This window comes from Sprattus sprattus, assembly GCF_963457725.1.
Source record: "Sprattus sprattus genome assembly, chromosome: 1".
Lineage (NCBI taxonomy): Eukaryota > Metazoa > Chordata > Actinopteri > Clupeiformes > Clupeidae > Sprattus > Sprattus sprattus.
In genome coordinates this window covers 11,990,677-12,062,765 of record NC_137920.1, presented here as the reverse complement: position 1 = coordinate 12,062,765, position 72,089 = coordinate 11,990,677, and the positions used below count along the sequence as shown (strand labels likewise).

General features: G+C 40.8%; 1 protein-coding gene across 3 annotated transcripts; it reads right to left on the bottom strand.

Moving 5' to 3' along the window:
* Positions 1 to 34,664: 34,664 nt before the first annotated feature.
* Positions 34,665 to 60,755, bottom strand: LOC308364804 (uncharacterized protein). 3 transcript variants are annotated; one of them, XM_080838052.1, is made up of 23 exons: positions 60,637 to 60,755; positions 60,280 to 60,373; positions 57,040 to 57,191; positions 56,824 to 56,919; positions 56,636 to 56,708; positions 55,945 to 56,036; positions 55,177 to 55,314; positions 54,760 to 54,890; positions 54,500 to 54,513; positions 54,217 to 54,316; positions 53,579 to 53,673; positions 53,244 to 53,347; positions 52,839 to 52,911; positions 50,643 to 50,714; positions 46,636 to 50,412; positions 45,338 to 45,674; positions 44,472 to 45,006; positions 43,867 to 44,166; positions 43,335 to 43,460; positions 41,817 to 41,970; positions 37,440 to 37,545; positions 36,471 to 36,652; positions 34,665 to 35,220 (listed from the first exon to the last, which is right to left on the bottom strand). In XM_080838052.1, exons 2-23 carry the CDS (start codon positions 60,344 to 60,346, stop codon positions 35,156 to 35,158), a joined length of 6,789 nt encoding a protein of 2,262 aa, XP_080694178.1. In that variant the 5' UTR covers positions 60,347 to 60,373; positions 60,637 to 60,755; the 3' UTR covers positions 34,665 to 35,155. The 3 variants fall into 3 exon arrangements, with proteins under 3 accessions (XP_080694178.1, XP_080694176.1, XP_080694177.1); XM_080838050.1 differs by lacking the exon at positions 34,665 to 35,220 and having other exon boundaries at positions 36,352 to 36,652; XM_080838051.1 differs by lacking the exon at positions 34,665 to 35,220 and having other exon boundaries at positions 36,352 to 36,652; positions 57,040 to 57,188.
* Positions 60,756 to 72,089: the final 11,334 nt, after the last annotated feature.

The window sequence follows — 72,089 nt, the reverse complement described above, 5'->3', positions numbered from 1 at the left end:
CTCTTGAAGCACTGACTCCAGCTGCAGTCCACTCCTTGTGAATCTCCCTTGAATGGGCTTTGTCTCACAATCCTCTCAAGGCTGCGGTTATCCCTGTTGCTTGTGCACCTTTTTCTACCACATTTTTTCCTTCCATTCAACTTCCCATTAATGTGCTTGGATACAGCACTCTGTGAACAGCCAGCTTCTTTAGCAATGACCTTTTGTGTCTTACCCTCCTTGTGCAGGGTGTCAATGATCGTCTTCTGGACAACTGTCAAGTCAGCAGTCTTCCCCATGATTGTGTAGCCTACTGAACTAGACTGAGAGACCATTTAAAGACTCAGGAAGCCTTTGCCGGTGTTTTGAGTTAATTAGATGATTAGAGTGTGACACCATGAGTCTTCAATATTGAACTTTTTCACAATATTCTAATTTTCTGAGATACTGAATTTGGGGTTTTCATTAGCTGTCGGTTATAATCATCAAATTTAAAGGAAATAATCACTTGAAATATATCAGTCTGTGTGTAATGAACCTATATAAAAAAATGAGTTTCACTTTTTGAATAGAATTACTGAAATAAATCAACTTTTTGATGATATTCTAATTTATTGAGATGCACCTGTACTTTACATGATTAAGGCTAATTTATTCATGTCTGAAGCATGCGTTGGGGTAGAGATTGAAACCTTTTCAAGTGTGTGATGGTGTTGAGGAGGGGTGTGTTTGCTTGTATACAAACTACAATCTACAAGCATCTACTAGCGCATGTACAAGCAAAAGTAGTGTATGCATCAGCTCTCTAGATATGAGGCCATAAACAGATCATCATGTGAAGCAGTGGCGGCTCGTCCATAAGGGCGATTGGGGCGACGCACTGCCTGTGGGAAAAGGAAGAAGAAAAAAAAATAATAATAATAAAAAAAAAAAATCCTGATGTATAAATTAAATTGCACGACTACATGTAAATGTAAATTTCATATATTTTTTCTGTCGGATTCTACCACTAGACCGTCTTATCTGCCTCTGTATGTCATTGTCGAATCAGGTAACAGTCATTCAGTCAGCCTAGAGTCAAGATTCAAATGGCCCCGCCCCTTCAGGGCGATCTTGGACGAAATGAAAATCGCCCCAGACCTCTCCCATTGACTCCCATGTTAAATGTGTTTTTTTCACAAAACAGAGCTCTCAATGCATTCTCTATGGCTTCCGGGAGGGCTCGCCCCTCCAAGTCTAGTCATAAGTAAGCAACGCAAAAGCCTATGCTAAAAGCCAATGAGGACGTCACACAGCTTCGACAAAGGCATGTCAAGATGGCACCTGTTCAGCACAACAATTCCATCCGCTCTTTGACAGAAACGTCTTTTTAGTCAGTGTAATAACGAAGATAAATTGACCAAAAAAACAATTAGGACTTTCTAGACCAAAAGTATCCATTCAACAGTTTTCTACAAAGGGAGGGAAATTGGAACAAAAGAAAATCGCGGTCGTGAAGTGGCTAACGCGGTCTGTATTTCTATTTACCACTGTCACTTTTCATAGGTTTCACAGTGTGAACTATCTTTGAATAATTTTTTATGTGCTGACTTATTTTGCTTTTGTAAGCCAATACTTGCAAGATCAGTCAATAAATATCGTTGGTTTTGACGTATGTTGCCCCCTTCTTTATGTTGTTAGTGGACATATCATGTGTCCTGTTCAGCTATGTTACAACATACAACATTTGAGACGTGTGGATAATGAAAAAGTGGGATCATTTAATGTGGAGCCACATCATGTTTGCTTATGAAGGCTCCTGAATGTAACTTTCTTCCATAGCGTTCCACTTGTATCTTGCTACTCTAGCTATGTAGAAAGAGGGGAGATATCACTGTTGGTTGCTGCCAATAGTGGACAAAAAGGTATTGCTGCATGAGTAAATCGGATAACTTAATGTACCTACTGAATGGGTCGCCTTAATCATCCAAAAAAATTGCCCCCCCTGAGAATTTTTTCAGGAGCCGCCACTGATGAGAAGGCTGTGATGTTGGCAACAGATTAAAAAAGTGTTGACTCTCTGGGCGGGATGGGGGTGCAAAGAAAGAGGGGGGGGGGGGGGGGGGTAGGAAACAATGCATTGTCGTTATCAAAAGGGTACATAGACAAACATGGCTACCTTGAGAAAACAGACTATGCACTTAGTCAACGATGAGTTTCTTTTCCTGACAGAATGTAATAAGTAGTGCCGTCAGTTTAACGCGTTATTAACGACGTTAATGCAAGCCTATGTTAACGCTGTTAATTTTTTTTATCGCGCGACTAACGAGTTGTAAAAAAAAAAAAAAAAAAAAAAAAAAACCTTCATTGTTTTTGAAATAAGAGGCCTGACTTATATGTTCATAGCAGCTTGAAAAAAACAAATATTAAGCCATGGTTTAACTGCACTATAGGCTGAGTCCTTGTTTATCTGAAAATGTGCATTTTATCATTTTTTTTTGTACCGCCCTGTTTGGCAATGTTGTTTTTCATTAAAATAAAACATTGCATAAAGCAAGCCACTTTTCCATGTTGATAAGAGCATTAAAAAAAAAATGATTAAAGGGACATTTAGAATAGATAAAAAATTGCGATTTAGAAATGAACAATTACATTCATTTTGAGTTAACTACGACAAAAATGCGATTAATCACGATCGTATTTTAATCACGAACGATTTTAATCGTATGAAAGCACTAGTAATAAGTGCAAAAGCATCAGGTAAACCTACTTCTCAAGAACAGAAGGTATTTGCTCTGGGTTAATAACAATGAAAGGAGAACCAAAACCACTCCTAGGGAAAATAGGTGAATACAAACACCTAATATACCTAGTATCTACTCTGCTGCCACATATTGAGGTATAATACCACACAACTGTAATACAAATAATACAACAATAACATTAATGTTTTTTTTTCTTTTCAGTTAGTACATTACATATATGTTTTACTGAAAGGTATGTCAGTTAATCTCATTTAATTATTCCCTTGGCGATTGGTTGCCTCATTTATTGGTCCATTTTCATTATTATTATTATTAGAAATACTATTATACACACAAAAAAACCTTACTGTACATGTAGAAGACTGCTAGATCAGAATGTAATTGGTGTAGAGTGTTAGGTTAATCAGAGCATACACACGGGTGAAAAGGCCTACAAGGGTTTTCATTTTGGAACGGCTTTTAATCAAACCAGAGAGAGAACAGACAAGCTACGAGCAATAGAGACCTAGTGTAACAACACATAAGAAATAGAAAAAAGAAGTGCAGGAATGTAACTGCTGTTAGTCCAAGTTAGGTACTACTTGAAGTGCAAGTTTAGGAGGAAGGTGCTCTCTGAAGAGTTGGATCTTCAAAAGCTTCTTAAAGGTAGAGAGGGACGCCCCTGCTCTGGTAGTGCTCAAGAGTTATTTCTTCCAACGTGGAACTACAAATGAGAATAGTGTGGATTGACGTGCTTGCACAGACAGAGCTAAATGTGTAGCGTAGTGGCATGTGCCCTCTTTGGTTGGTTGAACACCAGATATGCCGGCACTTTCTGGATCATCTGTAGTGGTTTCACCACTGTGCCGTCAGGCCCGTTATGAGAGCGTTTTTAAAGAAGTATTGAAAGATACACAGAGGAGAAATGCCCCAATCGGTGCAGTGCAAGTGACAAAAGATGTCCTGCACCCTAAGATCTTATCCTACATGAAGTAACACAAATGCTCATGCTTTTTGCGATATTACAGTAACAACCAAAGGTTCATCAGAAGATTTACTATGGGGAAAATCTGTAGTAGTCCTTTACATCTGTAGTAGTCCTTTACATGTGTCTTTACATGTGTTACCTGTGAGTTTTTCCCCAAAACTCACAGGTGCAACCAGCCATCAGATCAGCCACAGGTGAGGGAAGCCTCACCAACGCTCTTGGAGGAAAAGATTCATTCTGAAATGCACATTGAAGACTCATCAGTAATGCACTCATTCCTCACCCACACAATCAGTCCATGAGTTCATACTGGAGAGAAGCCTTTTGTTTGTTCTCAGTGTGGAAAGGCCTTTAGCCATATGCATAATCTTAAGAAACACCAGAGGATCCACGGTTCTTATGTGCTGCTCTGATAATACACTATTAAGTAAAATGTATTTAAATTTGATTAAATTAGTTTTAAACAGCATGTGATGTACATGATTAAATCTAATTTCTTCCTGTGTGAAGCAAGTGTTGGGCTTGATATTGAAGCATACATTTTTCAAGAATGTGATGGTGTTGGGGAGGGGTGTGTGTTCTTGTATACAAACTACAATCTTCAAGCAACTACTAGTGCATGTACAAGAATAAGTAGTGTATGCATCAGCTTTCTAGATATGAGGCCATAAACAGATCATCATGTGTATGCTGTGATTTTGGCAACAGCTTAAATATGTGTTGAGTCTCCTGGCGAGGTAGGGGTGCAGAGCAAGAGGGGGAGGGGGTAGGATACAATACATTGTCATTGTCAAAAGGGTACACAGACAAACATGGCTACTTGAGAAAACAGACTATGCACTCAACGTAGTAATTGGTTAGTGAAGGATGAGTTTCTTTTCCTGACAGAATTTAATAAGTACAACAACATCAGGGAAAACTACTTCTCAAGAACAGAAGATACTTACTCTGGGTTTATAAGATAAATTGAAGAAAAATCACGCCATGGGGAAATAGGTGAATATATCAACCTAATCTCCTTGTGTCTACTCTCCTGCCACATATTGAGAGAGAATGGGTTAATTGCAAAGATTTTTTACTGAAAGGTATGTCAGTTCATTTTATAATATTTATCACTTTACAATGTTTTACTTTATTATTTATTTGTCCATTATTATTATTAGAAACACTATTATTCACAAAAAAAGATCTACTTTGCACGAAGAAGACTGATTGACCAGAATTTAATTGATGAAGAGTTTTAGGTTTTGCTAAATTGTCCAGACACATCAGGAAATACACACAGTAGACAAAACTGCGTGTGGTAAGAGGTTTGCTCAAAGTTCTCATCTTTGGAGTTATATTGAAACAGAAATCATATGGCACACACACAAACAGAGAGAGAGAGAAAGGATTTGGAAGTGATGCTCCCTAATAAAAGGTGACAACTTGTGAACCGGGTTTGGGCCCTAATGATAGGTCACACTAATTTCAGGGTTTGAGGAATAAATGTGACCATATCTCCCCCAGTGGTGTGGTGGAATGGAAATCAGAACCAATGCCTTATGATTCAAGTTTAGTTTATGTCCTTGTGGATCTCAGGGTTAGAATTACAGTTAAAGTAACATTATGCAATAATTTGACACTTCTTGAGGTATGATTTTATAGGCAACTAGATTTTGTACCATCCTCAAATTCATTTTGATAGCATATGGTCATGTGAAGGGCAAATAAACACCTGTGACTCTCCCACTAGCCATCTAGGTTATGCCCTATGTAGGTCTGTATACCGGGCTGGAATACCCGGCAAAAATGGATGAAAAGCTTTTACAGCATAACATTGCAAGCTATACTGCCAAAATACAATAGTCAGTGTGTTGGCAAGCTTTTGCATTTCAACAATGCTTTTTTTGTTGGATTACTGCCAAGAATGAAGCTATTATTATAAGTTTGAGTCGCATATGCTTTTTTGGTATTTTTAGAGTAAGATACATTATCATAAAAGGTCAAAACCCTTGTATTGTAGTTGAGCTGGATGCACCACTGCAATCCACAGTAAGGCAAAAACAGATGAAAAGTAAAGTATTCCGAATTAACTGGGGTAAATGTCTGGGATTCTGGTGCATAGGATAATGTCCTCTGTACTCACAAACATTTTTAGGTCCCATGAATTATATTTAATTTCAATATTTTTGTGGTGATTCACACTGGTATGTCGGCCTGATATTAACCTTCCTCTCTATCCTAATATCAGTATGATAGACACATGCGCACAAAACACACACGCTACATAAATACTCACCTAAGCATTTGTAGCAGGCTATCCTCAGTGCCGCACGACCATACACTCAAACACACATACACCCCATCATGCTTGATTCACTCCAGGCCACTAGGGACAGCAAGGTGTCATTGGATAGACTCTGCAAGGCAGGGAAGGATAATAGAAGGAATTGGGGAGCTTTTGTTTGAACTTCATGCCGTGACACCTGTGTTTGTTCCTTCACTTTTCAAGGTAATATAACCTTTTTTCTGGGTTTGAACTGCTGTTAATGAATGTCTATGATCTCAAAGCAAGCATACTGGTTAATGGGGTGTTATTTTGTTAAATCTTTGCTTTATTGTGTTAATGTTTGTTTGTGTGTTAAATGATGTTTGTGGATGGTGATTGAACATGGTTTTGGGCCACTGATGGTGCTAGTCTACTTGAACAATGATGCCATTGTAGGCAAACCTGAAATGATGTTGGGATTCTGCCTTGACTAATTATGCATTTGGCAGTGAAGATGAAGTGATTGACTTTTATTGTAGCCTGTCTTTTATTGATTTTTAATAAGGTGAACTCCATGCCTTGACACCTGTGTGTGTTCCGTCACTTTTCAAGTGTAAGGAACCTGTTAGTGCTGGCTCAGGTTCCTCTAGGCTTAAGGCCGGTAACACTAACAGTACAAACAAGCTTACACAGAATGGAAGCTTCCTTCAGTATACCATCCCACCCCCATATTCACTCCCCTTCCCCATCACATTTCAGTTCACACCCCGGCCCCATACCACACTCCTTTGTGGAGTTTCTGAATGCTGAGCTATGGCTATGCCCACCTGAGGACTATCAGATGTGTAAATGGTTCTCAAAGATATGTGATTAGTGCCCATTACCCTTTGTAATGCTAGTTGGCATTTCAAAATCTCCTGCACCCGATTGTCTAGGTTTGAATCCAGGAAGATAATAGGTCAGGCAGAAGAAGCATTATATTAACCCCATAGCGTGGAGGCAGATTACTAAACTCACATTTCAAAAGCTGGCGCTGGAAGTATACTGTATGTGTAATAAACCAAGGATTTTTTTTTTTTTTCAAAACATAACTGAAGTCAGAAATGTCTGGATCAACTGAACCAACACAACTGCCCACTTCAGTGAAGAAGGAGATACAAGAAGAAGAGTTTGATGATTTCCTACAAGAGTATCTGTCTACAATTCAGACATTAAAAGAAAAGTCTGGAATGGATTGTGAATGCAAGACTGAAATGAACACGTCACCCATCATGACCTTGAAAGAAGAAAAGCATTCACCAATGGAAATCAAAGCTGAAGAAGAATTTGATTTAAGAGAAAATGTTGACTTTAACTCTTCACATACAAGTAAGTTGATTGTTATGTGTTATGTACAATACTTGCATTTTAGAAAATGGCTGACTTATGCTTCACAATATGAGACCTATTTAGAGAACACAGCACTGTGAATACCTTACTTATGGGATACGACCTGTGGTCTGCTGCATTCAAAGGATGTTTTTTTTTCTGAAGCTCTGCGATTCCTTTGTGTATATGTGTTTACATTTAGGCCCTTGCTAGACACTTTTTGTCCTAAGTCACCGCCAAGTGATGAACATTTCTAACAAAAAATACAATATATCAAAACACATTACATATATGTGCCACTATTGTGGAAATTGCATACCAGAAAGAAGAGAAGAGATAATAAATTGTTTCATTTTTTATCTTAAAATATTACAGGAGACGTTCAAAGGATCCAATCTTACAAGAGTTGGAAATCTGAGGAAAAAAGAAACAAAGACAGAAGTCGCAATTGCTCACACCTAACCGAGCATATGATGACACTTGCTGGAACAAAGCCAAATGAATGTTTTCAGTGTGGGAAGGTCTTTAGATACGTGTCTGCTCTCAAGGTACACCAGAAGGTCCATACTGGGGAAAAGCCATATCTGTGCACTACTTGTGGGAAGAGTTTCAAGACAAATTCAAATCTCACCTCCCATCAGATCACACACTCTGGAGAAAAGCCTTATCACTGTTCAGAGTGTGGAAAGGCCTTTAGACACATGTCCGCTCTCAAGGAACACCAGAGGATCCATACTGGGGAAAAGCCGTATCAGTGTTCTCAGTGTGGAAAGGCCTTTAGCCAAATGAGTAGTTTCAAGTCACACCAGAGGATCCATACTGGTGAAAAGCCGTATCAGTGTTCTCAGTGTGGAAAGGCATTTAGCCAAATTGGTCATCTCAAGGCACACCAGAGGATCCATACTGGGGAGAAGCTGTATCAGTGTTCTCAGTGTGGAAAGGCATTTAGCCAAATTGGTCATCTCAAGGCACACCAGAGGATCCATACTGGGGAAAAGCCGTATCAGTGTTCTCAGTGTGGAAAGGCTTTTAGCCAAATAAGTAGTCTCAAGTCACACCAGAGGATGCATAATGGTGAAAAGCCGTATCAGTGTTGTCAGTGTGGAAAGGCCTTTGGTCACATATCTCATTTCAAGATACACCAGATGGACCATCTAGGGGAAAAGCCATATCAGTGCACTACTTGTTGGAAGAGTTTCAAGACAAATTCACATCTCACCTCCCATCAGATCACACACTCTGGAGAAAAGCAACATCACTGTTCAGAGTGTGGAACTGACTTTAGACGCATGTCTGCTCTCAAGAGACACCAGAGGATCCACAATTCTGATGTGCTGCCCTGATAATACAATTTTTTTTTAAATGTCTTTAGGTAAATGAGTTGCCACAATTGAGATATAATGCCACACAACTGTAAACAAATAAAAAAACATTAACATTTATTGCTGTTTTCTTTTTAATTTGGTACATTACATCATTTTTTTACCGAAAGGTTTATTTTATTATATTTTTCCCATGATGATTTTTAGTTCATTTTTTAGTTCATGTATTGGTCCAATATCATACTTTATTATTAATGCTATTAGAAACACTACTATAAACACTTAAAAAAAATTCTTTACATGAAGAAGACCGGTAGATCAGTATTGGATTGACAAACAGTTTTTGGTTAATCAGAGCAAACACACAGCTGAAAAGGACTACAAGGGTTTTCAGTGTGGAGCAGTTTGTAATCATTACATCTACATTTAGTTGTTTAGCATGCACTTTTGTCCAAACCAGGGATAGAACAGTCAAGGTAAGAATAATAGAGACCTAAAGTAACAATAAACACTATTTTAGATAAGAAATAGAGAAAAGAAGTGCAGGATTTTAACTGCTGTAAGTGCAAGTTAAGAGTTAAGTACTAGTCGAAATTCAAGTTCAGGAGGTAGTGCTAGGGAGTTTGTTCCACCAACGTGGAACTACACGTGAGAATAGTCTGAATTGACATACTTGCACAGACAGCAGTGCTAAACGACACTCATAAAACGAGCGGAGCATCCTGGGTGTAGCATTTGCCCTTACAAGGGCATTTAAGTAGGTGGGAGCAGAACCATCAATCTCTGAGTGACTTGAACTTAACGCAAGCAGCTACAGGCTGCCAATGGAGCTCAATGAGTAGCGGGGTGACGTGTGCACTCTTTGGTTGGTTGAACATCAGATGTGCTGCTGCATTCTGGATAGTCTGTAATGGTTTAACCACGCATGCCTTCAGGCCTTTAGAAGTATTAAAAGATACATACAGGAGAAATGTCTGTGCAGTGTTCCGCCCTAGAGGTGTGATGCATTGAAAACATAAACAATGTCTTATAATTCATATATTCATATTAAGTGTATGCCCTTTTGGATCTTAGAGTTAGAATAACAGTTAAAATAACATAATGCAACAATTTGACACTTTTTGAGGTATGGTTTTATAGGCAACTAGTTTAGGTACCATCCTCAAATACATTTTGATAGCATATGGTCATGTGAAGGACAGATAAACACCTGTTTCATTCCCACTGGCCATTCAGGATATGCCCTTTGTAGGTCTGCATACCTGGCTGGAATACCCAGGAAAAAATCGAAGGAAAAGCTTTCACAGCATGTTATTGCTAGCTAAACTGCCAAACAGACAGCAGCATCTTGTGTTGGCAAGCTTTTACCAATGTCAACCGGGCTGTTGGTGGTGTTTGCAAGGTTTTTGCCTTCCATTTTAGGCCATTTTGGAACAGAACTCCGTATTGCTGCTTTAAGCAAAAAACCTCTTGAAGTGTATATGGTCGTTACATGTGTGACTCACTGTATGCGTGAGGCTGAGCTCCAAGAGGAGAAGAACTGAATGTTTTTGGGACCATGTGTCTCTAAAGTCACTGTTATTTAGTGTGACCCATGCCAGGTGGGCCTGGAGATTAACACCTTCTCCTGTCAGACAAAGGTACTGAGACTTTCTTCCTTATAATCAGAGAAGTTGATGGCTCTACTTGTGTAACCATTGCCTGGCAAATCTCAAAATCAGAGACTCAAATAGACATACCAATAGCTCAGGATGAACCGTTATGTCTGCAAAAAATGTAATTGGACAAAAGCGTGTGAAACATAAGTGTGCAACACATGCTTACAAAAAGTACTCACAGTTGCATACAGTGTAAACAAGCTTAGACAGAATGGAAGCCTCCTTCATTTTACCATCCCATCCCCATCGTCACTCTCCTTCCCCATCACATTTCAGTTCACACCCCCAGCCCCCTACTACACTCCTTTGTGGAGTTTCTGAATGCTGAGCTATGGCCAAGCCCACCTGAGGACTATCAGAGGTGTAAACTGTTCTCATAGACATGTAGTTCCTGCCCATAACCCTTTGTCATGCTAGTTTGCATTTCAAAAGCTCCTGCAACTGATTGGCTAGGTTTGAATCCAGGAAGATAATAGGTCAGGTAGAAGAAGCATTATATTAACCCCATAGCGTGGAGTCATTGGAAGTGTACAGTAATTAACCAAGGTTAGATGACCAAGTTCTTTATTCCAAGACCGAAGTCTGAAATGTCTGGATTTACTGAACCAACACAACAGACCACTTCATTGAAGAAGGAGATAAAAGAAGAAGAGTTTGATGATTTCCTACAAGAGTATCTGTCTACAATTCAGACAGTGGAAGAAAAGTCTGGAATGGATAGTGAATGCAAGACTGAAATGAACATGTCACCCATCATGACCTTGAAAGAAGAAAAGCATTCACCAATGGAAATTAAAGTTGAAGAAGAATTTGATTTAAGAGAAAATGATGCCTTCGTTTCTTCACCTACAAGTATGTTGCTTGTTTATTGTTTTGTGTTTTACATACTGTATATACATGACCTGAATTTTGGAAAATGGCTAACCTGTGCTTCACAATATAAGACCTATTCAGAGAACACAAAACTGTGAATACCTTACTTATGGGATATTATCTGTAGTCTGCTGCATTCAAAGGAGATAGAGAGAGTCTGTTATCATTATCTGAAGCTCTGTAATTCAAGTCTGTGTATCTCTGTTTACATTTACATTTAGGCCCTTGGTATACACTTTTAACCTAAATCACCTCCAAGTGATGGTCATTTCTAACAAATAACAAATATATCAAAATATATGTGCCAGTATTGTAGAAATTGCAAACCAGAAAGAGGAGAAGAGAGATTATATCGTTTTTTTTTTTTTTCTTCTTTAAATATTACAGGAGACATTCAAAGGATCCAATCTAACAAGAGTTGGGACTCTGAGGAAAAAAGAAACAAAGACAGAAGTCCCAATTGCTCAAACCTGACTGTCCATATGATGACACACACTGGAACAAAGCCACATGAGTGTTCTCAGTGTGGGAAGGTCTTTAGATACATGTCTGCTCTCAAGGTACACCAGAGGATCCATACTGGGGAAAAGCCATATCTGTGCACTACTTGTGGGAAGAGTTTCAAGACGAATTCACAGCTTACCTCCCATCAGATTACACACTCTGAAGAAAAGCTGTATCACTGTTCAGAGTGTGGAACGGCCTTTAGACACATGTCTGCTCTCAAGGAACACCAGAGGATCCATACTGGGGAAAAGCCGTATCACTGCTCAGAGTGTGGAAAGGCCTTTGGTAGAATTGCTTATTTGAAGTCACACCAGAGGATCCATACTGGTGAAAAGCCGTATCAGTGTTCTAAGTGTGGAAAGGCCTTTAGCCAAATAGGTTCTCTCAAGGCACACCAGAGGATCCATACTGGGGAAAAGCCATATCAGTGTTCTGAGTGTGGAAAGGCCTTTAGCCACAAAATTAGTCTCACGACACACCAGAGGATTCATACTTGGGAAAAGCTGTAGCAGTGTACTCAGTGTGGACATACTTCTAGCCAAATGCATCATCTCAAGAGACACCAGAGGATCCACGGTTCTGATGTGATGCCCTGATAATACTTGATAAAGTATAATTTGTTTGATTAAATGAATTTCAGACAACATAAAATATTCATGATTCAATATTATTCATTCATGTGTGTAGCATGTGTTTGGGTACAGATTGAAACCTACGTTTTTCAAGTGTGTGATGGTGTTAGGGAGGGGTGTGTGTGCTTGTATACAGACTACAATATATAAGCATCTACTAGCGCATGTAAAAGCAAAAGTAGTGTATGTATCAGCTTTCTAGATATGAGGCCATAAATAGATCATCATGTGAAGGCTTCGAGCTTGGCAACAGCTGCAATTTGTGATGAGTTTCAGGGCAGGGTGGGGGGGGGCACAGAAAGGGTGGTAGGGAACAAAGCATTGTCAAAAGTACACAGAACAACATGGCTACCTCGAGGCTCTGGGTTTATAAAAATGAAAGGAGAACAAAAATTACTCCTAGGTGAATTAGGTGAATACAAACACCTAAAAATCTCCTAGTGTCTACTCTCCTGCCACATATTGAGAGAGAATACCAAATAACTGCAAATAATGAATAAAACATTAACATTTATTGTAGTTTTTTTCTTTTTCATTTGGTTAATTACATACATTTTTTACTGAAAGGTATTTCAGTTTATTTTATAATATTTTACCCTTTACAATGTTTTACTTTGTTTATTTGTTCATTATTAATATGTGTCACTCTCCTGCCACATATTAAGAGAGAGTACCACATAACTGCAAACAATAATTACTTTGTTTATTTGTCCATTATTATTATTAGAAACACTATTTACAAAAAAAAAAAAACTACTATGCACGAAGAAGACTGAAGAGTTTTATGGTTTGCTAAATTGTCCAGACACATCAGGAAATACACACAGTAGACAAACTTTACAAATTGCTCAAGATGCAGAGATGCCGTCTGTGTAAAATCACAGCCCAAAGTTCATCAGGGCATACACACAGGAGATGGTTTTATGGTTTTATAGGCAACTAGTTTTGGTACCATCCTGAAATAAATGTTGATAGCATATGACCATATGAATGACATATAAACACCTCTGTCTTTCCCATTAGCCACCCAAGATATGCCTTATGTAGGTCTGTATACCAGGCTGGAGTTCATGGCAAAATCTGAAGAAAAGCTTTCACAGCATGATATTGCTAGTGTGACGGGATACCAGTAGTGCCACACACCCATTCACACATACACACATACATGCATGCACTCAATCATGCCTGGTTAACTCCAGTCCACTAGGGAGCAGCGAGGGGTCATTGAAGGCACTCAGCAGGGCAGGGATAAGAGAAGGAATGTGGGAGCATGTGTTTGAACTCCATGCTTTTGAGACCTGATTTTGTCCTTCAGTTCTTAAGGTAATCCAACCTTTTATTTTCAATTGAACTGCTGCAAATAAGTCTGTATGTTATAATAAAAGGCAAACAGGTTATTGAAGTGTTTGTTTGTTGAAGGGTGTAGGTGGGTGTGTGTGTGGTTAGTGATGTTTGTAGTGAGCGATCGCACATGGTTTTGGGCAACGGATGATAGCCTGTCTTTTGTTGTAAGCTGTTTTATGGATATTTAATCAAGTTGAACTCAATGCTTTTGACACCTGCTTTTGTCCTTCACTTCTTAAGTGCAAAGTACCTGTTTGTACTAGCCCAAGTTTCCCCAGGCTTGAGGCTAGTAACACTAGCAATACTGCCAAAAGACCCCAGTTAAGTGTGTTGGAAAGCTTCTATCAATGTCACCTGGGCTGTTGGTGGTGTTTGCAAGGTTTTTGCATCTCTTTGAGATAGTTTTGAAACAGATCTTCTTATTACTGCTTTAAGCAAAGGACCTCTTGAAGTAAATCTGGTTGTTACACGTGTGACTGTTCCTGAGCTGTATGTGTGAGGCTGAGCTATAGGAGGAGAATAACTGAATGTTTTTAGAACCATGTGTATTTAAAGTCACTGTTATTTAGTGTGAGTCCTGCCAGGTGGGCCTGGAGATTAACACCTTCTACTGTAAGACAAAGGATACTTAACTGAGATTCTCTTCCTTCTAGTCAGACAAGTTGATGGATCAAAATCTGAGTCTCAAATTCGGATTAAACAGCCTATCTTTAATTTAACAGTAAGGATTTCAGTATAAACATACCACTAGCTCAGGATGAAGAGTTACATCGCCCCCCAAAAAAAATCTAATTTCGAAAAAAGTGTGAGAGACATAAGTGTGCTTAGAGGGTGTAGTATGATGCCACCATGGCTGACAATGCACTGCAGGGGAGCACTAGAGGCAGACACTGCTAAGACCCTGATGGCCAATGACCACATCAGATATAATACTGCTGATAGCTTCATGTTGAGGATGAGTTGCTTTGTAAAACCTTTGCTTTTCGTCAATGTTTTGATTACTGCCAAGAATGAAGCTAATATTATTAATGTCAGTTGCATATGCTCTTGTGGTATTTTTATAGTAAGCTACATTATCATATGAGGTCAAAACCCTTCCATTGTAGTTGAGCTGGATGCACCACTGCCACCCACAGTAAGGCAAAAACAGATGAAAAGTGAAGTACTCAGAATGAACTGGGGTAAATGTCTGGTATTCTGGTGCAAATGTCTTGTGTACTCATAAAACGTAGTTTTTAAGTCCCATGAATTATATTTATTTCCATAATTTTTTAAGGGGAGCTTAACACTGGTATGTAGGTCTGATATGAAACTGCCTCTCTATCCTTATTACAGTATGATAGACACACACATGCTTACGAAATACTCAACGTTGCATACAGTATAAACAAGCTTAGACAAAATTGAAGATTGATTCATTTTACCATCCCATCCCCATCTTCACTCTCCTTCCCCATCACATTTCAGTTCACACCCCCAGCCCCCTACTACACTCCTTTGTGGAGTTTCTGCAAGCGGAGCTATGACCATGCCCACCTGAGGACTATCCGATGTGTAAATGGTTCTCAAAGATGTGTGATTGCTGCCCATAACCCTTTGTCATTTTAATTTGCATTTCAAAAGCTCCTGCACCTGATTGGCTAGGTTTGAATCCAGGAAGATAATAGGTCAGGCAGAAGAAGCATTATGTTAACCCCATAGCGTGGAGGCAGATTACTTAACTCACCTTTTAAATGCTGGCCCTGTGATGCTCTGGATGTATACTGTATGTGTAAATCACTAAGGATTTTTTTTTTTTCAAAACAGAACTGAAGTCTGACATGTCTGGATTAACTGAACCAACACAGCAGCCCACTTCAGTGAAGAAGGAGATGAAAGAAGAAGAGTTTGATGATTTCCTACAAGAGTATCTGTCTATAATTCAGACAGTGGAAGAAAAGTCTGGAATGGATAGTGAATGCATGACTGAAATGAACATGTCACCCATCATGACCTTGAAAGAAGAAAAGCATTCACCAATGGAAATCAAAGTTGAAGAAGAATTCGATTTAAGAGAAAGTTATGACTCTGACTATTCAACTGCAAGTAAGTTGCTTGTTTAGTATAATGTGTTATGTATTTTTTACAATACTTGCATGGTCTGCAATGTGTGTATCTGCTTACATTAAGGCTCTTGGTAGACACTGTTTGTCTTAAGTCAATTCCAAGTGATGTACATTTCTAACAAAAAATACAATATATCAAAACACATTAAATATATGTGCCACTATTGTGGAAATTATTGCAGGAGACATTCAAAAGATCCAATCTTACAAAAGTTGGAAATCTGAGGAAAAAAGAAACAAAGACAGAAGTCCCAATTGCTCACACCTAACGGAGCAGATGATGACACATACTGGAAAAAAGCCTTATGAGTTTTTTCAGTTAGGAAACTCCTTTAATGACACTTCTAGCCTCAAGCTACACCAGTGGATACATACTGTTAAAAAAAACCATCACTGTTCAGAGTGTGGAAAGGCCTTTAGAGACATGTCTACTCTCAAGGTACACCAGAGGATCCATACTGGGGAAAAGCCCTATAAGTGTTCTCAGTGTGGGGAGGCCTTCAGTAAAATGGATAGCTTCAAGAGACACCAGAGGATCCATACTGGTGAAAAGCCATATCACTGTACTCAGTGTGGGAAGGCCTTTAGACACATGACTTCTCTCAAGGTACACCAGAGGATCCATACTGGGGAAAAGCCGTATCAGTGCACTCAGTGTGGGAAGGCATTTAGTACAAATGATACTTTAAAGACACACCAGAGGAGCCATACTGGGGAAAAGCCGTATCAGTGTTCTCAGTGTGGAAAGGCCTTTAGCCAAATAAGTAGTCTCAAGTCACACCAGAGGATCCATACTGGTGAAAAGCCATATCAGTGTTCTCAGTGTGGAAAGGCCTTTAGCCAAATAAGTAGTCTCAAGTCACACCAGAGGATCCATACTGGTGAAAAGCCATATCAGTGTTCTCAGTGTGGAAAGGCATTTAGCCAAATGTATTATCTCAAGAGACACCAGAGGATCCACGGTTTGGATGTTATGCCCTGATAATACTTGAGAAAAGTATAATTTATTTTAATATGTTTGATTAAATGAATTTTAAAAAACATGTAATGTTCATGATTCAATATTATTAATTCATGTGTTTAGCATGTGTTGGGGTAGAGATTGAGTAGGGGTGTATGGGCTTGTACACAATCTACAAGCATATACTAGCGCATGTACAAGCAAAAGTAATGTATGGTTCAGCTTTATAGATATGAGGCCATAAACAGATCATCATGTGCAGGCTGTGATGTTGGCAACGGTGTGGTGGGGGTGCACAGAAAGGGAGGGTATGGAACAAAGCATTGTCATTGTCAAAGGGGTACACAAACAAACATGGCTACCTCGAGAAAACAGACTCTGCACTCGCTTTAGTAATCGGGTGGTGCAGGATGAGTTTCTTTTCCTGACAGAATGTAATAAGTGCAACAACATCGGGTAAACCTACTTCTCAAGAACAGAAGGTATTTGCCCTGGGTTTATAAAAATGAAAAGAGAATAAAAATCACTCCTAGGGAAAATAGGTGAATACAAACACCTAATATACCTAGTATCTACTCTCCTGCCACATATTGAGAGATAATACCACACAACTATAAAACAAACAAGTAATGTTGTTTTGATTTCTTTTCATTTGGTACATTACATTTTTTTTTTACTGAAAGGTACGTCCGTTAATATCGTTATATTTTTAGAATTTTTCCCTTGACAATTTTTTGCTGCATTTATTGGTCCATTATCATCATTATTATTATTAGAAACACTATTAAACACACAAAAAAGCCTTACTGTGCATGAAGAAGACTGCTAGACCAGAATGTAATTTGTGTAGAGTTTTAGGTTAATCAGAGCATACACACAGGTGAAAAGGCCTACAAGGGTTTTCATTCTGGAACGAATTTTGTTCAAACCAGAGAGAGAACAGACAAGCTACGGGCAATGGAGACCTAGTGTAACAAAACATAAAACATAGAAAAAAGAAGTGCAGGAATGTAACTGCTGTAAGTGCAAGTTAAGTAGTTGAAGTGCAAGTTTAGGAGGTAGGTGATCTCTGAAGAGTTGGTTCTTCAAAAGCTTTTTAAAGGTAGAGAGGGACGCCCCTGCTCTGGTAGTGCTTCAAAAGTTATTCCTTCCAATGTGGAACTGCAAATGTGACTAGTGTGGATTGACGTACTTGCAGGGACGGCATTGCTAAACGACACTCATGAGACGAGCACAAGGGCTTTTATGAACGTCTTGTAAAGAAGTATTGAAAGATACACAGAGGAGAAATGTCCCAATCAGTGCAGTGCAAGTTACAAAATATTTTCTGCACCCTAAGATCCAATATGAATTAACACAAATAGGCAAATGCTCATGATTTTTTACATTCTTACAGTAACAACTAAAGAAGAAAATCTGTAGTAGTCCTTTACATGTGGGAAAATCTTCCCCAAAACCCTCAGGTGCAACCAGCCATCAGATCAACCACAGGCGAGGGAGACCTCACCAACGGTCTTTGAGGAAAGGATTCATTCAGTAAGGCACACTGAAGATTCATCGGAGGTGCAATCACTCCTCACCCACACTATCAGTCCACGAGTTCATACCGGAGAGAAACCTTTTGTTTGTTCTGAATGTGGGAACAGCTCTCTTAGTGTGTTCTGTACTGACTTGAGAGAATCCACACTGTGGAGAACCCTTACGAACACTCTGCGTGTGGGAAGAGGTTTTCTCAAAGTTCTCATCTTTGGAGTTATATTTAAACAGAATCCATATGGCACACACGCACACAAACAGAGAGAGGGAGAGAGAGAGAAAGGATTTGGAAGTGATGCTCCTTAATAAAAGGTCACAACTTGTGTACCGGGTTTGCACTGCAAAAAATGCCCCTCTAGATTTAAGACAAATAATTACATATTTTAGCAGGATTTTGCTTAAAACAAGCAAATTTGGCTGCCAGTGCTTTAAGCAAATTTGGCTTGTTAAGATTTCTTAAAATAAGTAATATTTGCTTGAAATAGGTAAAAATAACCTTACCAAGAAAGCACTGGGTAAGTACAATTTAGCTAGAAACAAGACCAAAAAGACCCAAAGGTGTGGTGGAATGGGAATCACAAACAATGCCTTGTGATTCAAGTTTAGTTTATGCCCTTGTAAATCTTAGAATTAGAATGACAGTTAAAGTCACATTATGCAACAATTTTACACTTTTTGCACTGCAAAAAATACATTTCTTGGTAAGCTTTTTTGTCTATTTCAAGTGAAAAAATCTACCCGCTCTTATTATAAGGCATAATCGCCCAAAAAGCAAAACTATATTTAGCTAGAAAGTTTTGTTTTAAGACAACCCATCTTGGAAATCTTGTATAGACAAAAAATCTTGAAAAAGTCTTATTTCAAGCTTATTTCAAAATAAAACAAGTTTTTTCAATCAAGTAAGATTTGTCAAATGTTTTTGTTTAAGTTGATGGATTAAACACCTTTCCTGCATCGGCAACTTGGTGTGCGAGTTCTCTTCCTCATCCAGTGTTCTGTATACAGATTCCAATATCTAACCATGTACCAAAAATGATAATGACTGATTCTGTGTAAACACACATTCAAAGGTCAAAGGTCAAAACATTCCAAGCAAAGAATCCATTTTGTATGCAGATTCCAAAATCTAACTATGTACTAAAGATTATAAAATGACTGAGTCAGTGTAACACACATTCAAAGGTCAAAGGTTCTTTCCCATTTTTAATGCATTTAATCATCCAGTTAACATTGTTATTTTTACAGTCAAAAAAAGGTGAATTATCAATATTCAGAATCAACATTATCCTAGCTCTAGGCCTTGTTTTTTTTCACAGTCAAATAAAAAAATGTGCATTATCAATAAGATATTCAGAATCAACATTGCTCAACAGTTAGCTCAACAGTTCTCAAACGTTTTTGAATAAATGCCCCCTTGGCCTCATCATAAGCCTTCCAACGCCCCCTTGACCTCATCATAAGCCTCCCAATGCCCCCATAGTTTTAAAAAGTAAAATAGACTAATACCCCCCAATGGCAAGCACCGCCCCTTCAACTTATCAACCCGGGGCCCCTAAGGGGGGGGGGGGGGGCTGAACACTACCCTAGCCCAAGTCAGAGATCAAATATTCTAGTCAAGTATGTAATGTGCTAATGTATCAGAGAGATCATACTTAACTGGAATGTACTTGTCATTTTTAAATGTAAAATAATAATAAGGTGTATAATCAATAAGGGTACCAGCATCAACGAAAACATTGCCCTGAGCTTGGTTGGGAACTTCTATTTCATAACTCAAATATGTGTCACTCCAAGAAAGAATGAGTTCTAAAATAAAAACACATAGAGTACCAAGGATACAGGAAAAAAGTAAAACCAGTATTGAGGCTTACCTATGATGAACTTGGAAAAGCTAGTGAGCAATCATTAACAATAGTTCATAGAGGCATCATTATAAAACTAGGTGAAAACTAGATTCTCTTTAGTTCCTAATTAGATACTCAGTTCTGAGAATGAAAAGTTACTTTTATATAATAATGAAAAGGTTAAAAGTGGGTGTTTTATGTCTATGAGGACATTTAGACATTTAGTAAGGGGAGGATATAGCCCTATGGGAAATTAAGTTGGATTCTGAAGTTATTATATTTTTATGGTTGTTGATTATAATGTTAAAATTGTGCATCTAATGTGTTCATGTTTAAAATTGTATTTTGTTTAAATGTTTAAGAAACCAATGAGCTTCAAGGGTGAGAAGTCAAGGGCGAGGGGATAAAGACGACGGTTGGGAGTGAACGAGAGAGTTGGAAACGGAGCTTCAAGATTGAGAGGATAATTATCGATACCATACTGACGGGATAAAGTTAATTTAATAGAGGAACGAATAGTGACTCATTATTAACATACCGACGGGATATCGTATAGAGTATATGTAATAGAGGAAGTATTGTGCTGCGTTTGTATGACGGAACTCGGACAGATTTCTGAAAGCTGCAAAGGAAGCTACAGCAACATCTAGCGTAACAATGCCGAATATCGGCCGCTTTGTTAAGAAATCACTATAATATGTCTATTTATAGATAAACTTACCGAAACCAACGGTTTTCGAGAGAGATTTTTGTCCTTTTCAACTTGTACGACTCGTTTAACAACGCAAGAAACCGTATTTTTCTAAATATCTATGTTAATGTTTACGGTGAAACGTTTTCGAGTACGTTTTTTAAATAGGTGAGATATCGGGCACGTCCACTTTGTTCCACTTACCTGTTGAATTTGTGATAATAATATGCTTTTCTTCTTGCTTTGACATAAACCGGTTTAATTTCTGTACAAATGCCTTTGTCACAATATGTTTTGACAAACGTTAATCTCACTAGTTTTATTTTTGTTTAATTTGGGTATTTTGTTGCCTTGTTTTGACGTGATTCAGTTGTAGGTGCAGTCTATTCACTTTAACGTGCTCACAACAAACATGGCATGATTATGTATGTTATGTATTAAAAATGAAGACATCAATATAAGGGTATTGTAATTGTACTATTGTTAGTGGAAAAACAACATTTTTATCTAAATCAACTTTGTTTTAGTTAAACTGCAACTACGGAAGGCGAACTTTTTCCGTCCAATTTCTCAGCTAGTGACTTTCATATTGACATGTGTCTAAACGACCAGAGTAATCGGATTTGATCTCTGTGAGCATCCGTACTTACATTACGTCATGCTATCTGTTTTGGCATTTGATATGACAGTTTAAAATGACAGTTAAACTTCATCTTGGAGAGAACTAATCCGACGGTACAACTCAAAGACCAAATGAAATATATGTGGCGCCGCTGAGTGTTCCACGCTATAAGGTACACGCAAAAGTGCACTATAAAAAAAACACTATTTCGCAAGCTTAAATTAGGTCTACAGAGTAAAAAATTTCCACAAGTAAAGCTTAAATGCCATATTTTTGTGGGAGCTTACGTTTCTATCCATAGTTGCCCGAAGTTGATCAGGAGAGTGAATGTAAACAGGTCAACGCCGAATTCGGCCGATATTCGACATTGGCTGATATTCGACTCCGTTCCGCTAGCTCAGCTAAAGAGTAGCACAAAGTTTGGAAGACTGTTGGAGAGACTGGCTCACCCGGGCAGTCATTCACACAACGGTTCCCGTATCGTCAGTGCCCGACTAGGCTGTGGACTGGCGCAACGGCTTCTTCACTCCCCCTCGCAAACACCGTGAGGACGACAGTTAAGAGATTATCATGTTTGGCGCTTTGGCGAAGAAGTAGCCATTTTGTTTAAGGCTCCTCCGCTCCCCAGCTTCAAATCAGTACTGCATCGTTTATCTAAAATTGGTTGGGTACCCCTCATTACTGTGTATATTTTAGTTAGTTAACTGCCGGCTTAGATATTATAGGTTGTACAGTTTTATTGAATGTGTGTATGCTAACCGGAGGCTGTGTTTGGGTAGATGCTAATAGCATGCTATAATAGGTCATACTGGTGGGTGGGCTAGTAGCATGCTAAGCTAAGCGTTGCAAATGTGTTGCTAAATGTTAAATGCCATCTGAGGTAAGTGACTGGACGCAGTCAAACGAAAATAAGTGTGTTATATTCTCTGTATTTGTATTTGTAAAGTTATAATCTTTTCTAATTCATATTTCAGGTAAATTGTTAAATGTATTTCATTGTGGTCTTGGTTTATCTCAGTAACTTACTGGTTGGGGAATTGATAGCATTAGCTTACTAGGTGAGGTTTAAAAGTATTGTGCTTACAAAAGTTAACCTAAGTAGGAGTGATAGAGATAAATATATTTGGTATTGGTCTATTTAGTGGAAGTTATAACGTGCCTAAATATAGTAGTAGTAAATGTAATAGTGTTAGCAGGGTGCTTAAAACTTTAACCTAGTATTAATTATATAGGCTACAGCATCCTCTCTGTGGCCCACCAACATGTGGTCTGTAGTTGGCTTTGTGATTAGACATGGCTGTCACCTGCCACTGTATGCGTTTGCCAGTGCAAGTGTTGCCTGTGGCAGTGTGTACTATCGGTCAGTGCGAAGTCCTGGCATACTGTCACCTTATCTGTGTAGTGTATTTGAACTGAAAAGGCCTACTTGTGTTGTATCCACAATAAAAACGTTAAATTGTAACTCCTCGACTTTTGTGATTTATTGGTGTATATGTGTACGTATTAAACGTTCTATATTGTAATGGATTGATCCCCGATATACATCTCTCTTTCTCTGCCTTGTTAACATTGTCTGTGCCACCTAAAAAAATGCTTTGGTGTTCAAAATGCTTTGGTCAAGTTTTTATCAAGTTCAAAAGTTAACTGCTTTTGTTTTCAGAGTGAGGTCAGGAAATGGGTTGTTTACTTGGCTCTTGCTCTCTCTCGCTCTCCCTCTGGTGTGCTGCCCAAATGCTTGGGTGTTGTGTGATGCACAACAGTCCACAATTTTGGCTTAATTTTCAGTTTACTGCAACAGTTTTCAGAGTGAGGTCAGGAAATGCAGATGTTTAATGATGGTGGAAAAACAAACTTGTCTGATCTCATATCTAGAGTATTAAACTAATTGTAGGTCACAAAAGGGGAATATTTTAAGATGGCAATGCTTAGTTCTAGAATTTTAGCAATCCTAATATTAGTACATTTATCTCAAATTCAGTTTATACGGCTAAGACTTCATCCTAAATTTAAGCGCAATACTCTTAAAATAAGATAAATACAATGCCTTGAATGGCTAAATGTAAGAAGTATAATCTTGTTTTAAGAACTATTGATTATTTTGAGTCAATAAGAACTGTCAAAATAAGTTTCCAAGTCTTATTTTGGAATTATTTCATCTAAAAACAAGATTAGATTAGATTTGATTATTCATCTTATTTTAAGAATTCTTACCAAGACAAATTTGCCTTGTTACATTGGCAGATTGTTTTGCCTTGATTCAAGCAAATAGGGCTTGTTTTAATCTTTTATGTCTTATTTTTGAAAGGCAATTTTTTGCAGTGTGAGGTATGGTTTTATAGGCAACTAGTTCTACCATCCTGAAATAAATATTGATAGCATATGGCCATATGAATGACATATAAACACCTGTGTCTTTCCCATTAGCCACCCAAGATGTGCCTTATGTAGGTCTGTAAACCAGGCTGGAGTACATGGCAAAATCTGAAGAAAAGTTTTCACTGCATGATATTGCTAGTGTAGGCTACCAGTAGTGCCGCACGCCCATACACACATACACACATACACACATACATGCATGAACTCAATCATGCCTGGTTAACTCCAGTCCACTAGGGAGCAGCGAGGGGTCATTGAAGGCACTCAGCAGGGCAGGGATAAGAGAAGGAAAACGGGAGCATGTGTTTGAACTCCATGCTTTTGAGACCTGATTTTGTCATTCAGTTCTCAAGGTAATCCAACCTTTCCTTTTCAATTGAACTGCTGCAACTAAGTCTGTATGTTATAATAACAAGCAAACAGGTTATTGAAGTGTTTCTTTGTTGAAGGGTGTTTGTGAGTGTGTGTGGCTAGTGATGTTTGTAGTGTGCGATTGCACATGGTTTTGGGCAACTGATGATGGCCTGTATTGTTTTGTGTGTGTGTATTAAGTGATACTTGTAGAGTATGATTGCACATGGTTCTGGGCAACTGATGATAGCCTGACTTTTATTGTAGCCTGTTTTATGGATATTTAATAAAGTTGAACTCGGTGATTTTGACACCTGCTTTTGTCCTTCACTTCTTAAGTGCAAAGGACCTGTTTTTACTAGCTAGTTCCCCTAGGCTTGAGGCTAATAACACTAGCAATACTGCCAAAAGACCCCAATTTGGTGTGTTGGGAAGCTTCTATCAACATCACCTGGGCTGTTGGTGGTGTTTGCATCCCCTTTAGGTCATTTGGAACATAACTCCTTATTGCTGGTTTAAGCAAAGAACCTCTTGCAGTAAATCTTGTTGTTACATGTTTGACTCTGTTCCTGAGCTATGTGTGTGAAGCTGAGCTCTTAGAAGAGAAGAACTGAATGTTTTTGGGACCGTGTGTCTGTAAAGTCACTGCTTTTTAGTGTGACCCATGTCAGTAGAAGGAGTTCATCTCCTGGCCCACCTATCATACAAATGATACTTAAACTTCCTTCTAGTCAGAGAAGTTGATGGATCTACTTGTGAACCCATTGCCTTACAAATCTTGAGTCTCAAATTCTGATTAAACAGCATATCTTTAATTTAACAGTAAGGATTTCAGTATAAACATACCACTAGCTCAGTATGAAGTGTTACATCTATAAACAATCTATTTCTAAGTGTGTGAGACATTACTGTGCTAAGAGGGTGTAGTATGATGCCACCATGGCTGTCAATGCACTGCAGTGGAGCACTGGAGGCAGGCACTGATAAGACCCTGATGGCCAATGACCAGATCAGACATAGAACTGCTGATAGATTCATGTTGAGGATGAGTTTTGTAAAACTTTTGCATTTCCTCAATGTTTTATCAGTTGGAGTACTGCCAAGAATGAAGCTTATATTATTAATGTCAGTTGCATATGATCTTGTGGTATTTTTAAAGCAAGATACATTATCATATGAGGTCAAACCCCTTGAATTGTAGTTGAGCTGGATGAACCACTGCCACCCACAGTAAGGCAAATACAGATGAAAAGAAAAGCACTAAAAATTGACTGGGATAAATGTCTGGTATTCAGGTTCAAATGTCTTGTGTAGTCAAAAAACGTAGTTTTTGAGTCCCATGAATTATATTTATTTCCACATTTTTTTAAGGGGAGCTTTACACTGGTATGTAGGTCTGATATGAAACCACCTCTCTATCCTTATTACAGTATGAAAGACACACACATGCTTACAAAAATACTCACAGTTTCAAACAGTATAAACAAGCTTAGACAGAATGGAAGCTTCCTTCAGTTTACCAGCCCACCCCCATCTTTACTCCCCTTCCCCATCACATTTCAGTTCACACCCCCAGCCCCCTACTACACCCCTTTGTGGAGTTTCTGCATGCTGAGCTATGAGCATGCCCACCTGAAGAACATCAGATGTGTAAATGTTTCTCACAGATGTGTGATTGCTGCCCATAACTCTTTGTCATGCTAGTTTGCATTTCAACAGCTCCTGCAACTGATTGGCTAGATTTGAATCCAGGAAGATAATAGGTCAGGCAGAAGAAGCATTATATTCACCCCATAGCGTGGAGGCAGAATACTAAACTCACCTTTTTAAATGATGGCAAGTATGGAAGTGTACTGTGTGTTTAATTCACCAAGGATTTCTTTTCAAAACAGAACTGAAGCGTGACATGTCTGGATTTACTGAACCAACACAACTGCCCACTTCAATGAAGCAGGAGATAAAAGAAGAAGAGTTTGATGATTTCCTACAAGAGTATCTGTCTACAATTCAGACAGTGGAAAACAATTCTGGAATGGATTGTGAATGCAAGACTGAAGTGAACACATCACCCATCATGACCTTGAAAGAAGAAAAGTATTCACTAATGGAAATCAAAGTCGAAGGAGAATTTGATTTAAGAGAAAATGATGACTCTTCACCTACAAGTAAGTTGCTTGTTTATTGTATCTATACCATTCTTGAATTGTATGGGATATTACCTGTAGTCTGCTGCATTCAAAGGAGAGAAAGTGTCTGAGATAATTTTCCTGAAGCTCTGCAATTCATGTGTTTGTATCTGTTTACATTTAGGCTCTTGGTAGACACTGTTTGTCTTGAGTCACTTCCAAGTCATGTACATTTCTATCAAAAATACATTATATCAAAACAAATTAAATGGATGTACCAATATTGTGGACATTGCATACCAGACAGAGGAGAAGAGAGAATATATTGTTTAATGTTTTTTTATCTTAAAATATTACAGAAGACATTCAAAGGATCCAGAGTTGGGACTCTGAGGAAAAAAGAAACAAAGGCAATCCCAATGTCTCAAACCTAACCGGGCATATGATGACACATACTGTAAAAAAGCCACATGAGTGTTTTCAGTGTGGAAACTCCTTTAATTACACTTCTAGCCTCAAGCTACACCAGAGGATCCATACTGGGGAAAAGCTGTATCCGTGTACTCAGTGTGGACAGACGTTTAGCCTAAAGCATCATCTCAAGCGCCACCAGAGGATCCATACTGGGGAAAAGCCGTATCAGTGTTCTCACTGTGGAAAGGCCTTTAACCAAATAAGTAATCTCAAGACACATCAGAGGATCCATACTGGGGAAAATCCGTATCCGTGTACTCAGTGTGGACAGACTTTTAGCCTAAAGCATAATCTCAAGAAACACCAGAGGATTCATACTGGGGAAAAGCCGTATCAGTGTTCTCACTGTGGAAAGGCCTTTAGCCAAATAAGTAATCTCAAGACACATCAGAGGATCCATACTGGGGAAAATCCGTATCCGTGTACTCAGTGTGGACAGACTTTTAGCCTAAAGCATAATCTCAAGAAACACCAGAGGATCCATACTGGGGAAAATCCGTATCCGTGTACTCAGTGTGGACAGACTTTTAGCCTAACGCATCATCTCAAAAAGCACCAGAGGATCCACGGTTCTGATGTGATGCCCTGATACTGCTTGATAAAGTGTAATTTCTTTTAATATGTTTGATTAAATGAATTTTAAACCACCTTTAATGTACATGATTCAATATTATTCATTCATGTGTTGGGGGGGGGGGGGGGGGGGGTGGGGGTAGGGAACAAAGCATCGTCATTGGCAAAAGGGTAATCGGACAAACATGGTAACTCGGGAAAACAGACTATGCACTGACTGTAGTAATCGGGTAGTGAAGGATGAGTTTCTTTTCCTGACAAAATGTTATAAGTACAACAACGTCAGGGAAAACTACTTCTCAAGAACGGAAGATACTTGCTCTGGGTTTATAAGATAAAATCGATGATACAATCACGCCATGGGGAAATAGGTGAATATATCAACCTAATCTCCTATGTCTACTATCCTGCCACATATTGAGAGAGAATACCACATAACTGCAAATAATTAATACAACATTAACATTTATTGCTGTGTTTTCTTTTTCATTTGGTTAATAAGATACATCTTTTACTGAAAGGTATGTCATTTTATTTTATATAATTTTTCGTTATACAATTTTCTCTTCATTTATTTGTCCATCATTATTACTTACACAACCCATTGTCATGCTAGTTTGTATTCCAAAATCTCCTGCGCCTGATTGGCTAGGTTTGAATCCAGGAAGGTAATTGGTCAGACAGAAGAAGCATTATATTTACACCACAGTGTGAATTCAGGTAAACTCACCTTTTTTAGGCTGGCACTGGGATGCCCTGGAGGTATAATATAATAGGTGTAATTCACCAGCAGTACATCACGCTATAGTTCTTTTTGAGAATATTTTCACAATATCTTTGCATTGAACACACACACACACATGCTAAAGCATAAGTCAGAAATGTCCAGATTTACTGACCCCTCACAACTTCAGCAACTAAACCATCATATACGATTTTTCTCACCAATATCTATCTACACTACCTGATTCATGATGGTACTTTTCATGATCGGCCGATGCATAATGACCATGGTGGAGAATCATTTGAACCACCATAAACTTTAGTGAAATTGATTAAGTATACAAGAAATTTAACATAACTTTGGACACATCAAATCTTCTAGAAAATGTTACGTAATACACAAGTGTAATTTCTCCTAGACTAAACAAATTTCTCTAGTATTGCTATATATGTAAACTGGAACATGGTATTATGATCTTCCAAAATAGTTTCATATTTTTCCTTTTTATGTGATAATGGCAAAAAAACAACAACTTTTAAATGTTTTACAAATATGCCACAATATAGTATTACAGTAAAATTAGAACCAAAAAAACAATACTTTGGCTAATAAATTTGATGTTTTTGGAGAGTATGTTATTATTTATCTTATATTATTATATGGTTATCATATATCCAAAGTGTGTGTACGTGATTCAATCACATTTTTTCATATCTGAAGCATGTGCTGGGGTAGAGATTGAAACCTTAGTTTTTCAAATGTGTGCTTCCAGTCTGAAAGCCTGCGCTGATCAGCTGGCCCCCATCTTCATACGGATCTTCAACAGATCTCTGGAGCTGTGTGAAGTTCCCTCCTGCTTTAAATGATCCACCATCATCCCATTTCCCAAGAAAATTGCATCACTGGTCTCAATGACTACAGGCCCGTCGCCCTGACGTCTGTAGTCATGGAGACCTTTGAAAGACTGGTGTTGACCCATCTGAAGGGCATCACAGGCCCCCTGCTGGAGCCTCTGCAGTTTACCTACCGCGATATGGCTAGCCGTAATCAGATAGCTAACGTTATGTTTGCAAGGATACATATACATTAATATCTTTTTTTCAATTTCCATTGATTATCATCCCTAACATATGGAAGTTATTGAATCATTGATGTGTTGGCAAGCTTTTTGGGTTAATGTAAAGTGAACTAACAGTTATTCGAGCTAGGTTGCTAAGATGCATAGACCGATGGCTCATTCGCAAACTTTCAGATCAGTGGATGATGCAGTCAAAATGGGGCTGCACTACATCCTGCAACACCTAAACTTCCCAGGGACCTATGCAAGAATGCTGTTTGTCGACTTCAGCTCGTTCAGCGTTCACCACCATCATCCCAGAAGTCCTCACCAAACTCACCCAGCTCACTCTGCCCGCCTCCACCTGTCATTGGATCACCAACTTCCTGATAGACAGGAAGCAACAGGTGAAACTGGGTGAAACAACATCCAGCACCCGGTCAGTCAGCACTTGGGCACCTCAGGGATGCATGCTTTCCCCACTGCACCCAGCTGGCCCTGTGGTGCAGTCGCAACAATCTGGAGCTTAACACACTTAAAACCGTAGAGATGACAGTGGACTTCAGGATCATTATCATAACCAATGTACAATTACCCCCACAACCATATCTATTTATTTCACCCTCACTGTGTTTTTGTGTTTGTGTGCTTGTGCGTGTCTGTGTTTTTGTGTGTGTGTATTAGGTGTACACGGTTGGATGCCCAAATGCTCCATGGTTCAACTCTGATAGTTCCAGCCGGTGATTTCAAAGGGAAAACAGTTTGTTTCATTCTAGGGACAAATATGTGTTTTCCCTGTTTTGGTTGTTAATATCACGTACATACAGGTGCATCTCAATAAATTAGAATATCATCAAAAAGTTGATTTATTTCAGTAATTCTATTCAAAAAGTGAAACTCATATATTATATAGATTCATTACACATAGACTGATATATTTCCAGTGATTATTTATTTTTGAATTTGATGATTATAACTGACAGCTAGCCTGGATATCAGCCTGAACTCCGCCCACAAAATGTTTGGTCTGGGAGATTCAGTCTGGCTTTGAGCTAGTTGGGAGAGATTCAAGTTTGTGAAAAAGTCGAAAAAGCAATCTAAACCAATCAAATTGTAAGGGCGGGCTCTATACGTTGATGGACAGATGACCAACCAACACTTGAGTTGATTAGATAGATAGAGTATACATCGAACAAAGATGGCGCCGTCTCGGGAGCTTATATGATTTAAGCTATCTACACGATTTTTTATGTCTACATTGACTTGGTTAGTTGTGTATGTGCAACACGAATGTTGCCGAGGATTGTAGGTCTTAACTGAAGTGCTCTACACCATTATTAGGTTTCCTCCGGTAGGAGGTACCCTATTGTTATCGTAGGTATTATTATTCTTGTACCATGGGAGTCAATGGCAGCCCCTAGAACCATATGGTAACTTTTTGTGAAATTTGGCACACTCATTAAGGACAGTCCCTTCTTCATTCACACCAAGTTTCATGGCTCTCATTAGACCACTCTAGCGCCACCAACAGGTCAAAGTTGGACTTTTGTAACACACGCAACTTTTGAACCGTGTGACCGATTTTCAAAAATGAGGCACCATTGGATTACCTGGATCAAGACAAATTAAACCCACCCCATGGCGTCAATTTCCGGTTATATAGATTTTCCGCTATTTCCGGTTTTGTCAAAAACCTTTGAAAGCCTACTCCTCCTACAATTTTTGGCAAATCTTCTTCAAAATCACCAGAGATGATCTTCAGACCTAGCCTCACAAAAGTTACTATTTAGAATTTTGATCCTCACAACCGTTTGTCCGGTACAGCCACTCAAATTCAGCTGAAAAGTCGCCAAACAGGAAGTGAAGTCATATCTTGGCAAATCTTTGTGAAATCAACACCAAACTTGATATGTCACTGGAAGACACTACAACATGTTCCCATGTGCAAAGGCAACTTCATATCTTAAAAAAATGATTGATAAAAAAGCAAATTGGATACATTGTTAACGCTAAAATAATGCTTTACACATCAACAGGTCAAAAAGTGATACTCTGATTCAATCACAAGTTCATGTGAAGACACTTGAGAATGTTAAGTACACAAATCTGAAAAAAAGTTGACTGTAAGATGAAAAGTGGATTTTTGGTGAATATTTGAAACATGCATGCTTGGCTAATTTCTAGGGTGATTTTCAGTAGAAGGTCTCTCTCTCTGCTCCTCCGCGCGTGTGTGCTCCAGATAGTGCTCTCTCTCTCTCTCTCTCTCTCTCTCTCTCACACACACACACACACACACACACACACACACACACACACACACACACACACACACACACACACACACACACACACACACACACACACACACACACACACACACAGGGACAGGCTCCTTTGACACGCGCAAGCACACACACACAACATTTAAGGAAATGTAGGGATGACCACACCCCTTCTCACTCTTAGCTTGAAGCCATGGCCCTTGAGGATCTTCAAAGTAATGCATTTGAAATGTAATATCCCATTGGCAAGTCTGCAGCAAGGATTTTTCTATACAGTGACAAATTGTCACAAAATTACATTTTTCCCTGGTTCGCAATGTTTGGAGGAGGAAACCGCCATCGCTGCTTGCAGCTATATTTGATAGGTTATTGCTAATGCGTAGACAAAAAAGCCACTGAAACAAATGGTAGCTTAGCTATAGCCTTGCTGCTAATAAGTACGTGAGCAGGCATATCTCACAGATATTGACAGCGCATTCATTTTGAAAGAGGAACAGAGAAACGCGATCAAGGCATTTGTCGTTCGAAAATATGTTTTTGCCGTCCTTCTTACGGGATCCGGTAAAAGTTTTAATGTATCAGATGGTCATACTATGTTGCTCTGATTAGTTGTAGGTATCCAATTGAGCGAAGAGGCATTTTTTGTCCTGTTTCGTTGAAACACGCCCCATAATCACAGCCCAATGGCTCAGCATCAGACTCAATCTGACTAGAATTATGAGTATGACAACGTCAGGCTAACTGACAGCTAATGAAAACCCAAAATTCAGTGTCTCAGAAAATTAGAATATAGCTTAAGACTAATAGAAAAAAGGATTTTTTTTACACAGAAATGTTGAGCTACTGAAAAGTACGAACATGTACAGCACTCAATTCTTGGTCAGGGCTCCTTTTGCATGAATTACTGCAGCAATGCAGCGTTGCATGCAGATGATCAGTCTGTGACACTGCTGAGGTGTTATGGAAGCCCAGGTTGCTCTGATAGTGGCCTTCAGCTCTTCTGCGTTGTCGGGTCTGGTGTCTCGCATCTTTCTTTTCACAATACCCTATAGATTCTCTATGGGGTTCAGGTCAGGTGAGTTTGCTGGCCAATCAAGCACAGGGATATCATGGTCCTTAAACCAGGTACTGGTACCTTTGGAAGTGTGTGCAGGTGCCAAGGCCTGCTGGAAAATGAAATCTGCCTCTCCATAAAGCTGGTCAGTAGAGAGAAGCATGAAGTGCTCTAGAACTTCCTGGTAGATGGCTGCACTGACCTTGGACCTGAGAAAACACAGTGGACCAACATCAGCAGATGACATGGCACCCCAAACCATCTCTGACTGTGATAACTTAAAACTGGACCTCAGGCAACTTGGATTCTGTGCCTCTCCTGTCTTCCTCCAGTTGCTGGGACCTTGATTTTCAAATGAAATGCAAAATGGACTTTCATCTGAAAAGAGACCTTCGGACCACTGAGCAACAGTCCAGTCCTTTTTGTCCTTAGCCCAGGTGAGACGCCTCTGACGTCTCTGGTTCAAGAGTGGCTTGACAAAAGGAATGCAACAGTTGAAGCCCATGTTCTGGATACGTCTGTGCGTGGTGGTTCTTGAAGCACTAACTCCAGCTGCAGTACACTCCTTGTGAATCTCCCCCGAATTCTTGAATGGGCTTCGTTTCACAATCCTCTCAAGGCGGCGGCTATCCCTGTTGCTTGTGTACCTTTTTCTACCACATTTTTTCCTTCCATTCAACTTCCCAGTAATGTGCTTGGATACAGCACTCTGTGAACAGCCAGCTTCTTTAGCAATGACCTTTTGTGTCTTACCCTTCTTGTGCAGGGTGTCAATGATTGTCTTCTGGACAACTGTCAAGTCAGCAGTCTTCCCCATGATTGTGTAGCCTACTGAACTAGACTATTTGAGACCATTTGAAGGCTCAGGAAGCCTTTGCTGGTGTTTTGAGTTAATGAACTGATAGGAGAGTGACACCATGAGTCTGCATTGAGATACTGAATTTTGGGTTTTCATTAGCTGTCAGTTAAAGTCATCAAAATTAAAAGAAGACAATTAAAAGAAATAAACACTTGAAATAGATCAGTCTGTGTGTAATAAATCAACATAAATCTATATAATATATGAGTTTCACTTTTTGAATAGAATTACTGAAATAAATCAACTTTTTGATGATATTCTAATTTATTGAGATGCACCTGGTTGTTATCCCTTTTTGGATTGTAATTATGTGTGTAAAACAACCTCTGAAAATGTCTTGCCCTGAACAGTCACACACCTCCTATGTAGACATCAGAGAACTGCATTCTATGGCACCTTAAATGGATTGCTCAGTCAGTAAAAAAACAAGTACCCACTTCTACCAGCAGGTGGCACAACGTACTCACAGTGTGATTAGTTGTTGTTGTTGAAAGCTTGACAGTTTCATGAGGATCACCATTAAGGTGAATGAGTCTATATTATTACACCACTAGTATGGATCAGTTTTTGCGGAACAGCTTATCGTTATCAATACATTTACCACACAAACTGGCGGTTGATAGGTTTGCTGTGACTTACATTCCATTAGTGTCCAGTAATAATTAATGCTGTCAGAATTAAAGCATCATATTTATATATGCATGTATTATTATTTTCCCCATTTCTGCGATTCATTTGAAATATTTAACATGCTAACAAAATTAACACAGCTGACTTGGTTGTGTTTTTCTGTGCTACTGTAATGTTTCAAATATCTGGGGGCATCTAACGTACACCTGACTAGGGACTGGGGGCATCTAACGTACACCTGACGAGGAGCTGGGGGCATCTGACGTACACATGACGAGGGGCTGGGGGCATCTAAGGTACACATGACGAGGGGCTGGGGCATCTAACGTACACCTGACGAGGGGCTGGGGCATCTGATGAGGAGCTGGGGCATCTGATGAGGAGCTGGGGCATCTAACGTACACCTGACGAGGGGCTGGGGACATCTAACGTTCACATGACAGGTACGAGTTGAATTCACAGGGTTTATTGAGCTCTTCAACTTTGAACCCAACCCAACGGACTGCACAGCATCTCCATCACCCAATAGTGCATCCATCTTCTCACCTTCAGCTCAAATCGCTTTTCAAAATAAAAGTCCTTTCACCCTTTATGTGCAGCACGTAAATAATGATGCCCTCAAAGCTGACAGTCAATTTGAGTCAATGATGCCATTGATGGTTTTATTGGAAATATGTAGCTCACAGGAGAGAACATGTGTTCTAAAGTTAAAAACTCTACTATTAAACAATAGTATCAGAATCTAAAAAGGCTTCCTTTCTGCTGACACAACATTCATTTTGTGAACATTACATTTCTTTTTTACAAGCTTCCCATCATGATTCATCATGATTAAATACAGCAAATGCAATGAATTTGCTTGACCAAAGGGGGGCACAATGCAGTGGGATCGAGTAATCCCATTCCACGAATAATCTCATTCCACGATGACCTGGACCTCCTTGTCATTCTGGTTTGCGTTCAAGGCAGGAGTTTTTTTTTTATCTCCCATTTTTTCTCACTGTTGAACGTGCAATGTCGCACATTTCCTCAAGTTGTCTTGTTTCTACCTCACCTTTATGGGGAAAAAAACAGCTTGTGTGCTCCTTGAAGATGTGTGAAGAGAATTGATGACCTTAACGCAGGCGGCTCAAATTAAGCCAAAATGTCCAGTCATTACAAATGCGCTGGCAAACGTGTGGCACATTTTTTTTTAATATTTATAAAACAACTAAAAAAAAAGAATGAAACATTTACAAAGAAACTTCAAATTCCAAAAGTTTCGGTCAACGTAAAAATCCCACTCTTCCTAAAAGATTCGTCAGTTGATTCTGTTCAAGAGAAACAAAGAGAAATGTCAGTGTTTGCACACCACCCAACACATTACTTACACTTTCTTTTCCTAGGTCTCAAAATGTTTCTAAATGTCCTACTTTTCTGTGGTCAATGACACTTCGATATCATGTCCCACAAACACATTTCACCCTCACTTACAAACTCAGATTGAATGATTATTTTCTCACCACTAAAGCTACCGTTAGGCTACTTGTGTGAGTGAATGAAAGTGAAATGTGAAACTCTGACAATAATCAAGTATGTATGTGTGTTTGTTAATCATATGCCTTTGTGAGTTTAAACAAGACGTTTCTGCCTCTGTGTATCTCTCATTCTTAAGCACTGACGTTTTCTTTCTCATTGTATGTGCTTAAAAGGTGTGTGTGCGTAAACAATGGCTGATATGAAGCTCTAGTAGTCCTTCTTTTATGCCTTGCTGATGCATTACGTTGCAATGTGGTTATCTCTAGTGTTTTGGCATCAGAGAACGCTAACTTCAGTCTACATAAACCTTGTGTGATGTGTTTAACTTGGCTTCTCTCTTGTCTGCTGCAGTTTGGGAGTGAGCCTAGGCTCTCTCTCCCTCATCCTCAGACAGAGACAGAGACAGAGACAGAGAACGCTAACTTCATTCTATATAAACCTTGTGTGATGTGTTTAACTTGGCTTCTCTCTTGTCTGCTGCAGTTTGGGAGTGAGCCTAGGCTCTCTCTCCCTCATCCTCCAGGATAAGGGGCCGTGCCTCTATCTTGTCTCCCAGGACATGAGTGAGCCCGACAAGCTTGTTGTTGTTGTTGGATAAAACTATACTGCTACACTGAAACTCTGGAGTATGAGCTAACCTGAGTGAATTGTCACCTAAGAGTGAATGTAAAAGGTGGAGAATGCCACTTATGGTCAGGAGTGGGTTAACAATGTCAGACACAGACACACAGAGACAGACACACAGACACACACACACAAAGACACACAGACACACACACACAAAGACACACAGACACACACACACACACACACACACACACACACACTGTTGCCACAGGAATGGGTTAACAAATGGCAGCTGTCTGCACTTTTCTATTTCTTCTTCTTCTTCTAATACAACCAGCACTAGAATCTGTGTTAGGTACATATTTTGCATAATATACAGTATATGATATCATGTATTATATAATACATATTTTACACTGTTTCATCTTTCCCCCAACGAAACAGCAGGCACAAGGCAAAATCTGTGTGACGTTACCTGTGATAAAAACGGGAAACCGCCTGGTTGCGTTCTGAACTTGTAGACGGACCAAACATTGCAAGTAGTTGGGCCGCTCCTGGGAGATGACATCACAGTCATGGTAGGGCAGCACCTCCACAGGCCCCGCCTCCTGGCAGCCATCCAGGAAGTGCTTCCGGTCACGGGCATCCTCGTTTGTGCTGCAAGATGGCAGTGTCATGAGAAATCATCAGTTTGTGTATTAGATGCAGCTTCATGTCCAATTGTGCCTGTATACAGTAGACTGTGAATCACACAAACTAGCCCCCCCCCCTACACTCTCCTTTTTGATTGTAAGACTGCAGCAATGACTATCACTTTACAGTAGGTACGTTTTTTTTGTTTGTTTTCTTTTTCATATAAAATTGAGTTTCAGGATAAAATTGATTTTTTTTCTTAATACCAACAAAACAAACTGTATTTTCTGTGTATAGGGATGATACACACACACACACATACTTGTTCGTTAACAATCACACACACACACTTTTGTTTGTAAGCAGTGACACAAAACACACAGCCCTTACCCTGTGTGGCCTGTGGTATGTCACAGTTTGGTGTGATCTCTGATTAGAGTGGAGTTGTGCTGGTTTGTTTAGGTATAGAGGTAAGCATGTGACAGATAGGTCTGGCCATTGTGACAGACAGGTCTGGCCATTGTGACGGAGAGGTCTGGCCATTGTGACAGAGAGCTCTGGCCGTAGTTTGAAGTGGAATCTAACAATCTTGCTCTGTGTTTAACCGAAACACAGCCTCTCATCAGGTCAGCCAACACATCAGTGCGCCTGAGACTGACTGATGATGATGAACTCTTAACTCTAACGCCAAATCTAGGGCAGACAAGGGTCGTGTCCGGCCGCTGTCCATGACCACATCCATGACCACATCCATGACCACATCCATGACCACATCCATGTCCACATCCATGTCCCGGCTCAGTGTGTTTACCGTGCGTCCTCTCGGAGGCTGCGGCTGTCCCTGTAGTGCAGGTACCACTTCCACTTCCCCTTCCTGCCCAGCTCTTCCAGGAAGGCCACCGTCCTTTTCATGCTTTCTGAGGGGAGAAGAAGGCAATGGGAGAAGACAAGCGAGATTAAAGAGGCTTCATCTGCAGCACAGAACTGCTGACACTGTAGAGAGACAGAGAGACAAACACACACACACACACACACACACACACACACACACACTGTAGCGGAGGTCGGTGACACACACACACACACATACACACACACACACAGACAAATGCACACACACACACTGTAGCGGAGGTCGGTGACACACACACACACACACACACAGAGAGACAAACGCACACACACACACTGTAGCGGAGGCCAGTTACAAACATACACACACACACAGACTGTAGCTGAGGCTGGTGACACACACACACACACACACACACACACACACACACAGAGACTGTAGCTGGAGCCGGTGACACACACACACACACTATAGCTGAGCCTGGTGACACACACAAGCACACACACACACACACACACACACACACACACACACACACACACACACACACACACACACACTGTAGCTGAGGCCGGTGACACACACACACTACAGCTGAGCCTGGTGACACACACAAGCACACACACACACACACACACACACTGTAGCTGAGGCCGGTGACACACACACTCACACACACTGTAGCTGAGCCTGGTGACACACACAAGCACAAGCACACACACACACACACACAAGCACACACACACACACACACACACACACACACTGTAGCTGAGGCCGGTGACACACACACATACATTGTAGCTGAGGCTTGTGACCCACACACACACACACTGTGTCACAGGCCTCAGCTGCAGTGTGTGTGTGTGTGTGTGTGTCACAGGCCTCAGCTGCACACACACACACACACACACACACACACACACACACACACACACACACACACACACACACACACTGTAGCGCCTTTAAGGGCTGGGTACTGAAGCCTCGACATCAACATCAAAGAACTAGTGTCGCCTCAGGTTGTCCGTGTCGGGCCCAAAAAGTTGCACTTGAACATACCGCAAAGACGACAAGCACATACGTTCTGCACTTGCGTGGGAGGAAATAACTCTCCATACCAAACCATAAGCACAGCAGCTACTATTTTCACTTTTGCAATAAAGCGCCTCTTTTTTTTTAAAGCTTTCATGCCTTTATTTTGACTTTTTTTTTTTTTTTAAAGCTTTTATGCCTTAATTTGGACAGGACAGTGAAGAATTGTGGACAGGAAGCCAGGCGGAGAAGACGTGGGGAGAGGTTTGGGAAAATGACAGCAGGCCAGACTTGAACCTGTGTCCCCACGGGCAATGAAGCCCGTACATTGGGGGCTTATCGGCTTTCGCCACAGGAGGGAAGTAAAAAATAAGGAAAAACACACTAAATGGGTGTAATCATGGACAGGCAGACTACGGTGACTGCGAAAGCGTTGAACTCACGGGGACAATGCCATGGTGTGTTTAACCTATCTGACAGGCTCAATGATGAAACTGTCCCCACTTATTCCATTAGTTGGTTTCCTGGCCCTGTCAGCTATTTGCTAAATAGTTTTTAGTTATGTGTTATTTTGAATTGAGAAGCAGACAGGAAATAGGACAGGTGTATCAGGAAACCAGTCAGTGAGAAAGGCCGCATGGGACTTTTGCGTGTGTGTTTCTTGTCCACTCCTTCTTGTTAGCCCTTTGAAGGCATTCCCTATAGGTGGAAAATATTATGTTCATCTTTAGTTATCGCATTTTGACCTGTGAAATGTTTACAATGAAGTTAGATTAGCCAATTAGCCAGTTGAATCCATGCCTATCGGTTCAACCAGGCAAAGCAGATTATACATATACAGCGGGTGAAATAAGTATTGAACACGTCGCCATTTTTCTCAGTTAATATATTTCCAAAGGTGCTATTGTCATGAAATTGTCACCACATGTTGGTAACAACCCAAGTAATTCATACATACAAAGAAAAAAAACAAATACATTCAGAAATTAAGTAATGTGTATTAATGTGAAATAACACAGGAAAAAAGTATTGAACACATGAAGAAAGGGAGGTGCAAAAAGGCATGGAAAGCCAAAAAAACTGCTGGAATCTTTCAGTAATTAGAAGGCAATCTGGCCCCTAGTCAGTGCAAATTAATATCCCAACTGATGGCCTATAAAAAGGTGTCTCATTACCAAGGTGTCACATAAGAAGTAACTCATGATTGGTAAAAGCAAAGAGCTCTCTCAAGACCTTTGCAACCTTATTGTTGCAAGACATACTCATGGCATTGGTTACAGATGCATTTCTAAACTTCTGAATATTCCAGTGAGCACTGTTTCGGGCCATAATCTGGAAGTGGAAAGATCATCATTTCACCATAAACTGGCCACGACCAGGTGTTCCTCGCAAGATTTCTGACAGAGGAGTGAAAAGAATTATCAGAAGAGTTGTCAAAGAGCCAAGGACCACTCGTGGAGAGCTTCAGTAAGACCTGGAATTTGCAGGTACAGTTGTTTAAAAGAAAACAATAAGTAATGCACTCAACCCCCATGGCCTGTATGCACGCTCTCCACATAAGACTCCATTGCTGAAGAAAAAGCATGTTGAAGCTCGTTTAAAGTTCGCAGCACGAAATTTGGACAAGCCTGTGAAATACTGGGAGAATATGGTCTGGTCAGATGAGAGCAAAATGGAACTCTTTGGATGACATAATGCACACCATGTTTGTAGGAGACATGGCACTGCACATCATCCCAACAGTGAAGTTTGAAGGTGGGAACATCATGGTGTGGGACTGCTTTTCAGCATATGGTACTGGCAAATGTCACACAATTGAAGCAAGGATGAATGGAAAAAATGTATCAAGACATTCTTAATTAAAATCTGCTGCCATCTACCAGGATGATGAAGAGGTAACGAGGGTGGACATTTCAGCAAGACAATGAACAGCCAAGGAAACTCTCAATTGGTTTCAGAGAAAGAAAATAAAGCTGCTAGAATGGCCAAACCAATCACCTGACTTGAATCCAATTGAAAATCTATGGAAGCTGCTTGAATTTTTGCGCCAGGAGTAGCATAAAGTCACCCAACGGCAATGTGAAAGACTGGTGGAGAGCATGCCGAAACACATGACAGTTGTGATTTTAAATCAAGGTTATTCCACCAAATATTGATTTCTGAACTCTTCCTAAGTTAAAGCGTTAGTATTTTGTAGTTTAAAAATGAATATGAGCTTGTTTTCTTTGCATTATTTGAGATCTGGAGACACTGCATCTTTTTTGCTATTTTGACCAATTGTCATTTTTCTGCAAATAAATGACAATATTTTTATTTGAAATTCGGTAGGAATGTTGCCAGTAGGTTATAGAATAAAACAAAAATGTACATTTTACTTTAACACATACCAATAAATAGTAAAACCAGAGAAACTGATCATTTTGAAGTGGTCTCTTAATTTTTTCCGCGGCTGTATTTGTACGATTGACATAACTTTGTACTAACTTTAGACGCTACATCTGAATTAAGTTTTCATTAATCTTAGATCTTAAACTTAATCCAGACATTTGATCTGTTTTACTGCATAGGCTGCATTTAGTAATACACAACAGTGTATCTCTCTGTCTCAGTCTCTCTCTCTCTGTCTGTCTCTCTCTGACTCACAATGACCTTTCACCTCCCCCCACAGAACCCACTGTTCTCTTCCTCCAATCCACTCTATCTCCCTCCCTTCCTTCCTACCTCTCCCTCCCTCCCTCCCCCTCTCTCGAACAAAGAGGAGGGCAGATTCACTCTCTGTGTCTGTGTGTGTGTGTGTGTCTCTCAAGGCCAGAGCTGGTGTTCTACAACAGGAAGTGGAGACCCTATGGACCCCGGAAGCAGGCCAGAGGGGTCTTTCCGACCTCAGATCAGCACAGTATGCCTTGTGCTTGATCATCTCAGATTAGCATATATCATCTGCTAAATGACTACATGTAAATATGGGAACATTTTGATCTGAGATGGTCAGGCACAAGGCATGTGTTGACACAACAAAACAAACAAACAAAAAAACACCATTAAAGAGGACTGTTCTAAAACTTAAACTACTTGGTTGCCCAACTGTGCTCATATCATTTCAGAGGGGAAATGACAGTTGTGTGCTCACGATTTCACAACTTCAACTCCCAACTTCTCCACCAGATTGGCCTTTACCCAGATATCACATAGTTCTGATGTTGCAGACTGGGCGGCAATACTACTTATCTGGTGATAAGAGAATTAAGAACCGTAGCAAGTTTAGAATTGAGAATTAAGAATTGAGATTAAGAACTTTACCTAATGTCAGTTTCTTTAGGGACGTTCCATCGAACATCAGAAATCCGCCCTTACAAAAGAGCTCCTCATGGGTGAGGTTCCGAATGTCATCAGGCCGATCGATGCCAGCGAACACGACACTGGACGACTTCTTTAACTCTAGGAGATGGGGAATCTGAAAGAAGGATTACAGTGAGGGACTGAACTCTATACCAGCGGGTCAGCCATGTGGACACCTATAAGAATATTTACCCCTGCCTTGAGGTAGAAAAGGTGTCATATAGTTTTTCTGTCACAATAACACAACTTCAGTATATGCTGCCAAGAAAGTCTGAGGACGGGGGCTGAATCAGAATCAGAATCAGATTTTTTTGGCCAAGTAAGTTTGAACAAACAAGGAATTTGACCTGGTGAACTGACTGTCAATGTGCTTACACATAATATACATTACAACACAATATAATACAAAAACAAACAGTGCAATAGTCTATGAAAGTTTGAGAAAGTACAGGAGCTGTGAATTGTTACAATAGTGCAAAGAAGAAGTGGAGAGTTAATGTTAACTATGCTAGTACAACTTGCCTCATTATCAAACCTTATACTAATAATTATTAATATTAGTAAATATATTATTAATACTAACTACTTACTAACCGAGAGTGAGGTCATGCAGGGACATATCAGACTGAGGCTGTAACTTGATACGGCAAAGCCGAAGTCAGATATGTCCCTGCATGACCGAACGGTCGAGGTTAGTAAGTTGTTTATTATATGGCATTTTTAGCTCTTTTAATTTTGAGAATAAATGGTAATTGTAAATAGAAAACATGTCGTTTTGTTCAGCTCTCAAGTCTTCTCACGACACAGTGTGTTGCAGGTGTTGCCTAGCAAACAATGACTTGCTAACTTCAAGTTACAATGATCAATAGAAAACTAACAACAGGGCTCAGCTTAAATGGCTTTAATTAACAGTTAAACACAAGGTTTTCAAACTATAGCAGTCAAGTCTTCATCATCACTTTCAATAACACATTTCCGCTGCTTCTGAATTGTACTGACCTGTACTAAGTCCTATAAAGTATTACCCGATATCAAAATGTTCGCGAATTCTTGAGTGTTTATTCTTCAACTGTCATCAACTGTCATGGTACCACGACTTTCAACTGGTTTCCTGTTCTCAGATAATTTCATAATAGGAGTCCTGATTCTATCACTACTTATAATTACATGCTCATGGCTGTTGATGTATCGCTAATTTTTAAGGATGTAATGTTTAGTACTTGGTACATGGTATTGGTCATTTTTAAGATGACGTCACTGGAGGGCAATAAGAATACTTATCAGACCGCTGACTGGCAAGGACGTCAATACGCGGCTGGAATGACTACCCATTAGCCAATCAGAATGCTTGTACTGACGTTGCCATATAATAAAATACAATACAGCCTTCAGACTGATTTACTACTGGTGATGACTGTGACAAAAGCCACTTTGTGCTTAAAAAGAGTACATGTGTGTAAATTAAATCGCTGCGCTTACCTCACAAATATGCTCCGCAATGTCTTCATTCCTGACGATGATGAGTAACGGGGAGGTGGGGTTGCATCTCTCTAGCTCAAACTCATCTGGCCCCACGGCCGTGTGACCGTCCGCCTCCAGCTGCTCCTATAACCAAGAAGGTTTTACATTTACATTTAGTTATTTAGCAGACGCTTTCATCCAAAGCGACTAACAAGGATCCTGTTGATTACTAAATGACTCCTCTACCCCTGGTACCATTGTCGCCCCCTATAACCAGGAAGGTTTCTGTTCATGACTTGCATCTTAGAAGAAGGAGCGCCGTATTTAAAAAAAAAAATACATTAAAAAGAAATAATGAACGAATTAATGGATTTATAAAATATTTAAAAAGACACAATACCATCTTAAAAAATAAAAGATAATATCATGAGAATTGAGAAAGCATTACAAAAACTTATAAATAAAATGAACTGTTATCAATATACATCACAGCTACAAATATATAATAATACATTAACAAATATAAAATAAAAGAGTATTAAACAACTACCTTTGTCTTCCTAAAGAAATGATCTTCAGATGTCACCAAGGTAAAAAATCGGTATTTAATCTTTCCGTCCTGTGTGACAACAGGGTTATGATCCCCACGAAAACGATCAAACAAATCCAACGTCTTTCCAGAAAAGTCGAGAGGTTTGCTAGTTTCAATCTTGGAGGAATCCCCCTGCCTTATGGCCAAATCATTTTGGCAGGAAATCGTCAGGCTGGTAGAGATGACATCGGTTGTAGTGTTTTTGCCTTCACCTAAAGTCCCTTCAGTGCTGCAGGTCTCTTTACTGACACTGGTGACCTAGAGAGCAAACATTGGCAAAACAAAAACTCAAGACAGGAGAGTTGCACCAGAAAACCAACTAGTTGAAATGTAACCATGCTGTTTTCCATGTTCACTGTGCTGGCCACGTCTCATCAGACTCAACTACAAGAACAACTATGTAGAATGTCAAGATATTGTCACGACCAGTGTCCATAACGCACTTCACAACGTTTAAGCGTTTTGGGTGCTTATAAAAGCGCTTTATAAGTCTAAGGAATTATTATAATTATTATTTCAACAGCTTGTAACTTTATAACATGAAGAAACTTCATCCAACTTACATGAAACTCAGTAGGTGCCCTCGCACAGACAGGCTCTGTCCTCATGTCAAGGGGTGCTTCAGAGCCCCCGCATACCTGCTCACCACCTGGGTCGCTGATGGATCCCTCTCCGGAGGCGTCGGCAGCAGCGGTGAGGTCCACAGGCTGGCAACCTTTCAGGGAAAGGTCTAACACCACGTATGGAGGGCTCTCGGCCCGAGGCCCACACTCTGGACCAGAGGCGTCCAAGCAGTCATCCGTTAGCTGCAACATCACAGGTTCAAACAGCCGTGTGCTAGGCACAGCCTTAACAAACGAGCTGGTGTCACCGGGAGTGTTCGTGATGCTGCTGGATTTGGAGGACATTAAGGCGGAGAGTTCAGGTTCAACAGCCTTGGGTGATTTTGCATCTCCTCCTGCATACTCCTCAGGTGGGCCGCGGTCTGAGCCCAGGTGAATGAAGCGCGGCGCAGTCTTGCTATAGAATAGGCCGATCCACATGTGGAAAATCAGGTGGATTTGCTCCTCTGTGTCTTTTACGTTGAAATTCCAAGGACTGTTTTGTTACAAAAAATATATATAAGCAATCTGTATAGTGTGCTTACTTGGAACAAAAATAAAAATGATATGTTTAATGGAAATGGTAACTTGGAAAATGTTCCTTATTAGACATTTTAAAGTGGACTGATTGGTCGGCATGCACAACATTCATTACATCTGAACTCGCATCGTAATAAAACACGTAATTTCTTGTAAAAAGTTCACAGAATGAGATGACCTCGTCTATTACACAACTTGGACATGTGGGCACTGCCGTCACTGAAGGGAAATAATTCAATGATTAATTTTTCACCTCAACACATATGGCTCAGTAAAACAACACTTACCCATGCAGTGCCCTCGACACAGTCTCATCGTGAGGATTTTTTATGAACTTGCTGTCCAGAGTAAAGTCATACGTCTCCTTCCACTGCCTCGACACTTCAATCAATTCACCCTTTTGAACGATTTTTCTTTGCCATCGGAAATTGGACGTGCGCGGTTTCTTGGAGGACGGCCCTGCGCGTGGCTCTTCCTGCTTCCCGGCCTTTCTTTCACTCTCCCTCCAGGGCTCGACCGCCGACTCGAGCTGGATTTGGACGAATATGCCGTCGTCTGAGCCCTGCAGCTCCTCAGGACCGGCGATGCTGAGGAGATCTGAGGAAGAAGACTGCAGAGAGGCACCTGAAAGGAGGAACAGCAAAGACGGACTTTGTGAGTTAGAGTAGGGCTGCAGTTGGACTTTGTGAGTTAGAATAGGGCTGCAGACGGACTTTGTGAGTTACAGTAGGGCTGCAGTCGGACTTTGTGAGTTAGAATAGGGCTGCAGTCGGACTTTGTGTAGTTAGAGTATGGCTGCAGTCGGACTTTGTGAGTTAGAATAGGGCTGCAGTCGGACTTTGTGAGTTAGAATAGGGCTGCAGTCGGACTTTGTGGGTTAGAATAGGGCTGCAGTCGGACTTTGTGAGTTAGAATAGGGCTGCAGTCGGACTTTGTGAGTTAGAATAGGGCTGCAGTCGGACTTTGTGTAGTTAGAGTAGGGCTGCAGTTGGACTTTGTGAGTTAGAATAGGGCTGCAGTCGGACTTTGTGAGTTAGAATAGGGCTGCAGTCGGACTTTGTGAGTTAGAGTACGGCTGCAGTCGGACTTTGTGAGTTAGAGTACGGCTGCAGTCGGACTTTGTGAGTTAGAGTACGGCTGCAGTCGGACTTTGTGAGTTAGAATAGGGCTGCAGTCGGACTTTGTGAGTTAGAATAGGGCTGCAGTCGGATTGTCTTTCGTTCATAGGAAGGTTCGTTAAGGAGTGAAATAACCCAGAAGTATGTAAGTGGCAGCCATGATAAGAGCTGGTTGAATTCTCCAAATGCTTAGGAAAGGTGCTTCAATGTTTTACTTTTTGGTCTCCTTTACAAAAGAAAAGGAGATTATGCCGTCCCATAATTCCTTGTGCGCCCCCCCCCCCCCCCCCACACACACACACACACACACACCAGTTACTTATACTTGTGTCTTGTTCTCCCCCCCCCCCCCCCCCACACACACACACACACACCAGTTACCAGACTTGGTTAAACTACACAACTCAGTAAATCCCATTAATTCTATTATAAATCTGAATCTTAACCAGTGGAAACAGTACACTTACCTTGGTCTCTAAAGATGTCTGTAGCGTTAATTTTCTGCCATTTCTTCAGCAGCGTGTTATGTTTCTTTGTACTTGTTGACGCCATTTCTGACAAAGGCACTATTTCAGTAAGAGCTGGTTCTGTGCCCACTACAGACACCAGGTCATGTTTCCCCCTGAAAGTTCCCTCTGCAGATCCTGCATGCATGGCCTTCAAGCCCTGCAGGTCCACCGCAACCTCATCTGACACAGAAGCTGGGTAAGATTCCTCTCCGCTCCCATCAGCGTCATCACCATCTTTGAGTCTCTTGGAGTCGGGCTCAGAGGCACTGAGGTTGAGTCCTTTAACCTTGAACACCGTTCTTAGCTCACTGATGGGAATGACTGTGTATTTCGCACTTCGCTTCCTCTTGACCTTCTGAGGAGGTCCTTTGCCATCGGACTCTGTAGTCTGTGATGTCTGAGGGACATCCACATCCGCTTTGGTCTCAGAACTCAAAAGGGAAATATTGTCATCACTTCCCTCAGTCGTCATTTCTTGTCCCATAAAAGTGACTTGTGTCTGGCTGTTACTACCCTCTTCTAAGCCCAACAACCAATTTGGCAGTCTGTCCAATACGTCCTTGTGGAGAGCTGGCGAGTTTTCTGCTTGAGTTGCATGACTGGCTGATACATTCTTTGGACAATGGAATTGTTCTCCCAACTGTCGTTTAAGAACCGCCCCTCTCTCTGGCGTCAGTGAAAGGGGGTCTTTTGAGTCCTTCTGCGCAAGCCACTCGTTAAATCTACTCTCGCCCGTAACCGTGTCTCTGGCAGAGTCTGATGACCGTGTTATGGGCCCTGGTCCCTTGGGGCTTATCCTTTGCAATCCCTTCGCACCCTCTGCTGCTTTTTGCCTCTTCATCGCCAACTCTACGTCTTCAGGGAGCAACTCAGAACCATGGGGGACAAACACTTTCCCACAGTCTGTGATGACAGTCCTTAGGTCATGGTTCAAACTGTCTAGGTTTAATTTCCTTTTCGGGGGGCGGACTTTGCGTTTGGACTCTCTAACAATCTCCGCAGAGGGCTTGTCCCCAACCTGCTTTGGCGAATCGACTTGTAAATCCGACTTGTTACGTTCCCTCCTACTTTGTCTGCGAAGGGTCTTTCCGTCTTTTTTGGAAACTTCAGATGACTGGTTTGCTGTGCCCTTCTGAGAGTAATTATGTTCCAAAGATTTTAGGGGAGCAGACTTGATACCTAACGGGTCAACCTGCTCCACACCATGCGTGAGCAAAACATTATCATTCTGCTTTGACAAACTTGACTGGTCTAAAGAGGGTAGCTTCTGTCCCTCTCCCTCAAGCTCAACATTAGTAGTCTCTGTTAGAACAAGGGAGGGTGGACTAATACTCGGAGGCATTGGTTGTTGTGGGCTTATCTTTGGTTTGATTAAGACCATCTGCTTGGAGCCTCTGCCACGACGGCCCCTCCTGCCGCGTTTCGGATGAGTTTTATCCACTACAGTCGTGCCCCCTCTCCCCACTTCAGTCGTGTCAGGACCCCCTCTCCCCACTTTTTTAAGGGGTTTGTCATTACCGGTTTCCTCTTGGACAAAAGGTTTTGGACTGACTTGGGGTGCTCTGTTCTCATTCATCACCTCCGCGGCATCAGAGCTACGCTGCAACGTTGAAACGCGGTAGTCCCCATCGTCCTCTTTTTTGTCATGGTCGGTCAAGACATCGCCCGTAGTGAGTTTTTCTATCTCAGGCTTGGAAGAGACGACATCAGGCAAAAAAGAAGGCTGGTCTGAAACAGTGTTGTTACCTTCTGACACTATTACAGTAAGGTCAACTGCCTCAGGTTGATTACAAGTCAGGCCGATGGCCTGTGGTTCCTCGGACTTCTCTGCACATGCACCCAACTCACTTTGGGATGTTTTGTCTGTCTTTGACTTTTCAGAACATGAGTGCTCTTTCTTACTCTCATCAGTTGGCATCTTCATAGAGGAGCGAGCCCCACCGAGGGTGTCAGTGGAGCTGTTAACATCCGGTTCTAGATGCTTCTCTGACCCAGCAAGGATAGCTTGTTCTGCGTCAGATGTACATAGGTCCTCCGGTTCTGCATTCTGCACAGATTCAGAAGACAACTCTGACTTGTGAATGTCCTTTGACACCACTGCGGAGGAGTCAATGACAGCAGGCAGAGTGCCAGAGGGGCAATTTGTATCAGCCACTGGAGGTTTGTCTCTACATACGGCAAGTGGACTGCTGACATTGTCTTTGTGATTGGATTTAGAGATGTCCTCATTGGGCTGCTGGTCAGACGGTGTGTTGTCACCATTGTTTAACAGAACATCTGCAGATGCATCAATGATGCTAACGGTTTCACTCAGGCTAATAACTTCTGCCTCTGCTTGAGGTTTCTCTGACTCTAAAACGTTTAAAATACTGTGGGCTTTTTCTGTGCGAGATTCAGACTCATTACACTCTTTTAACACTTTTCTCAGTCCATCTAAGAGTGACTTGCAACTAGCTTTACTTAAGCCTTGCTCACAGAGGTCCTTAGACGTGGCAGAAGCCTGATTTGACTGGGAGGGAGACTTGTCCATGTTACTTTGTCTGACCTCTGCAGTATCACCACTTCCTTGTGGAGTGGCAGTTAAAACACTGACCTCTGCTTCAAGGGGCGACCCGGCGTGCCCACTGACTGTCAGCAAGTTGTCCTCAGACATTGAAGGAGACAACTTTAATTCAGAGGGAGAAATCTTTGTGTCACGATCTCTCGACACCTCAGTAACGGAACCATCCGCCCCTGGCTCTGGAGGTTTCCCTGAACCCACAGAGAGTGAAGCACAGCCAGCTCCCTCTGCCTTGGGCAGGTCCACAGCCAGAATAGCAGGCTGAGTTCCTCCTGACACTGGTGATGGCTTTGGTTGGTCTTCATCCTCAGCCAACGTCTCTGTAGCAGAATCAACACCTACGGAGTTGTCAGTTAAGTCTCTGTCTTTAACTCGTAGAGATTTCCTCTTCTTAACTGGAGTAGAAACGGCTTGTTGTGTGTCAGATTTACTGCAGTCCTTTATGGCAGCAGGCTGGGACACAGGATAGTCCTCTGAATAGTATCCATAGCCATCCTCTGGTGACTGCTCATCAGCGGACTCAATCCCATCAGGCACCGTGGCAAGGGGACTGTCCATTTCACGGCCCTGGGGAGATTCCTCTGCGTTGGTCTTCACTAGATCTCCCGCCATAACAGCATAGCTCGTCATATCGGACGGAGAGACACTTGGAACGTAGTCTTTACTTAAATCCTCTGCAGCAATATTGTCTGCTGGACTGTTGTCCTCAGGATCTAGAGGCGTATCCGGACGGTCGTTGGCCGGATCACTGGGTGGTTCTTCTGGGGAAGAGATGTAGTAGTAGACCTCGTCATCCGGGTCGTCACGGTTCTGCTTCTGGCACATCAGCTCAGAAGCCCTTTTTACCGGAATCACAAAGGAACTGGGATCGTTCATGTATAACATAACCTTCAGCCCAATGACTTCCGTCCACTTCGGCAGTGGATGGAGGTGTTTGAAAACTCCGGGAACGTCATACTGGTCCGGAAACATGCTGGCTTCTCTCTGAGGGCTGTTCTGCAGCCCCGGCTGTATAAGAGTCCTGTAGTTCTTCAGGTGCTGCTCAAACAGCGTACGGATTTCACTGTGCTGATCTGCGCCAGACTTCTCCACTTCCATCTCGGCGTAGTTCAGCGCCGGAAGGACCCGGAGGACCGCCGTTGACACCGCTGATTTCCTGTGAACACTCTTGGTATCTGGAGTAAAAATGAACAAATCGCAATTTCAAAAACACAGTGAACATCACTCCAACACTCTATTCTCTAACACTCCCCACTCTGACACTGTACCCTCTATACTCTAATCATGTCTACTTCCGCTGACTCGATTTATAGCATGATTACGCTAGATAAGTACTGCCTACTTAAAATGTTCAATTGAATGGTCATCTTCAGTGGTTACGTTCGGTAACAGGCGAGTTACATACCTCTCTGTATGGTGTGTGAATCTGGGAACATGAACAAGCCGTGTAAAGACTCGCTTTCCTCAAAACTCGCATCTGTAGGAAAATAAGTCACAATTGAAATGCACATAGTCACATGTACAAAAACATCAGACACAGAAACACACAGACCAAGTTACATAACCAATAGAAAACATGTCTCTGTTTGAGCGTCCAAATAGAGTACTTTTAACACCTCTTTTACCACATATTAAACATCTCCTTTAACACCTCGTTTAACACAAGTGCTCAGTTCCCCCTGTGGTTAATCACATACAGTGCCACTTGAAAGTATGTGAACCCCTTGACCACTTAGGAGTTTTCTGTTGTTTTACCATGATTTTTCATTTTTTTCATCACCAATTTTCCATAGAAGGAATGTCAGGTTTATGTTTATCATTTGCATGTACTTTTTTTAGAGGGAATTTTTTGAGTAGCCAAAAGACTACATGAAACATGGAATTAGTCCATTTCAAAAGTAAGTGAACCCCCAGCTGAATTTGTAAAGTCAAGCAGGTAACAGATTCAGTGAAACTTATTTGGGTGCTTAATTAGTCAATTAAGCAAACCGATCATCTGAGACATCCTTAGGGAAAGGTTTGGGCAACACAGATTAAAAGAGGGAGGAAACCAACCAAACTACTGTAGTGCCAAGGTGTACCCACACAGATCAACAATGCCGAAAGGAAACGAGATATCCGAGAACATCAGGAAAAAGGTTCTGACAGCCCATCAGTCTTGGGAAAGCTATAAGACCATCTCCAAAAGATTCCAGCTCCATCCATCCATCCAAGACAAATAATTTAGAAATGGAGGGCATTCAACATGACCGCATCTCTGCCTAGAAGTGGACGCCCATCAAGACCATCACCAAGAAGCACCAGAAGAAGAATAAATCAGGTAAAAGTCAACCCACACATCACCTCTAAAGAGTTTCAGACCTCTCTGGCAGCATCTGGGGTAAATGTACATGGGTCTACAATCAGACGAAAATTGAATAGACATGACATTCATGATCGGGTTGCTAGAAGGAAGCCTCTGCTCTCAAGAAAGAACAAAACTGCCCGTTTCAACTTTGCCCGAGAGCACTTGGATAAACCAAAGGCCTTCTGGAAGTCCATTCTTTAAACAGATGAGTCCGAGATAGAATTATTTTGTCACGATCAAAACCAACAATTTTCGTCTGATTGTAGACCCATGTACATTTACCCCAGATGCTGCCAGAGAGGTCCGAAACTCTTTAGAGGTGATGTGTGGGTTGACTTTTACCTGATTTATTCTTCTTCTGGTGCTTCTTGGTGATGGTCTTGATGGGCGTCCACTTCTAGGCAGAGATGCGGTCATGTTGAATACCCTCCATTTCAAAATTATTTGTCTTGGATGGATGGATGGAGCTGGAATCTTTTGGAGATGGTCTTATAGCTTTCCCAAGACTGATGGGCTGTCAGTACCTTCTTCCTGATGTTCTCGGATATCTCGTTTCCTCTCAGCATTGTTGATCTGTGTGGGTACACCTTGGCACTACAGTAGTTTGGTTGGTTTCCTCTCTCTTTTAATCTGTATGGCCCAAACCTTTCCCTAAGGATGTCTCAGATGATCGGTTTGCTCAATTGACTAATTATTCACCCAAATAAGTTTCACTGAATCTGTTACCTGCTTGCCTTTATCAATTCAGCTGGGGGTTCACTTACTTTTGAAATGGACTAATTCCATGTTTCATGTAGTTTTTCAGCTTCTCAAACAATTTCCTCTAAACAAGTACATGCAAATGATAAACATAAACCTGACATTTCATCTATGGAAAATTGGTGATAAAAAAATGAAAAATCATGGTAAAACAACAGAAAACGCTTAAGTCCTCAAGGGGTTCACATACTTTCAAGTGGCACTGTATCACATCACTTGCTGAAGTGAAAAGGTGAAAATGCAAACTCCAAAGCCACCAGGCATTAACAAGAATGTCTTCATGTTACAGTTAATAATGATAAACTGTTTGTTTGCTTGAGGGGTTCTATTGACTTCATTTTTGTACTAAAACTACTACTATATTTCATGAATATATATATATGGATATATATATAAAGCTTAGAGATGGACAAGCGTTTGCGATCAACTGTATATGATGGACAAGCGTTTGCGATCAACTGTATATTGCAGGTTAGATGAAATAATGGAAGTTACCTTCATAAGACAAGAAATACGACGAGTGTAACACGACAAAGACTCCGCAGTCACTCAACAGAAACACAAGGGCCTGCGGAGGGGAACGAAATAAGTTAATTATTAAATTAAATGAATGAGTGAGACCGTTAAAACATTACAATCCTGAACTCACCAAGTGTTTCTCTTTCAGCTTGTTAATAACACACACACACACACACACACACACACACACACACACACACACACACACACACACACACACACACACACACACACACACACACACACACACACACACACACACACTCACACTCACACTCACACTCACACTCACACTCACACTCACACTCGCTCTTTCTCTCCTATTTTGAGATTATTAGGCCATAAGAGTTGGGTGGGGGGGACATGAATTCCTGATCTCACCAAGTCTTTCTCTTTCAGCTCGTCGATGAGAAGACACAGGGAGGTATCCTCCTCATCAGTGGCGATCACCTCATAAAGGCTGCAGCATTTCCCTCCCACAGAAACTGCACAGGCGAAACAGATTTGTTAGGCTGCATTCATGTACAAGCGTTGTCCCCACATTATGTTAATATTACAGGCGACTAAAATACTACGATTTAGAGGGAAAAAAAATATGAAGTTGAAAATCTTGCATAAAGCATAGAGCTCTTCACAAGTAGTGCAATTTGCATTGGTTTTGACTTGGAATCCAGTTAACTCTGTTAATTTTTAACAAGTCTAGACTTAACACTCACTGTCGCCAGAGAAACAGGTTTCAAACACTTCCTTGGGTAACAATGCCTTCAGGTCAGTCACGCTGATCACATTTTTTACAGTCAGCGTCTTTGGTCTGAAAGCAACACACACACATACACAGAGAGAAACAGGTTTCAATCACTGTTACAACAGCGTCTACCGGTCAGTTACGCTGTTCACATTTTTCAGGCAGCGTCTTACACCACAATATAGACAATATTTTTTTTTTTTCCAAAATTACAAACAAAACAGTTTTAAGGTTCTGTGAGTAGTAATTTGTTCTCCAGTAGCAGCCCATAGGTTGAGTATGAAGTATGAGTGGCATGACTTTTCTCAACGGTTTCTGGCTAATTTAACCATGAGGAACAAAAGTAGGGTGCTGTCATTTACTGTTACCCCAGCGAACATCGAGATTTTGCCACTCCCTTTTCGGGCACGTCCAGTGCATCTGTATCTCTGCTTCTGAAGGTCGTAGACAGTTGAATTTGGTCTCAAAATGACCGGTATAGGCATGCATTATGAAGGTTTCTAAGCTCTTAAACCTTTACTTTTCGAGATATTATAGATATAGATAATAGATAAAATCGATAGAAATAGATAAGACAGATGAGGGGAAATAAAACACTTTTAAACTTACAATTTTGCAGGTATCAAAGCCCCACTGCTGGACTTCAACCCAATGTCAAACACTAACGAGTCAATGGCGAGTTGGCCTGTCCACGGTCTGTAGTCAAACACTGAGATTCAAAACAAAACATAACTTTGTCACGGTCTAGAGGGGTAAACAGTGAGACTACAGTGAGACTGCAGACTGCTTTTAAATGGTTGATTAATAGGCTCATCTGCCTGAGTGCAACGCTGAGGCAAACGTGTACCAGCCTGAATTTTGGCAAAAAATACGATAACGTAAGAGACCTTACCTGCTTTCTCATCACTGATCACAGAGAGGGAAAACGAGAGATAGGGAGGGAGGGTGAGAGAGACACAGGGGGGGAGTGAGAGAGAGGGAGGGAGAGGGGGAGTGAGAGGGGGGAGTGAGAGAGAGGGAAGGAGAGAGAGAGAGAGAGAGATGGTTGAGTTCCAATCCACAAAAAAATACTCGTATTACTGGTAATAGTCTATAAGCAATACTAGGTGATATTAGAATAAACTACTCTTAAACTCGTATAAAATATGTCACCTGTGCTCTGTTGTTTCGGGGACAGTGGTCTCTGCTTCGCCATAAGAGAAAGCCACAATGGCGAACGGATAGACATGCCGAGGACACTTCTCTGCATCTTCACCTCCCTTCAAAATCTCATAAATGTAATACTGCAACACACAGGCAGCACCAATCAATCACAGAACACACAGGCAGCACCAATCAATCACAGAACATGACACTGGCCAAGGTGAATTAGGCACCTCAGCTTTCAGATCTATTCCTGAAGTCTACTTTCAAAATCATAATTACACATGACACATAATTACACATATTATGTCATAACACTAAAATTTAAATTATATTATACAATACCTAAACAAAAGTATTGACCAAAGGTACATGCTGAATTTGGCATGACACATTTTATGTTCCTTGAGGGTCCTCTCTTTTTACCTGCGTTCTTTCAAAGGCCAAGAATGAGCTAGTAGCTGCCGTGACTGTTTGTAGCTGCTCTGACACGTGAGAGTCGAACCCTTGTGTCGGAGGGGTGAACTTTAGGGTGTAGTTCTCCATCACCTCTTTCACTCTGCCCTGTTTGCACAGCAACACAAAAATATAAATACATAATTGCATCCTATGCTAGCATTTATATGCAACATACAGTACCAGTCAAACTTTTGGACACACCTTCTCATTTTTTGAGAAGTATTTTCTTTACTTTTATTATTTTCTACATTGTAGATAACACATTTTTTGTTTAGCACATAATTCCATACGTGTTATTTTGTAGTTTAAATGTCTTCAGTATTAATCTACAATGTAGAAAATAATAAAAGTAAAGGAAAAACTTCTCCAAAAAATTAGAAAGTGTGTACAAACCTTTGACTGGTACTGTATATTAATGCCTCCACTGTGATGTCGGCAACCACCGACATGTTTTTGTGTTCCGCCTTGAGACAATTTTATTTTTGCTGCTATATGGCTAAACTAAAATGGCATTGAATTACATCTGCACTTTTTCAATATCAGTGCCCCTAGGTTGAAAGAGGCTACAGAGCCTACAGTGTAAGAGAGATAGATTTTCTGATATTTAGTTACCTTCATCTTTCTGGAAAAGTAGAATACAGTTCTGTAGGTAATCTAATGTGCTGACATTTGTGTTTTTGCTCAGTTGGCGATGACCAACAGGAAGTCTGTAATGACCAACAGGAAGTCCTTTACCTTGGTGAGCTTGATGATGGCTATGTGGCCTGATTTCCCAGTGTACCATGGTCTAAGGTCCAGACAGTCTGAGTATTTAGAGACGTATACACCTACCAAAGTAAAATAAGTCAATAAGCAGAAAGAAAGAACAAAAAAAAGAAAGAAGGAAAGAAAGAAAGAAAGAAAGAAAGGACAGATGGTTTTGTTAAGACATACTAGCAGACTTGGATGGTGCTGAAGATATCTGAAGGACTAGAACGGCACTCAGTACAGCACATACCTCTGCCAAGGGAAAATGCTTTATCTCACAATGATAGCGAACGCTAAACTAAATCTGTGCAGTCCAACCGTATCTCACAACGATTGCAGAAACTAAAAAAATATCTGCGGCCATAAGTAAGTTTCTTCGTTGGCCCATGCTACACCTTTCCGCCAAGTTTTGTGTAAATCTAGCCAGTAGTTTCCGTATAATCCCGCTTACAAACCAATCAACAGATCGACCAACCAACCAACATACAAACAAACCAAGGGAGAAACATAACCTCCTTGGCAGAGGTGATCATACACAATAGTCAAAGGGATGTTTTTTTTTTTTTTTTGCCTTGCTTTTGTAGCTAACTTACCCATACCACAAAACCATACATCAGAAAAAACAGCAGAGCTTACCCTTTACAAATAAAGACACAATATAAAAAATGCATAATTTTACCCTTGGAGGGATCGCCAAGGGTAGAACACGTGCTGGGTCCTGTAAGTAGTCCACACTCTCCAAGTTCTGTGGCCTGTGAATCACACCACACAGCTATTCACTCATTCTCTTCATCACCTCAGTCAAGCTTGCCTATTTAGATTCGGCCTAAAAAAAACATGGTGCGTCATCAAGACAGACTTCTGTACCTTGTTTTCATCATCGAAGAGCAGGAAACCAAAAGACTCTTCCAGTTCTTTCTCCGTGTAACCACATTTTCTCTTCTCAGCTCGGAAGGCAGCATACTGCAAGATATAAACAAATTATTACCACTGAACTTCTACCACAACTTCTAAAGATTCAAAAAATAAATATATATACATATATACAAAAACTCTGGTTGCTTGAGACGTGACAGCACTCACTCGTGTCTGCAGTGCCACATTGTTTATGAGGTGTGCAGAGCTGTACAGGAACGACTTCCTGGAGTCGTCATACAGGTAGGAGTTGTGGAGAGGCGGAAGAATGCGGTCATCGAATGCAGTGGAACCAGGAAGCACCAGCTCCATACGAACTGCTGAAAGAGAGACGGACGCTGTTGACATATGGTCTCTTTCCTTGGTTTAGTGACACAACTTCAGGGTTTGTAACCAAGAAGCATCAGCTCCATAAGACCTTGTGAAAGAGAGATGAACGCTGTTGGGCGAGTTATATTAGCCAGTTCAATTTCTGTTAAATACATACATTTCGGCACCTAGCTAAAGCAGTTCATGCTTGCTACACACACTGTTAGTTAGTAGGCTCCATGCCTCATGCTTGTATCCATCCCTATACATTTGTACAATTCACATTATCTTGTACTAATTGGTGTATGTATATAACTAATTTGTGTATTAGTTTCACACCGTTCACATGATAAAGTTCAACTTCACCCTCGGTATCCAAGGCTTATTGTCTGGTGGTATACTGAATGAAGGCCAGTACAGAGTTTACTAGAGAGAGTCTATGAATGTCATTACATAGAGATGTACCAAACAAGTGGTTGACTCAGTATCAGCCTTGCCAGGTTCAGGATGATGTGTTAGAGTAGATGGCATGTTGAGCCATATGGTCTCATTCCTTTGTTTAGTGACACAACCTCAGGGTTTGTAGTGGTAGGACACCTGGAAAGGTACAGTCTGCCATTCTGGCAAAAAAACGTTGTTGACATTTGAGCTCGACAGCCAATCAAATTACACCCCTTGCCTCTGTGGTCCTGAAGCAATGTCTTGACTGTGGACTAGTTTCCTCTTCATAGACCCAGGGCTGTGAACTAGTATCTCCTCTAAAGAGCCTGCGCTGTGTACTAGTTTCCTCTTTATACAGCCAGGGCTGTGAACTAATATCTATGAACTAGTTTACTATACAGTCAGGGATGTGAACTAGTATCTAGCCAGGGCTGTGTACTAGTTTCCCAAGAGCAGAGGACTAGTTTCCTCTTTATAGAACCAGGACTATGAACTAGTATCTCCTTTATAGAGCCAGGGCTGTGAACTTGTTTCCTCTTTATAGAGCCAGAGATGTGAACTATCATCTCCTCTAAAGATCCAGAGCTGTGAACTATCATTCCTCTAAAGATCCAGAGCTGTGAACTATCATCTCCTCTAAAGATCCAGAGCTGTGAACTATCATCTCCTCTAAAGATCCAGAGCTGTGAACTATCATTCCTCTAAAGATCCAGAGCTGTGAACTATCATCTCCTCTAAAGAACCAGAGCTGTGAACTATCATCTCCTCTAAAGATCCAGAGATGTGAACTATCATCTCCTCTAAAGATCCAGAGCTGTGAACTATCATTCCTCTAAAGATCCAGAGCTGTGAACTATCATCTCCTCTAAAGATCCAGAGCTGTGAACTATCATCTCCTCTAAAGAACCAGAGCTGTGAACTATCATCTCCTCTAAAGAACCAGAGCTGTGAACTATTATCTCCTCTAAAGAGCCAGAGCTGTGAACTAGTATCCTCTTTATAGAGCTGGGACTGTGAACTTTTAGAGCCAGTGTTGTGAACTAGTAGCCCATCTCCTCTAAAAAAAAGCCATGGCTGTCAACTAGTATCTCCTTTATAGAGCCAGAGCTGTGAACTTGTTTCCTCTTTATAGAGCAAGTGTTGTGAACTAGTAGCCTATCTCCTCTAAAAGAAAAGCCATGGCTGTGAACTAGTATCCTCTTTATAGAGCCGTGACTGTGAACTTGTTTCCTCTTTATAGAGCCGGTGTTGTGAACTAGTAGCCTATCTCCTCAAAAAAAAAAGCCATGGCTGTGAACTAGTATCTCCTTTATAGAGCCAGAGCTATGAACTAGCTTCCTCTTTATAGAGCCAGGACTGTGAACTAGCTTCTCCTCTATAGAACCAGAGTTATGAACTAGCTTCCCAAGAGCTGAGGACTAGTTTCCTCTTTATAGAACCAGGGTTGTGCACTAGCTTCCTCTTTATAGAGCCAGGGTTGAGAACTAGTATCTCCTCTATAGCGCCATGGCTGTAAACTAGTATATCCTCTATACAGCCAGGGTTGTGAACTAGCTTCCTCTTTATAGAACCAGGGCTGTGAACTAGTTTCCTCTATAAAGACAGGGCTGTGAACTAGCATCTCCTCTATAGCACCATGGCTGTGTTTTTGAGTGCATACACAGGACAACATTAAAGGCTTATGTAGCCTATACAATGAACGCTGACTTGGGCACTCCTATGACTAAAGAAGAAATGTAAGGCTGGTTAAAAAAAGAATAAGCTCGCTCCCTTTCTCTACAGGGGGAGGTTCTCCTTGAAACTATGAATACCATGACACAGAAATGTACCTAATGGTTGACTCTACATCAGCAACAGCCTTGCCAGATTGAGGATGATTTTTACCAGGAGATGTTGAACCATTTTCAACCCATAACATGCTCATTTTTATAAAAGAAAATGCACCAACATTGATGAGTTTCATCACAGATCAGTAATTTAATTCACAAACAAAACAAAACTTTTTTGGCAGGCACTTGTACTTTAAATATCATAACATCATTCTTCCTGTGATTATCTAATTTGGACAATTTTCATATGGCTATCTGTTCGTCTTTGTGTGTGAGTGAGTGAGTGTGTGAAAGAGAGAGTAATAGAGAGAAAGCGAATGAGAGAACTGAAACAGTTTAATGATCTACATTTGATCGATACCGCCAGAGGGAGACGCATCACAGATTTGACAAAGATAATATAAAAACTACGAAGACACATGCTTTTGTTCTGCGAATGAGTAGTAGCCTACAATACAAGTGACACATGTCTTTGTGTAAGGCAGGCTATTGCGTATGAGTTTTGGCCATGGCATTTCATGTCACTGATTAACTGATTATAGTTGAATAAACTCCTGAGATAGTTGACTGATTGTTTATATTGAGCTGGATTTGTTTGAATAACGGCAACTGAAGTTAGCCTTGTCAAGCTGCCTGCGTCATATTGTAAGGTTATATCCTGCTGCCGTAGGCAGGAGGAATTGTTTACAGGGCGAAGTGGAAAATAATTATAATGTAGCCTATACTGGTCTACTGCTGAACATGTTACGATAAACTGCAATATGATCTGATCTCTAAAGTGATATTTCGGACCGAAAAAATAATCGAACATGGAGGACCGCATGATCACCTTCTTTTGGTCTGTCGTCTTCTTCCATGGCTGACTTCTTTCCGTTTTCTCTCCACTCGGCCACCATCAGCGCAAACTCTCATCTTCAACTAGCCTACGTAAATAAAAGTAATCCAAAATGTATGTAACCATAGGATCAAAATAACTACTTTAATAGACTACAACGCTAGCTAGCTTTAATAATTCCCATTTGCTGCACACAGTGTGTAGCTGAAGACACCGACACATTTCGGACTTGAAAAACTACAGCTACGCTGTGTTACAACCAGGAAGCCCGGCATTCCAAAGACCACGCCATTAAAATCCGTGGTTGTTTTGGGAGGTAGAGCTGTTGTAATCCTGAAGAAATATATGTACCTTGTGAATACCAAACGATGGTGTTCCCCGCCAGAAAGTTACACAAAATCATAATAATCAAAATAGAAACAGAAAGCTAGGAAGTAGCTTAAGTCAAAGTCTGCCATTTTGGGACTTCCTCCCCACGAACAACTAGCTAGTGGTCGCTACCACCGCGTTGAAGCTGGCTTGACGTTTGGTATTCGCTGGATATTCGATTTCGGACTTTCTGTATATTTGGACACTCCCGCTTATTCCATGGTCGAGCACATGGACTGTATACTATAATACGATGTGTTCCAAAAAAAACAATAGATGTTTCGCTATCAATTTTTATCTGAAAACATCTTCAACACGCTTTCACTATACCCTCCAGTGGTTACGGTCTGTTTAAGGGACCGTCGGCAAACTTCACATTTCAAGGAAGTTCCTTTTCGACATGTCCGTTTGTATTAAAATATTCGCTGAAAAATTCCTGAAATCAGCTTTTAGTGCGAGGAATTTTAAAATGAAGTAACAGACTTCCAACAAGGCATATTGAGAAGAAACTTCCTGTTTTAGAAGCTTTCTTAGAGGATTACGATTAGGCTCGTGCCACATCAGGTATCAAAATAATTCGTTTTTTCAACCCAATCGCCAGGATGAGGATGTTGGTCATTTTGTCAGGTTATTTTAAACCTTTCTGGTTTGTATTGTGTAACCCAGATGCTGGTTTTATGGTTAAAGACAGTGCCCCTACCTATGAAAGTAGTAGGCCTAACATAAATGAGTTGAGTAAAAATAGAGGCGAAATGAAAAACACAGTGATTAATTAAGAGCAGATTTGATTAAAACTGTCATGGTATAATGAAAACAGATCCCTAGAAAAGAACAGAAAGTCTGATTGTCATTGTAGGCTATAGCTTGGACTTTCCGAGCGCTGCTCCCATAGGCGGAGATCCAGGGGGGGACGTGTCCCCCTTTATCATAAAGTTGCCCCCCTTTATTTTTTTAGTAAAGTAATAGCTATGAAATTAACGCACAACGACACAAGCGGTGCTTATTATAAACGTAAAACAATTCGCTTTTTAAGTGTTGAAAAATCATGATCCCCTATTCCTCAAGGTGGTTCACATGCTGTTTCCAGCTGGCTGGGCTACCAACAGCTCCGCATTCAGTCAATATGCCCAGTACACGGTTAGCCTGGATACCAGCCCAAACTCCGGCCACAAAAAAAATTGGACGGGAAGTTCGGTCTGGCTCTTCGGCCGTTGGGGAGACATTTTTCCTGGTAGAAAACAGTACAGCCAATCAAAGTGCCAGGGCGGGCTTTATACAATGATCGACAGATGATGAACAGTAACGTAATCAACCACGTCACCAAAGAGCGCTCAGTTCAAGTTCGTGTTCAACAAACATGGCTGCCGCTGGAGAGCTAATATGTGTAGATTCTGCCATTGAGTCGGTTTTAGAAGACCTCGACAGCCCCTTAACTTTGAAAGAGGAACAAAGAAACGCAATCAAGGCATTTGTAGATTGTAAAGATGTTTTTGCCGTCCTTCCTACGGGATCCGGTAAACGTTTAATGTATCAGATGGTCATAGTACGTTGCTCTGATTAGTTCTAGGTATCCAATTGAGCGAAGAGGCATTTTCTTTCCTGGTTCTTTGAAACACGCCCCATAATCACAACTCGATGGAGCAGACTCAGACTCATATTCTGACTAGAATTAGGAGTATGACATCGTCAGGCTAGTACACGATCAGATTGTGAGATTGTTTTCCTCCACTCTCCCCTGTCACTCCCGCTAAAGAGATTTACCTCATTCTCGAACGCAGAAAAACATGTAAAGAAGAAGTTTTTCTAACCTCCATTTACGAAGTTCCAATCGATATGCACAAGTTAGTTTTATAATCAATTGACATGACAATGTGAATGTTTGCCTTAACACACGCATGCCGGTAATTGACACTGTTAAGATATCTAGCTAGACAGTTGGGACACTGTCCTTTCAGGGGCAGGTTAATGCTAGTTAATAAACATAGGTCGACATCTCAGTTCCTCTCCATATAAGTTCAATTAAATGAAGGTAAAGTAATGTTATTTTTTCCTGGGGTCGATTAACCATGCTGGTACGGACTGCGAGGGGGGACAGTGGTACAGAGGTAGAGAGGTCATATAGTAATTAGAAGGTTGCAAGTTTGATTCTGTGTCGTAGCAATCTTGAGCTGTTCTTTTATTTCGAGTAAGTGCATTTAATGCCATTTAGATGATTCAAAAATCACTTTGAATTTCTGTTTGTAAGTGTGATAATAGAATTCGGTATTTAGCAGTTTATGCTAGCTGTCTTGAAAGCTAATTTTTCATGACCCCCCCCGGCCCCCCCAGAATTCGCCTTATTCCCCGTCGACGCCATTTTGAAATGAAAACCAGGCTAAGCTTGGTATAACCCAACCTGAGGTCATTCTCTACTACAAAGAGTTATGATGGACTGAAAATGAAGCACATATCTTCTGCCCTTGCCCCTTATTATCGAGGCATTAATAGATTATTTTTAATGGACCACATATCTTCTGCCCTTGCCCCTTATAACCGCGGCATTAATAGATTATTTTTGCAACTCACCGTCAGCATCATGTTTATTTACTTGGCTAGCTAGCAAATGGCAGCTAAGTTATACTGACAGAATTGCTAGCGCAAATAAGTCAAAAATGTGTAAAATGGCAGGTGATTGATTAATGGCAACTTTCTTCTCTAACCGGGATGATCTTGTAAATAACAATGCTTTTGCAGTCATAAAGAGAGAGAGAGGGCATTTCCCTCCATGAGAAAGAATGAGATTCCCTACATCAGTGGTCGGCAAATAGGGGCCCGCGGGCCAATTTTGGCCCGCCATCTATTCTGTTGTATGACGTTAATTTGATGTCAAATTTTTTTTTTTTTAATTTAATAAAAATTCAACCCCATATTTTTTAAAAGAAAAAAAAAAGGCATACAGCAATCCCATCAATTTCGAAACATTTATTGAGGTATAGACGAGTGTCCTAAAGTGACAAAACAACAGGTGGAACATCTGTGCAGTTATCCATGACGCACAGGTCGGAACGGTATTGGCACGCAAGTGCGCGTAATCTTGTGCAAAAAAAAAAAAAAAGTGTCCTGTCTCTGTTATGTTCATGGAACTACTTGTTACAGGACCTATTTAATGTGTAGTAATGCACTGCGTAAAATACCGTTTACAGTGATCCTGTGTATAACTGAAACTATCAGTAAAGAGTTTATATCTATATTCACCTGCGTGGTTATTCATCTTGTTATAAGTGTAGAAACATAACAATTGGCAACGAGACTGGACTGAATCCATATGTGCAGTGAAAGTATCACGAAGAAAGAAATTGTCGACATTTTTACCGTCTGTTTTTGCCTACCCTGTGGATGCTAAGCTGAATCAATGGACCAGCAAAGCTATCGTCAACCACGACCGGAGGAGGGAAACGGGACGCATGGAATGAACGAAACAGTGAGTGACAAAGTAAACTACTAAAGAAGAAAACTTGGACATTGGCTACTGTAAGTTGAAAGAAAAAAAAAGATGGCTGGATGTGTAGGGCAAATGGACAGTTTTGATAGTACTGTTGAAGACTGGGCTTCATACATTGAACGACTTGAGCAGTATTGTGTTGCAAACAAAATAGAGAACGACAGAAAAGTAGCCGTGCTGTTGAGTGTCATGGGTGCAAAAACGTAAAATTTGCTGCGCAACTTGTTGGCGACAGATAAACCAGCTTCAACGGGTTCTTTGTAGGTCCTGCATTCTGAATAAATTTTTCTTTTCAAGGCTTTCGACAACGACATTTTGCATTGATAACTAGCATAGCAATGTTCAGCTAATCATTTTTACACATCATCTAAAAGAATATTTGTATACAGCAGGCGCCTGTTTCATGAGAGACGACACGAGATGCAGCAGGCGGCATAAAAACAGCGAACATAAGCAAATAAACGTTTTATTGGAATTAAATTAAATGCGTTTTAAAAGTTAGATGATGTTTATTTTATTTTAATATAATAAAATAAATAATAATTTAAATAGTAGACCCCCCCCCCCCCCCAAAAAAAAAGCTATGGCCCGCGATGCCATTGTCTGAAAAAAAATTGGCCCGTGTCCAAACGTAATTGCCGACCCCTGCCCTACATGGTCAATGTAGCTAAGTTAGATGCAATAGATGGGAGGCATTGCAACATTGATAACGAGATGTTCGCGGCTAAGCCTGTTGACATTTCTCTAACCGGGATGATTTTGTGAATAACAATGCTTTTGCAGTCCAAAAGAGTGAGAAAGTGACAGGGCAAGTGTGAGAGCGAGGGCATTGGTCTCCATGAGAAAGAATGAGATCCCCTACATGGTCAAGGTAGCTAAGTTAGATGCAACAGATGGGAGAAATTGCTACATCGCTAAAGCAATATTAGCGTCTTAAACTAGCCTAGCGAAACCAGTTGAAATTCCCTTACTTTGACACTATGACAAACTAGTGAGTCAAAGACTTTCCTAACACAGTCAAACATCAAGCACGTGTAACACAAAACGGTAAATAAGCTACTTCGGCAGACAGTAGTAACCGGGAGTCTTAGGGCAAACATACATAACGCAGTAATATGCCTACGGACCCTGGAGTGGCAATAACACAGAGCCCATTCTCCATAATAAACGTCATTGTAGCGCATTAAAGCTGTTATTTTAAGGTTAGATTGCCAATCCTTACCCTTAAGCAGGGGCGCTGCCTGGCGGGGAAAAGTGGTACTGTTTCTGTACCTCATCTCTGTAAGCTGATTCATCAACTCCTGAGATGAGTCCGATCATAGAAGTGTCAAAAGCCAATTTGATGATAGTGTTGGTGGGATGGGAAAGAAGTACGCTACAGTCATATGCCTACAAACAGTAGAGTAGTGGGCTCAGCACACAGCCTTGTGGTGTTCAGCATGATGGTGGAGGACAGGTAGGGGCCAAGTTTAGCAGTTTGTGGGTAGTTTGTGATGGCAGTAGGGGGGTTGGAGTGGGCACTTCATGATTACTGGTGTAAGTGCTGTAGGATAAAATGTATATGTTTCTCATTGAATTCATTAGGTTAGTATAGTATTCTATAGTATAACTTGAATTGAATTGGTAACTGAGTTGGCCATGTTCTGTCTGACCTGTTGTGAAATGTTTTTATGAGCTAAGAGAGTCACCCAGGGCTTGGAGGTAAGGGGATCCTATGTAAATATTCTTATCTTTGGGGAGGCAAGGTGGCCACAGTGTAAATAGTCCGAGGGAGGGGTTTTAGGTATAATAGATGAGTTTGACCAGAGATGTGTGAGCTTGTTGTTGAACATTTCATGAACATGTAATGCTTGTAACAATGCTCCCGGTATCGTGAATAAACCTGTAGTACCACTCCAGTTGTCTGTAAGTAATTTTGACCACAGTGCAACCAGTGGCGTGTTCAGGGAGTGGCCTAGGGTGGCATGGGCCACCCCTGAAATTTGATTGGCCACCCCACGTGCCACCCCAATATTAGTATGTAAATTATGCGATAGGTGCGCACGATGACTAGCCTGGCCATTACCAGCCTGTGACTCCATTTCATTCCGTCTTTCAGTCTGGGCCAACCCAATGCATTTTGGTTTCCGAGATGGGCGGGTGCTTATCTTGAGGTTTAAAATCATTGGAGTTCCCTTAACCAATCAGCAACGTTTAGTAAGCATTCGGTAGATTAAACTCTTCCCAAAGCCAGTTGGGAGAAGAGCTACGACGTCCTTTCCAATCATAAAACTTACAAGAAAATACTCTTGTTCTCCTTTTAATTTTCTGATGTTCTCGAGAGTTGAGACAACTTTTCCGATAGCTTTTCGTGTCTTTTCCTCCAAGGCGAGTTTTGCGTCACAGCTCTGAACTGTCTGAAAATTTTGAGTTCTGGAGACGATTGTCAATGAGGTTGGGCCAGACTGAGTATGAGCTTGAAATCAATTCAGGCGGAAATACGTAGGCTGGTGTCACCAGGCTACACGATGACATCCTCAAAGTATGTACACCTGCCTGGCTGCGTGTGGAGCAAAGGAGTTATGCATACTATTTTCTTTTAACCGTTGAAGACAACACAAGTCTAGTTTTCTCTAAGAGATGTAACAATTGAGATGCACTGACTGAGTTTTACACTCCTACTCGCGATCTGTCTTCACACTTATGGTGACTATTTTTCGAATTTTTTTTTCACTTAAATGTGTTTTACGGACTTCAGAAGTTCAACGTAAGAAAATATCTCCTTCTTATTAATGAACACCTAAAAAAAATTGGTTCTTACACAGCCGAAGTGTTCTCAGCTGTGCCTTAAATTTGGATTTGCATACATACACGCAAAATGCCCCGCAGGGCACGCAACCGTAGTGACGTGTGCAGTCTATGGAGGACTGAAAGTGCCAAAATTCAATAAATAAATACACCATCAATAATTATTTAAATGTGTCATTAATTAATTTAAATTGTAATTAAATAAATAAATGTTTCAATAAATGTGTCATTAATTAATTCAAATTGGAATTAAATACATAAATGTTTCAATAAATGTGTCATTCATTTATTAAATACCAATTCATTTTATGTAAAAAAAACACATTTAATTATTTCACTATTTAATTAATTATGTCATGGTCCTGTGTTGCAGCGCATCAATTATTTATTTTATCTGTCAAACTCACCCATCAAAGTCAGTGGGCGGGGCTAACGCTGATTTAGTCTGATCCATTGCTTTAGTCTGAAGTGCCTGGAGAGAGACATTTTTCCACCGGTTCCAGCACCAAAACTTAACGTTATGGAATCTTGTGACATGTTACTTTGGTTAAAATTGTGAGTTATTCACGAGTGGTCTTCTTCCAGCGAGAACGCAAATTCATTTCGATAAAACTTAAATTTTGTTTAACTTTTTAATACCATGTAGTACCATACGACCTAAAGTTAAAGTTCTGTTTACTTGATCACTTTAGACTAGAGTTTTTGAGATGCTCCATGGACCAGCTCAGCAGTAGTTAATTCCTCTGAAATAAACCTTTCAGCATATTCACACCTATTTGCCTTGAGAAGTTTCTTGAGAACTCTTAGAATTTTCCACGACATATAAAAGTTCTGTTTACTTGGCCATGGCTTTCTATATTTTCTCACGTAGTAGATCAGACGAGTGGCAATGCAGTTCATGACGGGAGTTGACTAGCTACTTAACAACTGTAGCAGTAACCTACAGCAGCTAGTGCTAGTTACTACACGAACGTGCTTAGTCAAGAGCTTCTTTTTTTTCAAGTGGCAAGTCTTCTACAGTACACACAATACAAAACCAGCACTACATCACGGTCTCAGTTAATGATGCAACTACGGGTTTTCTAAGAGCAGGCAATGCAGCTCATGATGGGAGTTGACTAGCATAGTACCTCACGACAGCTAGCAGCTACAAGAACTTGCTTAGTCAACTGTTAATATCAAGTGTAATATCACACAAAAACAACAAGCCAGATTGAAAGAGATAATGTATACAAAGCAGACAAACCAACACATTTTGATGGATGAAAGCCCTCTTTATTATTTGTAATGTGTTTGTTATTAGGTCTGTTGTCCTTTTGAACCCTGTCCTTTTGAATCCAACTCTCCTCGTATTTCCCCATACATTTTAGCTTTCCTTACTGACTTTTCAATTTTGTTTTGCATTTCTGTTGATGGCTAAATTGCTTTCGAGGTATTTAATCCATGGTCCACTACTGGATCGATTTTCCGTTTTCTTCATCTCGCACGCTCTGGATTTTTAGCGTTTAAGAAAAAGTTTTGTTTGACACAGCGTTTAGGAATGAGGCCTGCGTCAATCCAAATATCTTGAATCGGTAAGCCTTGACTTGATGTGCAGGGTAACCAATCAGGTTTTAGGAATCCGCCCACTGACTTTGATGGGTGAGTTTGACAGATAAAATAAATTATTGATGCGCTGCAACACAGGACCATGACATAATTAATTAAATAGTGAAATAATTAAATGTGTTTTTTGACATAAAATGAATTTGTATTTAATTAATTAATGACACATTTAATGAAACATTTATGTATTTATTTCCAATTTGAATGAATTAATGACACATTTAATAAAACATTTATGTATTTAATTCCCATTTTAATTAATTAATGACACATTTAAATAATTATTGATGGTGTATTTATTTATTGAATTTTGGCACTTTCAGTCCTCCATAGCAGTCAGCCCTTCTAACACGGATGAGGCAAAGCTCGTGGCTGCCTCTATCAATTTCTTCCGTCAGTCTAATTTTGTTTTAGGTGTTATTAAATATCAATTACTCTAGCCTGCATTTAATTTGGAAAACCACCGTCTGGTGACAGTGATAAGGTAAGATGTGGCGTTGACTTGCCAAATGTTTGCTATTCACAGATGAGGTAACGTTCCCTACAGCTAGCCTAGCTAACGGTATGTCTTAAATTGAGACCGTTATGATCTGGTAAAATAAGCAAGCTGGTGCTGTTGTCAACATCGAGATTATCAATTTGTTATTGTTCGAATGGGATTTTCAACACCTGACAATACACTGTAGAGCAGGGGTTTTCAATTTCATTGAATGTGAGCCTCCCCTTGGAAAAGGTAAGGAGGACCAAGCCCCCCCCCCCCCCCCCCCCCCCCCCAACCTACCCCACACAGGTAGTTTGTGTTCCTGGAATGATGTTTCAAAAACAACTGATAGCCCAATAGGCCTACATGTTTTTTTTAATTGTATTTCTTTTAACAAAGTACATTCACAAAAAAGGGCCTATTCATAAAATGTCCATCCAATATTTCCATGTCAGAGGCTACTTTTATTGAAACATCACGAACAGAGGGCCTATGCCTACTTTTAAAATTGAACTGTCATTGCAAATTCATAAACGATCGTTTTCAACAGCAGACAACTTAACAGACGCCAGTGTCAAACTGAACTCGCGTCAACACGAGACGTCAACTGAAATAATAATAATAATAATAATAATAATTGTGACCGCAATTCATCACGTTTCCTCTCAAAAAACTCCAGTGGCTTGTTAACTAAAGTCGTGTGCTTTGTTTCCATATGACGGCACAGTTTGCATGGCCGCATACTATCGTTTGCCAAAACCTCTTTGCACACCACACATTGTGGCAGAGGTGCGCTCTTGGAACCCGACCATGTTAACCCTATTTTTAAGTAATCGGGATCATATTTCCTAAGTTTTTTTGTGGGCTCCTCCCTTTCTGCTGACTTCGGTTGTTGTATCAGAAAGCGATGCATTTTTCATTGGGCCAACTTGTTCACACACGCAAGCACGAACAATGAGTTAACTGCAGAAACGGAAACCGTTATATATTTCTTCGCTTGTTTCGCGCCTCCCCTGCGACTCTTTGGCGACTCCCAGGGGAGGCCCGCCTCACCTATTGAAAACCCCTGATCTATGGTGATATGGATGGATATCTGTAGAGCATATTGTAATGCAACGTTGAATGGATGAATAGCTTACATTACACCCAGCACTTTTCAAACCACACTCAAGCTTATGCTCACCACTTCTAAAAACAAACTGACGCCCTTGCATATCGCACATTACAACGTGTTAGTATTGCTGTGTTAACCATGGTAACCACGGTTCCACTTATGCATGTGAGAAATCTTTATCACATATGAAAAATATAAAGACGAGCCTGCGCTCAAGGTTAAATTATGAAAGCCTCAATGCTTGCATGAAGCTTCACTTCACTGAATATGAGCCAGACGACAAGGCCATCAGCAAGTCTATGCAGCACCCGAGGTCGCATTAATCTCTGGGTAGGCCTAATGTTCAATTCAAAAATGGTAAATTAATGCTAAGCAGACACCTGGGTGTGGGTGTGTATTTTCTTGTGTGTGTGTGTGTGTGTGTGTGTGTGTGCATACGTGAGTGTATATGTCTGCGCAGGCGCTCCTGCTCACACTTCATGCCACCCCTGCATACCTCAGTGCCCCACTGGTCCCACCCCTATCAAAAATGTCTGGACACGCCACTGACGGCAACCGGTCCTGTAGGCTGCCGGTGGCTGAATTCTTAGGAACAGGGATGATGGCAGCTGATTTATAAGGGTGGTGTTATCCTTGAACTTAAAGGTGCATTATGCAACAATTATGCTTCAAGATTAGGGTTAGGATAAGCAGTTTAACCTTAAAATAACAGCTTAAAAAAAATTGGGGCGCTACAATGACATTTAACTGCGTTCTGTAGTTTCGCCTGCCGCAGCCCGCCGACCTGACTTGTTTACCTTCTGCCGATCTAGTAAGTAGCTTATTTGCCGTCTTGCTTAGTCTTGTGTTGCACTTGCTTGATGTTTGACTGTGTAAGGACAGTCGTTGAATAACTAGTTTGTCATAATGTCAAAGTCCGCACATTTCAAGAGATTTCGTTAGTTTTAGCTGCTAGCATACCTTTAGCGAATAGCTATTGATCCTTATTGCACCTTTAAGGAGTTTGACAGACTAATGACTGGAGGTGCAGCTGTTGGTGTAGAGGGAGATGAGTAAAGGGGAATGAACACAGCCTTGAGGGGAACCAGTGCTTATGGTCCAGGAGTCAGAGACTTGCTTCCCCAGCTTCAGGTGTTGCCTCCTGTCAGACAGGAAGTTTGTGATCCACCTGTAGGCACACTCAGCTGGGAGAGCTTGTCCTCTAGCAGAGCCGGAATGACGGTGTTGAAGGCAGAGCTGAAGTCCACAAACAGTATCCTGGCATAGGTTCCTGAAGAGTCCATGTGCTGGAGGATGAAGTGAAGGGTCATGTTTACTGTATCGTCTACAGACCTGTTGGCCCTGTAGGTGAACTGCAGGGGGTCCAGGAGAGGGTCAGTGATGGTTTTGAGGTGGAACAGCAAAAGGCGCTCAAATGTCTTCATCAACACAGAGGTCAGGGCAACGGGTCTACAGTCATTGAGTCCTGTGATCTTTGTTTTTTTGGGGGGCAGGGATGATGGTGGAGGTCTTGAAGCAGGCTGGTACGTGGCATGTACTTAATATACTAAATACACAATACAATATACTAAACTCGCTGATGACTTATCGTGGGAACGCACGGATGCGTCCGGATCGTCTTTAAAGACCTTGATGGGCCCGACCTCCAGCCGCCGCCTTCCGACCTGCTCCGAGTGTGAATTTATGGAAAGCATAGGACAAATCACGGAAACCCAATCCAGCCAGGAATCCAGCCACCCCTCGCGCCCCTTTCCAGTACCCCCCAGCCCCCTCCCCCCACCTCATGCTAGGAGACGATCTGCCCAGGGGCTAAACGAGGCTCAATTTAGCCCCACTAGTGCGCCCTCTAGGGACCATCAATCCTTCATGCATGTCTTTGTTCTTAAAGTGGCCAGGCTTGACTATCAGTAGTGATTCGAACAACACCATCTATCCCATTGTCTAAATTGATCTAACTTAGCCAGTTA

Coding starts and splice junctions, on each gene's coding strand:
- LOC308364804 (XM_080838050.1), bottom strand. CDS start 60,346: ATGGTGGCCGAGTGGAGAGAAAACGGAAAGAAGTCAGCCATGGAAGAA. Junction 54,891..55,176: donor TGGCCTTTGAAAGAACGCAG/GTAAAAAGAGAG, acceptor TGTGTGTTGCAG/TATTACATTTATGAGATTTT. Junction 43,461..43,866: donor ATTTCTTTAGGAAGACAAAG/GTAGTTGTTTAA, acceptor TCTTGGTTATAG/GAGCAGCTGGAGGCGGACGG.